This window comes from Rhinolophus sinicus, chromosome 14, assembly GCF_057876585.1.
Source record: "Rhinolophus sinicus isolate RSI-liver-muscle chromosome 14, RSI-T2T, whole genome shotgun sequence".
In the NCBI taxonomy this organism is placed as follows: Eukaryota; Metazoa; Chordata; class Mammalia; order Chiroptera; family Rhinolophidae; genus Rhinolophus; species Rhinolophus sinicus.
In genome coordinates this window covers 17,321,712-17,393,800 of record NC_142514.1, presented here as the reverse complement: position 1 = coordinate 17,393,800, position 72,089 = coordinate 17,321,712, and the positions used below count along the sequence as shown (strand labels likewise).

The following is a 72,089-nucleotide window of genomic DNA, read 5'->3' as shown; positions in this document are numbered from 1 at the left end:
TCTAGCACATGGGACATTTATTAAGTGACAGCAACAATGGTGACAGTAGTACTTACTGTGTGCAGGGCACTGTGCTGAGTGCTGTCCACGGATTATCTTATTTAAACTTCACAACCACCCTGAAGGGGAGAGACTACTATTAGCCCCCTTCTTGTAGGTAAGAAAGCCAAAGATCAGAGGGGTGAAGACACTGGCCCAAAGACACGTAGCTGCTGGGTGACAGAGATGGGATTTGAATCCAGATCTCTCTGCCTTGGAGGCCTGATTTGCAAAACCCCTTTCCCGTCCCTCTCTCTGCAAAATCTCCCCCTCTCCCCCTCCAACCCCCGCCATATGTGGGGTTAACAACCCACTGGCTCATCTCTTTGGTCCTTGAAGAAATACCGCTGGGTGAAGCTTTACCGGAGGCCCAGAGAAGGCAAGGCAGCAGCCTGGGGCTGTAGATGAGACAGTGCTGAAGCTGGGGCTGGAATCCAAGGCCCTGGCTCTCTGGCCAGGCCTCATTCAGGACCCTGGGTGTCATTTCCAGCTCTGCCCTAGACTCTTGAGGCAGGGGCTCTCATCTCCCTGCCCTGCCCCCACCTCTTATAGAAGGGTTCCAGGCCCCATAGGGGGGAGCTCCTGAGCTTTTCTTCCAGAGGCCACTGAGGTGTGGGATTGAGGCCCCATTCTTTTCTCTTCCACTGAGAGGTAATTCGCTTGGAATATGTTGAGCACTTTAAAAATTTGGTCACATTGCAGCTCTCTGTGTTACCATGGTGACCTCACTTTGAATTTGCTTCCCAGAGGGAGTTGGTAATAATTAATACAGCATTTAGCTCTGGCTGCCCACAGAGTCCCCTTGGGATCCACTTCCCTAAGGGAAGTGGGGCCTCCTCCTCCAATCCAGGCCCTGGGGATCCCCATGGAGGCAGGCGAGGGGAGAGGACGCCCCCACCCTGCCTACCGCTTCAGCAGCCCCAGCAGCCATATTGATGGAGCTGGAATAGATTGTACAGCTCCCTTTTACAGATGGGGAATTTGAGGCTCAAGGGAGAGGAAATGACTTGTCCAAGGCCACACAACAATATCCAGGCAGCATCAGCATCAGACTGGGGGGCTGGTTTCCTAAGCTTCAGGACAGGCTCTGGAGGTTGCCAAGGCTGGGGAAGTTCAGCTCTGAAACTTGTCCCCTTCCCAAGTGCCTGCAACACTACCTTTTGTGAGCAACTTGAGAGGGTTAAGCATTACCCTCTCTGGGCTTCAATGAGGGGCCAATGTGCCTTTGCTCAGTCATTGTCTCTTTAGTGCTAAGTGGATTCTAAGGTGGGGCAGGGTGCTAGGGACCAGACTTGAAGACGTTTGGAAGAACTAGATAGACTATGATAAGGAGGGGAGCCTGGGAGGGAGCTCCAGGCAGGGATGGGCCTTAGCCATTTCTGGAGTGGGGCCCCAAAAGGGAAGTGCAATATAGGGGCATTCTGCCTCCATCCTACTCCTCCCCATCATTTCCTGTTTCCACCTACTCCTGCTCTTGCAGAAAGACTAGTAGAAAGACATGTGATAGAAAAAACAAGCAATCTCTTGTTGAATCCAGACTCCACCCCATTTTTCAGATGGGGAAACTGAGGCTCAGAGAGGCCTTCGAGAGGTCGAGACCCACAACTATCTGCTAGTGGTCAGCCGGGATTTGAACTCACATCAGTCCAAGTATAGTATCTGTACCCTTAACCACTACCCTGGGGCCAGGTTCTCTCCCTGTTCCACATTCCCCTTGGGGGCTGGGCTGAGAGCTTTGGGAAGTGTTAGCACCGATGTAGAGCTGGAGGCAAGATGGACCTGAGGCTCTCCAGGCCTGGTGAAGCGCAGCAGATAAGGAGGAGGGGCAGGTTAGCTTGTCTACTGAGAAACTAGAGTGGGCGTGGCTCAGGCAAAAAGCTCGGTACTTGGGAGCTTCAACTATAAAAGTTGGGTTTATCAAAGGGGTGGGGAGAAGGGGAGGTGGGGGAACGACTTTGGTATCTCTGGTCACATCCAAAAATTGAGCTTGCAGTGTTTTGTTCATCTCTGAGTAAAACAAGCCTGTGACTTAAGTAAGCTACCACCAGGTGGCAGTGTAATTTGGCTGCTCAGATCAGATATTAACCCCCCAAGCAAAATAAACATTTCACTTATTTTTTTCAAAAAAGATAAAAGGATAATTATAGATTTATACATTATATTTCACATAATTTTTAAAAATTAAGATAATATTTTAGGGGGAAAATGACTGAGATATAAGTTGGTTTGTTCTTCCCTTTATCCACTTACCCTAAACCTTGGGCTCTCTGGGGGGTCTGTCTTTCCTTTTCTGTCTGGCTTGGGTCAACAACAACAGGAGCCCATGCCAAACGTTTTCATGCCAACTGGACAGACATACTGGAAACAGCAGAGGATGTGGAGTCAGTTCCCATCCCTCACCTCAATTAGCCTAACTCTGGAGGTAGCTGCTCACCACCCCAGGTCACCCCATGTCTGTACAGTAGATTTTCCGTGTACCATGGCTCTCCTCCACTGGGTTTTAACTCTTGACTGCCTGACACACCAGAAGCGTGACTCTTTCAGGCACTGACCATGGCCCATTCATCTCTGTAACTGCCCTAGATCTTAACTACAATGCCTGGCACATGGATGATGGTCAGCAGTTTGTTGAATGAAGAAATGAATTCCCATTTCACAGCTGAGGAAACTGAGGCTCCCAGAGGGAATAATGATGATAATAATATGTACCTACCATGTGCCACATATTAAGTCATTTAGTTCTCACAATAATTCTAGAAATTAATACTATTATTACACCTATTGTACAAATTAGGGAATGGAAGCTTAGAGACATTTAGGATGGGGTGCAACCGAAGGAGAGAGAGCAAGTCCTGTTCAACAGCTCCTTTGCGAGGGGGCGCTGAGAGGAGACATCATTCATTCATTATTCATTTATTCAGGATAAGTGTATTTCAGCTAGACGCCTGGTACCTACGGGCTCTCTAGTCCATGTTAGGCCCTAGGGCGGCCGAGCAGCAGGGGTGAGTGCTGCCCTGTCTCCCCTCTTCACGCTGGCCAGCCTCTGAGAGAAGCTCATTTAGCTCCTCAGGTACAGCCCACAACACCTGCCCAAAATGGCCTCGACCACCTGAAACTTATATCCTCACTCTACATGGCTCCAGGTGAGAGAGCTTGCAGGTAGCTTTGGTAGGAGAGAGGGGAAGGCCAGTTTATGTCTCCTCACGTCTCATTGGCCCTTATTGGGTTGAGTGCTCATTCCCGAACCAATCAGGGTGATCTGAAGGATGCCATTGGTGGAGTAGGGAAGTAGGGAGCGTTAATCCTGTCACCAAGCAGGTTAAGAAGGTAAGAAAATCCCCAAAGGAAGGGCAGGATCTGTTTGGAAGAAGGCTAGTGGGTGCCGGAAGGTGGCCACATTTGTCCACTCCTTTTGCCTGAAGCTGAGGACTCCAGACAAATCCCCTTTCTCTTACGGGAGTTGCTGGTACCTCCAAACCAAGAAAAACTGCCTCTCTGCCCAGTTCCTCCTCTTGTTGGTGTTGTGGGCTTGGACAGGGCCTCAGTCTACTCACCTGTACAAAGCTGTGGTGGGGGTCTGACCAAAGCAAGGCCCAGTATCAACCAAAGGTCATTGTTGCCAATTCAATGCCAATATGAGTCCCTAGTTTGGGGTGCGGTGAGCGGGGAGAGACTATTCAGTGCATATAGCTCAATCGTGGAATGCAAAGCTGCGGAATGGCACTGGCGAGGCAGCTCAGGTCCACTGTTGCAGCTCCAACCAGGGAAATACTATCTTTGAGGAAAACTGAAAGTGTGCTCCCTTGAGGCAACTGTGAAGAAAGATGGCTTATATAGAGAATAGTACCTGCCCCTGGTCCCCAATTGGTCCGTTTGCATGCAGATGAGGACTCCAAATTGTCACAGTTTTATTGGTCAAAAAAAACCTGTCCTGATTGGTCAGATGGAGCCACTCTGATTGGTTAGCAACAATGCAAATGAAGATATAGCTTTGCAGGCCCATTTGGCCAGAACAGGTCTTCAGACCATTGTTTGATTTACCAGCCTAGTAACTTCTTTATAAAGGTCAGCTTAGGCAGCAGGAACACAGTGCAGGGGGCAGGAAGCTCAGTGTAGAAGGCAGGAAATGAGTCAGACGTTCTAAAGAGAGAGAACAGAATTGCCATAGACAAGAGGAGTCTAAAGAGACATGATGACTAAATGTGATGTTGTACCCAGAATGAGATCCTGGGACAGAAAAGGGACAGTAGGTAAAAACTGAGGAAATTAATTAAGTATGGACTTTAGTTAATAATAATAGTATCAGCTCATTAATGTAACAAATGTACCTACTAAGATAAGATGTTAATAATAGGAGAAATTAGGTATGGGGTATATAGGAACTTCTGTACTATCTTATTAACTTTTCTGTAAATTCTAAAATAAAATGTTTATCAAAAAGGGGTGGGGCAGCAAATGCCAACGCCCTGAGGCAGGACTGTGCCCATGGGTGGGGTTAGCAAAGAGGCGGTCAGAGAGGTAGGTGGGGGATGAATCGTGTCCAGACGAGGGGACATTCTAAGGACTCCATCCTTTGCTCTGAGGTGGATATGGAACTTTTGATGGGCCTCGGCACCATCTAATTCCTGTTCTAACAGCATCTCTGGCTGCTTGGTTGAAACTGGACCATGTAGGGCAAGGGCCGAGGCAGAAAGACTACAGAAGCCCAGGCAAAGAGGATGGTGGGACAAACGAGGATGGTAGCAGTGAAAAGGGTGAGAACAGGTCAAGTTCTGGAAACGTTTTGTAGGTAGAGCTGACTGGATTTGCTGACAAGATGTCGGGTACAAGAGAAAGAGAAGAGTCAAGGCGGACCCAGGGGCGGCCTGAGCAACTGGAAGGGTGGAGTTATCATTCACTAAGGTGGAGAAGGAAATCAGGGTTTGGGGCGAAGCTAGGAACTCAGGTTTAGGGAAAATTAGGGACTCAGTGTAAACATTTTGAGTCAGAGGGGCCCGTGAGACATCCCAGAAGAGATGTCAAGAGGCATCTGGAAGGGCAAGCCTGGAGTTGAGAGGGGTCTAAGCTGGAGATGATGGATGTGTCATCAGCAAAGAAAAACCCTGAAACCTGGGGAGGTGAGATCACTAGGGGGAGAGAAGGTGAAGGCAGACACACACACACACACACACACACACACACACACACACACACAGCCATTTAAATGAGTTTAGAGACTTACCTGCATTAGCTCACTTTATCCTTGCAACAAACTCTCCAGCCCACTTCTTGTTTGTTCCTCCTAAAAAAAGCCATCAGGACCAGTACGGTGATGGGTGAGGGAAGTGCTAACTAGCCCAGTGCCTGGCAGGTACCAATTCACTGATTCTCACAGCAACCCTCTGTCCTGGTGACTACTTTGATCATCCCCATTTGACAGATGAAGCAAGTGAGGCACAGAGATCTTAGGTGACTTGGCTCAAGTTCTAGTCAACAGAATGTGTCCTGGGGGGTGGGAGGTCACATCAAACCCCTCTGCTCTCATAAGAAATTCAGTTTACTCGAAGTCAGGGCCAATGGGTCTGCAGGGCAGCCTCACTCCAGGACCTACCCGCAGTGTCCCCCGCACTGGCCTGCCACTGTGCCTGAAGGGCCCCTGCTGGGCCCATTCCTTGGAATTTTGAGGACATGTTGGGCTCCAGTTTCAGCTGCTGGAATGATTCACTCTCAGGAGAGGGAGATATGAAGCTATCAGTTCCCACCTTGGGGCTCAGATATATAGAGGTGGGGAAGTTGCAATGACACTCCCAAAGCTATTTTTGATATTTTAAGAAGGCTGCACAGGTGACTTGAAAGGTTGAATTGTCTTGCTTTTTAGGTCCACTGGCCACGACAGTCAATCAGTTCTATGAGCAGTTATACTCTGGACTAATAATATTAGTAGTCACGAATTAATATGTGTAGTTACTTTTGTTTGTTGGTAAAATCCTTAAAACATGGAGCTCATGGGAGAGGAAAATACTGAATGGTGCCTTGGTGGCCCGAGGGCTAAGACTCATTGCTTTGGGCTTTGGCTACTAGAACTACTGGTGTGGTGGCCATCTGTGGGCTTCTTGGCCCCCAGACCAGCAGCATTTTGGCTTCTTTTCTGTAACAACCTCTCTGTTTGTGCATGCAGCCTTGGGGATGCCCATAAACTCTGTCCCCCGCCATAAAGCTACGGGCCCAGCATCTCCTCCCTGCGCTCCTGCTCTCCACCCCAGGGTTCAGCCAAGGGGAGGGCATAGGACTCCAGCTTACACTCTCTCTGTATTAGTCAGCTTTTGCTGTGGTGACAAACAGTCCCTACCTCTCAGTGGCTTACACCAATAACATTGACTGCTCAGCTCTCAGCCAGGTGTGGTCCCCATCTGGGAAATACTGTTCTCCTGGCAGAGAGAGCAAGAGGCTAATCTGAACCACTCTGGTACACTTGAAGCTTCTGCTGAGATCTGGCATGTGTGATATCCACTCAATCCCATGAGCCAATTCTGATACGCAGGAGGGTGGATATATAATCCTCTCAGTGGGGACAGAGTGGATAATTGGGAACAATAATTCACGTCTACCAGTCTCTCAAAGACTCCTGCTTGAGAGAGGCTGGGTCATGGACTCATTCGCCTCAGGAGCAGGCCCAGGCCCCACTGAGAGCTGAAGCTGGCTGACTCCTGTCCGTGTCAGCTGCCTTCTCAGCTTCCAGACCACCCTGTATGTGCCTGCGCCATCCTTTTCCACTCAATGCCCTTTTGGGTTTATACTGGCCAGAGTCTTTCCATAGCTTTTAATATAAAAAACTGCAGATAAGACAACACGTAATACCTGGTTTCCCCGAAAATAAGACCTAGCCGGACAATCAGCTCTAATGCATCTTTTGGAGCAAAAATTAATATAAGACACATTGTATTATATTACTACATTACATTACAAGACCCGGTCTTATATTATAGTAAAATAATACCACGTCTTATATTAATTTTTTCTCCAAAAGACGCATTAGAGTTGATTGTCGGCTAGGTCTTATTTTCGGGGAAACACGGTAACAGCAAATTTGAGATGGTCCTAACAGAATTTCTTTTTTGGGAACCCAAGGGCTAACAATTTAAATTGGTGAAAATCAGTGTGAAAAATGTGGTTAGCAAGGAGAATCCAGGATATGGGCCTGGAGGGAAGCCCAGGGGCCGGAAGCAAGAAGAGAGCTGACAAGGGTCTCCACAGGGAAGGTGGGCAGACAGACCAGCTTTCCTGGCTGGCATCTCAGCTTGGCCAGCTAAGATCACCTTACGTCCTGGCCCCAGCCCCCACCCCATCCTCTGAGGCCATGGGCCCCAGCCAGGACTGACACTTCCTCCTGTTACCCTCTAGTTCCCCGTTTCTCAACCCCAGTTGTATATTAGAAACCTCTAGAGAGTTGAAAACAAAAAAACTGCCCAGGTTCCTCCCCAGGCCAGTTAAATCTGGCTCTCTGGGGGCCGGCTGTGGGGATGGGCATTTTTAAGAGCTCGCCATGTGGCTCTACTGAGCAACCAGGGTAGAGACCTGAGGCCCACGTCTCCCAATGTCCGCAGAGCATGGAGGATGCCAGACCCAGGATGCCAGATTGTCAGCAAACAAAAACATCTGGATAATGTGAAACCTCCCAATTTTTAAAGGTGAGCTCAAACGTATTCAATTCTATGCGGGTCAAGCAAAATGTGACTACAGGCCACTCAGTAGGCACCTCCGGGCGCAAAGTCTCCAAGTTTTAATATCTTTGGCCTGCTCCCACCTGCTTGGCCCCCAGGAAGCCCTGGTGTGTGAGAACAGCAGCACTGCACGTGACTTAGTGCTGTGCTTGGATTGGGGCATCGGGACACAAGCTTGCACAACAGATGAACAGCAGAGGAGCCCTCACAGGTCACTATTCCTTGGTCCCAGCCAGGCCTTCCTGAACACATAACCTGCTGGGATTCTCCACCCCAGGAAATACCTGGGCAGAACCAACAAGCAGGAGAGTGGGGGCAAGTTCCAGCTAGGGCAGTTCTCTTTACCCCAAGCTGCTCACTCCAAGTTCCCCTTTGGGTTGTTGTTGGCTTTCATTTTGTGAGTTGTTGTTTTGGTTTTTAATTGCATTTCAAATGTGCTTTAAAAAACCATTATTATTTTTTTTTTTTTATGATAAAAGTAAGGCTAAATGTAATGTAGACAATTTGGAATATGTATTTATCAAGAAGATGAAAATCACCTATAATCTTAACTGCCCCTTGGGTTTTGAATACGGAATGATTCCAGGACATTGTGAAAGAAAGTCCCTACTTCAGTGTGCGGAAGGAGGGGGCCCTGGAAGTCTTCTATGGGAACATGTACCAAATGCAGGGACATTTCAGCACCCTCAAAAGACTGGTCTAGCAGAACTTTGATACTTGTCAGAGAAAGACTTTGCGAATCCACGTTATTTCTTAGATCAACATTTCTTCTTCCTAATACATAGTAACGAAAAATACAGTTGGAAAAAAAGCTTTGGGAAAGAACCTCTGCTGTCCAGCAGAGCCGGCTGCTGGAGGTGGAAAAAGACTTTTCGCTAAGGTTGCGTGTGCCCTCTGGTGGCCACTGGAGGGCATTGCTTCAAGCGGGATTCGGGCCCCATGGCCAGCCAGTCCTTGCTCTGGTCATTGGTTCTCGAAGTGGGGCCCCAGGACCAGGCCTCACTTGGGAACCTGTTAGAAATACAGTTTCTCGGGCCTTACCCCAGACCCTCTGAATCAGAAACTCTGGGGGTGGAGCCCAGCAATTTGTGTTTTCTCAGGCTCTTCAGGCAGTTCTGATGAACCCTAAAATTTGATAACAATTGTTCTAGGTAAGTATGGGCCTGATACTTAGAGAGTGTGTCAAAACAGCATAGGCCTCTGAGGACAAAAGGAAAGGAATGGTGAAGAACTGACGCTGCTGCAGGCGCTGGCGCCAGGCCAAATGCACCTCACAGAGGTCCCCGCCCACACCAGTCCCACCTCCTCAACCCTAGGATGTCTGCAGGCTGTAGAGTTAGGAACAGGGGCAGGTGGACCGCATGTCAGAGTAAACCAGTCCAGACGTCTTGGATGGGGCTTCAAAGCCACACCATGTTGTGGGACGCTAAGCCTGGGATTCTTAGGCCAGAGATCAGAGATATCATGACAGAGAGATTCCAGAACCCTAGCAAGTCTTTCCTGAGGGGATGTACAATGGAACCTCAGGCAAAGGCAGAGGAACGAACAGAACCCTTTGAAACAGGAATAAAACAGGAACAAAATAAGCCCAAGGAAGGAGAGGCAAGAAAAGAAGTGTTGCCCCCTTGGTCAGATGGAAGGAGATCCTTGAGATATTTATTTAACCAAATACCTTCCCGGAGGAAATGCTTCATAATCCAATTACTGTCGAAATGAAAAATCCCCACATCAACTCAAGATGCAGGGCACTGGGGGAAATCGGGTCTACGGCTCCAACTGGGTCAAGAATGGATGGGCCCCCCCGATTTCCTGACAGGAGTGATTGTTCTCAGTACTTCCAGCTGCTTAGGAAATCTGCACCTAGCTAAGTCAAGCAGAAGTTTGTAGAGAAAATCTGACAAGAAAAACAAGGTTTCAGCAAAAACCAGAGACAGGCAGATGGGAGGTGTCATGATAAATATGCCACTTCAAATCTCCCCCCTCCTTCTAGAAACAATTCTATTCATACTGTCATTCTACTAGCGATGCTCTGATTCCGTTAAAATACCTTATTTCAGATTCCATGTCTAATCTATTAATTAACCTTATTCATGCAATATTTATTGAGTAACTCCTATGTGGCAGTCATTATTCTAGGTTCTGGGGTTACAGAAGTAAATAAATAGACAAAAGTTTCTGCCCTCACAAAGCTTACATTTTAATGGGGGGAGATAATAAACAAAATAAGCAAATATGTGCAAAGCTTAAAGAGTTCTTCATCTCCAGCTTGCTCCTCATTAATTAAGCTCTTAATTCTGGTTTTCAAAGCCTGAGCATTGGCTTTTTTCTGACCTGGAAAAGAGCGTGATAGTGTTGAGTCTTCAGGTTAGAAAAGCGGCTCAGGACAAGGGCTCCTAAACACTTACTACGCAAGCAATTCACCTGGAGCTCTTGTTTAAATGTGGATTCCGTTTGGGGATCTGGAGACGCGCTCCCAGAGATGCTGATGCTGCTGCTGGCCGGAAGTTGCAAACCACATTTTTGAGGAGTGCCACTCAGGAGTGAGGCTTGGGGGAAGGAGCTACCCCAGGACCAGGAATTCTTAGCCAGGTCCCTGCCTCGCCATGACTCCTTGCTCCTGTTCTGGACTTCCATCTGAGAGGCCTTGGAGAATTTGCAGAGCATTCTTTTGCGTCATTTCACCCTTCCAGCACCAGTACTTTCTTAAAGGCGAGGAAACAGACCCCCTCAGAGAGGTTAAGGGAGGTCCCAAAGCAGGTGGTGGCAAAGCTGTCTGGAGGGCTTGCCTATGCCATGGGGCTTTGCACAGTCTGGAGCAGACGAGCGCCATGAGAGGGGGGTTGCCCTTGTGTAAGTGCTGCTGGCGTGTGAAGGGGCCGGCTCAGCAGGAAACGTCACTGAGAGGCCCAGGAAAGTAGGTGTTTGTAGGTCGGAGGCCCTTTAACCTAACGGGTCTCATAGCTACCCTGGCCCACCTGAAAACATTCACTTAGTAGTTGAACTTCAGTGAATTAACTGACTTAGGGGCAGGTTTCCGGTTTATCCTTTCAGCTCCCTCTGGTGTGGTGTGAATTTTGCAAGAAGCAATCTGATAGGAGCTTTTAGAAATGTTCAGCCTTGCCAGGTGGCTTGCCATAGCCCGATTAATACAGCTGAGTGAGCACGGGAAACTGGGATGGCCAGAGAAAGGACTATTCCCTTCCTTCAGGCCGGGAGCCATGAGGAACTGTTCATTCTTTTTATAGGACCTCTTGGGAAGATTATCACAGAAAGATGGACACTCACGACAGCTACTTCCTAATGTCAAGTTGGGAGATGTCAATAAAGAGAGGTTATTCAGCCAGTCAAAACACACTCAGGCTGCTCTTTCTGTAAATATTTAACCATCCAAGATGGCAAACACGGCTTTATGACATGCAATAAATTATAAAGTACTAAGATGCGGAACCACTTTATGATGGCCCTAAAATAACAAAGACAGCTGGAGATGTCCTAGGTGGAAAAGAATATGCCAATGAGAATGCTGTAGGCAGACTCGTTCCTTCAGGGAAGGCAAAGGCAAAACCCAAGCTAGTGCTACCCCTGGGAACTCTGCTTAGGTTATGCGTCCTGTGTCCACAGGAGCCTAAATGGCAGAGCCTAAATGGCCGCGACTCAGGAAGGCAATCCAACAACAGGGAAAGAGAGTGAGGAACCCAGAGCAGAATTTTCAAAAATTGGAGCCAAGATCAATCGTAACAATTGCCAAGAGAGGAAAACAGGGGTCTGGGTTAAGAGAGGCCCCTGGCTTCTCAGAAGATGAAAACAGCAAAGCCTCTAGAAACAAGGGAGGACTCAGAAGTAGTTTCCTTGGAGGTTAGTTCGGGACCAGCAGACAGGAAACCCAACAGGGTACTGGTCCCAAAGTAGCCCAACAAGATTCTGGAAAATGGGAAGGAATTTGCTCTCAAGATTTTCCCACAAACTACCTTCCAACCCTACCTCAAAGTTGATTTTTAAGGAAAGGAGGGTTGTACCAAAAAACAAGTCTGCCTTGGTTCTAATCAGATGCCAGAGAGAAAAAACAAAACAAAACAAAAAAACGGAGGGGGGAAGTAAAGGGAGGAAGAGGGAGGGAAAGAGCAGAATGAGAACGGATATGTCTTAAGAAAGACTAGAACTGAAACCAACTTGAGACTCTGGATGGATTCATCCCCAATCCTGTGTTTGCTCCCCACCGCATGGGACACTGCTACCTGATGGGGTGCTGAGATGAGGAGAGAACAAGAGCAACAATCTATCGTCCATTCAGAACAATGTACCTTGTTGTGCCCTCCTGAAAAGTTAAAAAGGCAGAAAACTAGTTTTATCTGTAAGAAAATGTTTATTCTTTTGAACCCCACAGGAAAAAATAAAAGAATGCAGCCAAGACCGAGTATTTAACGAAAATAGTGTCCCAAAAGGCAGCAAAATGGGGGAAACCTCAACACAAAGTCAGTGACCATTTTCCATGTTTTTGCACAAAGATGAAAAAAATCTATGACAATTCTGAGTAACACTTTCATGGTGACATTTACACAAGATGATTCAAAAATGCAAAATGGCAGCAACATGCACACCTGGCTAAAGCTAGAAGTTTTTTTTACCCCAAAATAAGATCTGTGATTAAAAGGATGATTCTTTTTAATACTTCTATTTTGCTGACTTGCTTGTCCTACTTAATTTGCTTTAAATGAGACGTACATGCCAATTAACAGGAAATTTGAGAAGAACTATGTCCTTCCAGAATCCACGGCAAGGAAGCAAAATCAATCTATTTGGTTTCTTAATTTTCCTAGTTTCCAAATACAATTTTGCTTTGCCCCTCCCTCTCCCAGTCCCTCCCCCCACCCCCACCCGATTCTTAAACACTTCCAAAAGTTGCCAGTGCAAACACTTTTCTACCAATGTATAATATACACTTGAAACGGACATCTTTGTGCAGAGTTTTGAGTTTAAAACTCTTAAAAAAAAAAAACCCTCCTTGGCACAAGAGCTGAGGAATAGTCAAGTTTCTTTTAAACCATCAAACACAAGATAATGAAGAGTGGGAAGCACAGTTAAATGAAATGAAATGAAAACAAAACCAAAATGAAAAACCTAGGACTGCAGCTTTTATTAGCTGTCATTGTAGTCTCTCGTACACAAATGTCCCCAGCTCCCCTTCCCAAGGTGCTGGCCACGTGTCAAGTCCAGAACATTGTGGAGCTTTCTATGAAGGGAAACAGAATATTTAGCCATGGTGGCAACGAACAGCCCAGCTACCCACCAGGGTGACAGCAGGATCGCAGCGAGCTCAATACAGAAAGAAGACAGATGGTGACAAAGGGGGAAAAGAGTTTAAAATCACCAAGTTTCCTCTTGAAATATCTTTTCCCAAGGCACTGTGAACAAGACTGCTGCTAGCAATTTTCTAGAACTAAACACACGGATGGGAACAGAAACATGTCAAACGCAAGCCCTGTGACAGTCTCACAGCTAGTCTCATCACCTGAGTCTCTCCCCTCAACGTAAAAGACACTCCTTGAATTTGTTTGAGCCTTAGAGGGGTAACTGATTTTTGTTTTCTGTCATATCAACGATCACCTTCTTTAAAGCAGCTATACAATCAAAGCTGCATTCAGTTCTTTAACCTTCTCTAACAACTAAAAGTTTTCATTATCATCCCATGTGAATCAAATGTACAGGTTTTGCTTATTTAAGAACAAAACAAAAATTAAGGGCTGAGAAGCAAAAACCCTGCCTTTTTTTTTTTTTTTCTTCAAGAGGAAACTGTAAGAATACATAAAAGGCAAAACTGGCTACTTGAAATCCAAGAATGGTTTTAATGGATTGGCCGAGAAAAATAAACTGCAAAGTTCTGTGAGGTCGTCTAAAAATTTACAAGAAAAACTGATGGGTAGTTCTAATCAGACTTAGATGTTATCTTTTCCCCCCTTTTTAAAAACGACAACATATACAGTCCCACAAAATACAATATAAACTTTTGTTTTGTTTTTTTATCTTGACTGCCAGAGACGCTCCTTTGCGATGCTATCTGGTAACCAAATTGTTGGGCAAAACACACAGCTGGCCTTCACTTCTTCAGGGGCTGGTAAACAGAGGCATTGGGATCGAGTCCAGAGGGGCTGGTCTCCACAAATTTGGAAGAGTAGTGGGGGGAGACGGAGCTCAGGGGGCTGGTGGCAGCACTGTATGTTATGCTGGGCATGACGGCCATGACTTCGGCTATCTTCTGTTTTAGGTCCTTGATTTCCTGGTCTTTCTGAAGAATTTGTCCTGGAAGATTGAAGACCCACCATTAGTGAGAAGGGAAGGGCCAACTCAGTGCAGGGCTCTCTTGGGCCAATCCCATGTGGATTTGACTCCAGCTTTGATAGTTTGTGATGGTAGGCAAGCTGTTCCTAGAAAGGGCCAAGTAGTATTTTAGGTGTTCTGAGCCACATACTCTCTGTCTGGTTTTGTGTGTTTTTTCAAACCATGGAAAAATGTAAAAACCATTCTTAGCCCATGGGTGGTATAAAAATAGGCATCAGGCCAGATTTGGCCTGTGGACAACGGTTTACAGGTAAAAAGGGATTCTGTTTATGTAGGGGTGACTAAGCAAAGAGGTCAGTTTTCAGGAGCCATGTTTTGAGCATGGTAGTTACCCGTGGCAGTCTAGGAGGGTGCAGATTTTGAACTATGGCTCTCCCTCTTGAGCTGTAATATTTTTCTGGGAGGATGGACCATCTCTGAGTGTCAAACCAAGGAATACAGAGACCTCAGACTTGGTCACAACAACACACTTTGCCCTGAGTTTTCTTGTAGAAAATAATGGAAAATAAATGGCTGCCCCACTGGGGGCTCTCACGTGACTCACATCGCTGCCCCTGCCTCTTGGCACAGTGCCCCTTGGACCGACTGCCCAGTTTGCATGTGGTAGATGCTTTCACAACACCCTCCCTCACCACACTCAGTTTCGTGATCCAACCAGCTCCTGCCTGCCTCAGAGCTGCTACCATTTTTGTATTTCTCCTGTTTTCTCTGTGCTGAGGTTTCCATTTCTACTTCTTCACAAAGCTTTTGGTGATCCTCCCATATAAATCCTCCCACCACCCCAACTCCTAGATTCTCAACACATCCTAAACTTTCCTTTCTGTCACTGTATTCTTTGTAATGATCATAATTACAGTAGTTAACACATATGTGCCAGGCACTGTTCTAAGTACTTCCATATACAAACTCATTTATTTATCACAACAACCCTATGTGGGGGAGGGATATCACCATCATCCAATTTATAGATGATGAAACGGAGGCACACAGAGGTGGAGTGAGAGCCTGGACTCCAGAGCGCACCCCTGCCTCCCGCACACTTCCCCCTCCTGTAACTGTTCATGTGGGTGACAATTTGTGTCCATCATCTCTCCACTGGCCCCTGAGCTCCAAGAGTGCAAAATGTATCTCCTTTATTTCCACTGCTACAACCCTAGTGCCCAGCCCAGTAGAAAGCTGAAGCTCTGCTTTCAAGGTATGTATCTTGCCCAAAGACACTCAGTTATTAAGAGGCAGAGCAAGATGTCACCCCAAGAACAAAGCCCATGCAATTTCCACCGTGCTTTGAAGCTCCCTGTTCTAGGGGAAGAACATTTAGGAGGAGCCCTTCAGAAACTTAAATGCTTAACAAAGAGGCTACATTTGAGCTGCACTCACTTTGAGTCCTGCAGAAGATGGTAATATATTTAAAATGTAACAGAGCATGGTGGCACATTTTTAAAAAGATGTAGTAGAAATGAAAGTCATTTTGGAACCAGGATGAATCAAATGATATAGAAAGTAGGAAGGAGAAAAGCAACAGGAGTTTGATTTGAATTACAAAGTTGGGTTCTTACTAGAATTTTCTGAGCATGACAGCGAAGGGAAATAGTGGGGAAGGCAGCAGCAAAGAGCTCCATCTGACTTCCTTCATATCTGCTCAGCTTCAAGTAAGCATCAAAATCCTTCTTCCCTTTGAACAAAAGCCTCAGGTGAATAAAGCACCTAAGGCATCTGACACAAGAGCCACCAGATCTTTTTTTCATGCTGATTTAAGTGGGATTTCTTTAATCAGTAATATGCAAACATTCCCAGAGCATTGGAAAAGACATTCTCTTTGCTTTTTTTGGTCGCTTTACAAGAGTTCCTGGGCTGACAACCCAGGCTCCCCTCGCTACTGAGACCAGGTGCTGCTTCACTGCAGGGTGGAAGCTCTTCCAAGTTTGCAAATCCAAGTAAATGGGATGAGGCAGAGAGATCTGGCCACATCTCAGACAGCTGAGCCAAGCAGGCAAAAAAAAAAAAAAAAAAAAAAAAGTGTATGATCAGAAGTTCAGCTTCAAAGGCAGGATTCCCAGGAACCTTTTTTTTTTTTTTTTAAATGCCTTCCTCTGAGTCCACAGATTAATAAACCTGATTCTCAACTCCCTTCTCTTCTTGCTCTACCAGCTGGGCCAGTCCAAGCCAGTCCTATGGCTTCACTGACTTCTCCCAACTTCTGTATCCCACCCCCGCCCCCAGGGGTTTTGGTCTCTGGGGCTTAGGCCCCAAATCCCCAATGACTGATGAAGACCTTTTACCTGTGTGTCCAGGAAGCAACTGCAAATGAAAACATCCCAAACCAAACTCACTGTCTTCTTACTCCTTACACCTGTCCTGCTCGGCTTCCTTGGCTCCTCCCCCACACTCATCACCTCTGAGATAGAACACAGTGAGACAGTGTCCTAACTGGTCTCTCTGCCTCCACTCACCCTTTCAACGCTGTCCTTCACACTGCGACTGGAAAGAGCCCCACAGTAACAGCCAGAACACGTCAGCCCCTTCCTCCTGAAAATCCAGGGCATATATTCTCTAGTATGGCTTTATTCACGGTTGTCCTCACCTCCCACTCTCTTCCTCCACGTCCCCCAGCTTGAGGTCACTGGACTGCTCACCTGGACCTTTCCAGCACTTTCTTTCCTTCACTTACACTACTCCCTCGGGTAACAGTTCTTCCTGCCATTCTCCGCTCTCAGAATTCACCCTTCAAAGAAAGCCCACTCAGTGAGCCCTCCCCTCATTAGCCATCCCTGACCTCTCTTCTGGCTTTTCAAACCCTGCCTCTACCTAATGGCAGTAGCCTCACCTGACGTGCCCTCTCGCGGGGTCCAAACTATCTCCAAAGTTATACTAAGACACTATTTGCCTTCTGCACACTCATTCCCTCATGGGCGTAGTGGAGTCTTCCAGAAACAACATGGCAAGTGAAATTACAACAGACTGAATGCAGGAACAGAGATGAGAAACGAACTATCTTTTATTAAGCCAGAAACTAGAGATTTGCTAAATGTAAAACGATGCCACTTTTCTCATTAATTTTTTTGTTTGTTTTGGAAAATGTAGTTATTTTTCATAAAAATGTTATTTATGTCAACAAGTATACATTTATTATGTTATTTTAAAATGAGTTAATAAATAAATGTTTTAATTTCTAATAGGTAAATACTGATAGATAGAATCCAGTTAAAAAAAAAAACCTCCTTGGTGTACTCAATAGTTTTAAGAATGTAATGGGATCCCTAAGATAAAAAGTTTGAGCACCACTGCCCTCATGGATTCCACACTAGAATGTCTTGTTCATCAGTCTCCCCTTTAGCTTCTAGTGCAATGCTTCACACAGGATAAGCGTGAATACTCTTTAAGTACTTGTTGAAATATTCTTTTCCTTCTACTAAGTCAATTGTTTGGATTTATTTTTTTCAGTAATCTATGGTGGCTAATCCATTTCTTGGACAAAATCCAACTTTCTTTTCCTCAGGTCATGTCACGCCTCTGTTCAGAAGCCTTCCAAAGGGCCCCATGTCACTCAGAGTAAAGTCCAAAGTCCTTTCCGGGGGCTACGAAGCCTGGCGGAATGAGGCTTCTGCTGCTTCTGAGGCTGACCACTCTCCCTCTCATACAGGCTGCAGCCCCAATGGCCTCCACGCATGCTCCCTCTGCCTGAAGTGCTTTTTCCCCCCAGATTTACATGACTCATTTATTCTCTTCCTTTCAGTCTCAGCTCAAAGGCTCCCTATTTAAAGGATCTGCCATGTCCACCACATCAAACTAGCAGCCCTACACACACACACAAGCCCTACCTCACCACTGCTTTCTTTTCTTCACTGCACCATCACCACAGACATATTGTCTATTTGCTTGTTCTTGTCTGTCCCCTCGGGGATTCTCACAGTGCCTGGCACACAGTAGGTCTCAGTAAATATCTGCTAAGCAAACAGCCAGCTCTCCAGACTCTCCTCCCGACTCCCTCATTTGTCATCTTCGCTCCAGTCAGGCAGAGCCAACTGTAGCTCGGAACACATCAGGCCCTCCTAGCTTCCCTGGCTTTGCTCAAGCCACTTCTTTTGTTAGATGCCTCTCTACCCCTCACCCCTGCTACCCTGCTTCCTCACTGGGCTAAGCCCTTTTCATCATTCAAGACCCAGCTCAGACATCAGCTCCCCTGAGAAACATCCCTCGAACTCCCCAGACTGCCTTAGGCCCTGCCTCTCTCTCTGCTCCCACAGACCCTGGACATGTGCTGCATCAGCACCTTTGGGTGACTCTGCAGTTCTCTGTTTCTTCAACAACACGGTGAGCCCTGGAGCACAGAAGCTCATACTCTTTTCTGTATGCCTCACCCCAACAGATGATGTCTGTGGAATGAATTAATGTGATGACTCCTAAATGTCAATGTTGGGCACTTGGCAAACCACTTGAGGAGGAATGGAAATGCCTTTGGTTCTGAGCTCTAGGGTCACTGTGCATTCCCGGCCACAGCACCGCACCTGTGGCCGCTGGTCTCACCTTGGGCAATCTCCAGCTGTCGCTTCGCGTCCCCCAGCGCAGAGAAGAGATCCAGCTTGACTCTTGTTTCTGCGCTCAGGCTGTTCTCCAGGTGCTGCGTCTTGTCCTGCATGGCCGAGAGGGCGGACATCAATACCTCGGTGTCCTTCTCGCTCTCCTTGTACTTCCGCAGCTCCTGTCAACGGCATTAAAGCGGCAGTGTTACAAGACAGTTAGGGCGTCAATGTCCACAAACTAGCCCGAAATCACAAGTACTAATAAAATATCATTATTACTGACTGGCCCCTAGAACGTAGAATGCTGGTATTTCATGGGTTCAGACCTCACCACTTAAGAGGGAGTGCAAAACGTATTTATATGGTGATCTGTACATATGAAAACACTTTAGTAGATTTTACTGTGTTCGACTATTTCTAGATGACAGCGGACTCTATCTCCAAATAAAACACTTTCTTACAAGCTTAATTCAGAACCACAACAAACTTATTCCTTGTTGCTAGGTGCAAATGTTGCTGTAAGGCTGTAAACAAATCTGACAAAACGCTACTTTCAACCTGCACTAAAAAGTAGTAAAGATATTAATTATTTCGATAGGGCAGGGTATATTACAGAATAAGCCCACTTTAAATTTCTTACAATGTAGCCAACAAATATACAGAGGGTGCCAAAAAAATGTATACACATTTTAAGAAAGGAAAAAGCTGCATAATATATACTGATAACAAAAGATGAATACAAGACATGTGTATAAATTTTTTTGGCACCCCCGGTATATACACAGGCATTTTAATCTCTTTGTTTTAATGAGAAATCTAAACTTATTACAGAGAATTAAAAAATACATTAAAGTTCAAAGAAGAAAATGACAATCACCCCAAATCCCAACCCTGTGAAAAATTTGATATATTTTCTTTTAGTCTTTTAAGCATATGTGTTCTTTTAACATAACTAAAATCACAGTATATGTACAATTTGTTATAGTTTTTAAAAAACATATCTCAACTGCTCTTTGAAAATGTAATTACTAATGGCTGTATAATATTCCCATATGTATATGTACCATAATTTACTAAACAAATTGCCTACTGTTAAGATTGTTTCCATTTTTCTTCTGCATTTATATACCACTACAATGAACATCTTTGTATACCTATCATTGGAGAGATTTAAAAATATTTACCTTAGGCTGGAGTCCTAAAAAGGGAAATAGTTAAAAAGTACAGGACGTTTTTCCAGAAAGTTACACCTCTACCAGCAATGTATGAGGTCTATTTCATTGTAGGCTCCCCCAGACTGACATTATCATTTAAAAATTATTTGCTGATTTCATAGAAGATAAATGGTATCTAATCGCAATTTATATGTTTTTGGTGATTGATGAGTGTATCTTCTTATGTTCTTCTCAGCCATTTATACTTCTGGGAATTCTTTGTTTGCATCCTTTGCCTATTTTTATGTATATTTGAGCTTTTCTTAGAATTTTTTATGAGCTTTTTATATATTGAGTATTAATTCTTTATTTATAATATTTGTTGCAATATCTGTACCTTCCACAATTGATTTTTTTTCACTTTGTGATTTCTTCCATTTTTGTTTGGAAAGTTTTCTCCTGTTTCAAGATCAAATACATTCTATAGGGGCCGGCCCGGTGGCTTAGGCGGTTAGAGCTCCATGCTCCTAACTCCGAAGGCTGCCGGTTCAATTCCCACATGGGCCAGTGGGCTCTCAACCACAAGGTTGCCAGTTCAATTCCTCGACTCCCGCAAGGGATGGTGGGCAGCGCCCCCTGCAACTAAAATTGAACACGGCACCTTGAGCTGAGCTGCCGCTGAGCTCCCGGATGGCTCAGTTGGTTGGAGCGCATCCTCTCAACCACAAGGTTGCTGGTTCGACTCACGCAAGGAATGGTGGGCTGTGCCCCCTGCAACTAGCAACGGCAACTGGACCTGGAGCTGAGCTGTGCCCTCCACAACTAAGACTGAAAGAACAACAACTTGAAGCTGAACGGCACCCTCCACAACTGAGATTGAAAGGACAACTTGACTTGGAAAAAAAGGCCTGGAAGTACACAGTATTCCCCAATAAAGTCCTGCTCCCCTTCCCCAATAAAATCTTTAAAAAAAAAAAATACATTCTATAGTTTTACCTAGTTTAAAACAAAATGTTTCTTTTTTTTCTGCATTCAACTCTTCATCTAGAATTTTTGTGTGGTATGAGATGACCTTCTAATTTTACACTTTTTTTCCAGTTATCGCTGTTTCAAAGCCTTTTACTGACTAATCCTCACTGTTCCCATTCATTTCTGACTCCATCTTTTCAGCACACTTTAAGATTTGTCTCTAGGTCATCTATTCTACTCCACTGACCTGCCAGTAATTTCTTACCAGTTCCACATAATTCAAATTACTGTAACTTTATAATATCTGACATTAGTTTTAAAGTCCCTTTGAAGAGCCAATGCCAAAAACTTGGCTAAGGTATACATGGCCCAGAAAACTGGCTATGTCCACAGCACTTGTGGCTTTCCTCACCATGCCCTGCTGAGAACTGCAATCTGCAAGGCTCAGAGCCACCCAGAATGGTCAGTTCCCTGGCGATGGACAGAGGGTTAGGGCTGACAATGGGTGTATACATTGCAAAGGACACTAATCTGGCCTGTAACCTGAAAAAGTATAAAACACATCAAGGAACCGTCAACATTTCTGGCTTGTACAGAATCCGGCTGAATTAAATATGACACGAATGAGCTGGAGAAGATTAGAGCTTCCTTTTGTCATAGAGAGATTTTCAGATACAATGGGATTTGTCTGTATTGAAAGGCACCATCTCCCCATTACATCACAGACCACAAATCAAACACAGATGAGTAATTCAAGGCTGAGAAAGTCTTTTGTTCCCTCATTACCTGCACTTTGAGTTCTAGTTCTCTGATCTGGTCTTCTTTCACCTTCATGTCCATTGTGAGCTTCTTGCCCTCTGCCTCTAATTCTCTGATCCGATTCCGTAAGGTTTCGGTGCATTCTCCCCTTTTGAAAAAGAAGAGAAGAAAATAAAGGGATTTACAAGACTATAGTTTTACTTATATTGCATGATTGATATTTCTCTTATACTCCAGAGTCAGGTATTAGCTTTTGGCTCAGTCTGTTCATTCTATTCTTTGGTAATTTCAACAAATGATCTAAAATAGTTATCATCAACTGGTATCTAATATGATCCAGGCACCAAGCTAGGTACTTTACAAACACTACCTTCTTTACAGGGATAGTGTATATTATTCCATTTTCCAGATAAGAAAACTAAGGCTACATACATATAATACTAGTCCAAGGTCACCTAGCTTGTAGGTCACAGAACTGAGATAAGAACTAAAGTTTCCCAGGTTCCCTACCTAGCCAGCTTCCCATGAGGTCACAGAACTTGAGACAATGCACACAAGCTGAGCAAGACAGAGCTAGACATACCCAGCAGGGGGCAGTGAGCTCATTTTTTTGTTTTCACTTTTGAGGGGCTGTGCATTGGGAATTTCACCTTTCTTTAGTCATGAAGTGGCCATAAGCCTGGAGTAAACCAAAAAAGAAGGGAACAGCATTAGGCGGCTTCTCAGGGCTATATAAGGACAAACTACAAAAGATGATGGCAGTGGCCAGTCCAAAGCTGAGTAAGGGTTCAGGTTTCAGAAACAGCCGGATGGAGAAAGGTGTCTTTTGCTACCAAACAGGAAGGTCCAATGAGAGACTTAACGCCTTGAGATTCATTTAAGAATAAAAACAGCCTGTACATAAGTAATGGTAAACAAGGACCACCCAAAGATAAGACCAAAACAAATAAGCTTAACTAGAAGCAAAATAGATGAAAAATTCTCTGGCATAAGAGACACTAAACAATATGGTTAAGGAACCGTCATATCTTCCTCAGTGGATTTTTTTTTTAAAAAAAGGGTAGGTGCTGGATTTAGAATTAAGGACAGCAAAAGCCACACTAGAAGATTGTTCAAGAAAATCTCCTGCAAATCTTAAGTGTTTTGGAAATGCTTACTAATCTTTAAACAAATACACAAACATAAAAACCCACATTAGGTTAGGGTTAGACAGATTAGTTAAAGGTCTTGTGAGTCTGCATAGATGCTGATGGGCCAAGTGAACTCAGCCATCTGCAGTGCAGAGTATGCTGGGGGATGGCAGGATCACATAGGAGAAAGAGTTCTCTCCTGCTGTAACTTCCCAGGAGGTAAAAGGATGACTGATCAATTATTCTGCAAATGCTAGAACCCAAAGGAAGGCTATTAACACACCAAACACAAAAAAGCAAAACTCAATGAAGAGTTAGAGTTGAACTGTATCAGACAGATAAAATTTGTACAGACACTTAAAATGAAATAAATAGTAATAATTTACCCTCACTCTGTATCAGTAAAACCTATAACTGACCCCTACCATATAGATGGACTTCTCTAGTCAAGAAAACAAAGAAAGAAAAAAAACAAGGGATAAAGAGAAGTAGAAGCCAAAACAAAATAAAAAGGCTCTTAACTACCTTCTGTCCTTGCTGGAATCAGATGGCAGTTACGTATCAGGGTTTGGAATACTTGCATACTTTTCAACGGTATAGGAAGTAGTCCCTAATTTTCATTACTCCACAGATTCAATGATACCTAATAGTGACTTATGTTTCGTTTTTTTTCCCCATCTTTTCCAGCTCATTTGACAGTGTGCTGATACCCAACAAAGACATGAGCAGTCAGTACACAGTACTTGGGGAACCACGATTTTAACCTTTCTTCCATTTTAAGATAAAAACTCCAGAAACACACACCTAACAGTAGGGAGCAATGATAGTTCTATGAAGGGAACACAATTCCAGGTTGGTTCTTTCAAAGCACTTGGTCTTAAAGTGACCGCAAACCCTTTCATGAGCAGCACTTTGCCTCCTGGGTGTGGGAGGCAGGGTGATTCCCCCATCTCACTTCCCAGATTAGGTCACTGAGAGATGAGGCTGTTATAAGAGAGCGCAAGCTTGCACAGATGGAGTTTAAGCCAGCTAATAAAACCGCACTTAAAAGCAATCCATCCGTGAAAGATTGTTTATTTCCAGTCCTGCCCAAAGCATCAAATTCCCATGGCTGCCTTGGTATACAAAAAGCCAACCGTGGATTAAGCACTCAGGTGACATGAACATACCTAGACGCAGCAGCAAATGCAACAGCTCGGGCTGCAGTAGCTTCTTCTAACTTCTTCCTTTTTTTCTCCTCCATTAACTGCTTTTCTACAAAACTTCGGGCTTCCTGCTCAGCTTTCAGCTTTTTCTCCAACTGGCTGATGTTCTGCTTGTCTTTTTGCTTCATTTGCACAGCATTATGTAACCTATATAGAAATGATGGTCATAAAGTTTTACAATTACAAATGCCCACTATAACCCCTGGAGAAACATGGCTCCTCTTTTATCATTTTAAGGCCAAAGGAAACAGGAGGTTTGAACAGCAAATCATAAATGTCAACTCCCAGAGTGCCCAGAGAAAACACACTATCATTATTATTTAACAATCCCTCAACACCGATAAAAAAGCTGCCGTACAAGATACAGAAGCAGACCTCGGCTCTATTAAGCTAGGTATTCTACAGAAGGTAATTCAGAAAATGGGATAAACAAGTTTCTATCAGAGGGACAGACAGAACTAATTCGAGTGCCCCAAAGCACCTTCAACGAAGGAACAGCTGATGGAACCAACCCCACTGAAACTAGTGTGGGAGGGGGAAAGTCTTTCTTTGCTTGAATATAATTATGCTGCAGCCTTTCCTTTCCAGCTGTGAGACATTTTTTTTCTGAGCATCCCAAAATAGATCTTGTAGAGTCACAGGATGCTTAATTTCAGATAGAAATTTCAACCATATTCCCTTCCCTGCCTACTACCACCTCCACTTTACACATCAATGTAAGGTGAGTTTATCTCATAGCAATAAAGAGGAGATGTTCTCTAGTATCAGTGCCAGAGATATCACATATGTGGGTCAGAAGCAATGGAAAGGCTATTTGCTTATAATGCTTTAGCTTTTGAGTTACATTCCTTAAAAATGTAGAAGGACTCTTCTTTCAATGGGACAAGCCCAGAAAGCCCAAAGTTTAGAACAGTAACCACTACTGCAGACACACACTGCTTAGAGATTTAACAATAGGACAGACCCACATTGAGTGAAGAAGTAATTCCAGAACGAATTAATGGAAAGCATGAAAGAATTCACAAAGAAGAGCTGGCCTTTCGCCTGCCTCTTCAAATGAAATCAAAGTTCAATGTCATTTTTCAGTTTCAGAAATCAAAACAAATAGAGTCGATTTAATCCTCTGGAAACTTTCATGCAAAGGAGCAAAAGTTTCAAATTGTGGCAGAAATACTTCTTGTCAGTTTTACTTATATTATCACAAAGGCTCAATAAGTACTTTAAACTAAGAGAACAAGTTATTCAATGAGAGAAGACAAAATAGTAATATTAATAAACTGTTTTGTTGAAATAAGTCCTTATAGATTTTATAACATGTTGAATCTCAGGTATAAAATTAAATATTTTCAACATTTTCTTGAAAAACTCCTCTGCTAGGTCCCTTTGTCATCATGAATCTTGTGCTCCAATCCTGGGAAACAAAAGAAACCATGAGGTCCCTTGGCTCAGCAAAGGCCCGAAGGTCCACGTACTTGTTCTGCAGCAGCTCGTTCTCCTGCCGGAGCTGGCCCATTTCTGAGCGGATGCCTCGCTCGGTGCTCGAGAGGGAGCTGATCTGACTGCGGAGCTCTTGTTCCACTTGCCGGCTGGCCTGCAGGTCAGCCTTTAACTTTTTAATGTCTTGTTCCAGCCTAGGAGAAGGAGAAAGGCAGCATTTTCATCTCAGGGAGGGCACCCACAGGGCTCTGTGGGAAGCCCTGGCTGAAGTCCCAGACTGCTGGGTGGGTGGCGGAGGACCCCCTCTGGCAGCTCCTGCGTCACCACCACTCCTGTCTGCAATTGGCTCTTTATGGAGTGCTTCTGCCTGGGTCCCCACCTCTTCCCACCACAGGGTGACTTCTGATTCCCCCCAAATGTTTGTGAACACTGACGGGTAAGGATGGTACTTAGGAGTATTTGAGCTGCTAATAAAGGGAGAGTGGAAGGCAGGCAGACGGTGGCTGAAGAGTAAGGTCCCTCCCAACTGCTCCCGGGCCCCTCAGCAAGGGAGCAATGTAACACCCAGCTCAGGACCCACCTGCGCTGAGGTATTTTGATATATCAGAATCTACTGTCTCAGATTCCCCCCAAGCACAGGCGTAGAAGAAACCAGGGTCTGAGACGACCTCCTGACATTGCTAACATCCTTGCTACATGATGTTCACACTTCTGGTGATTGTGACAGGAGGGTTCATTAGACTCAACAACAATGAAAAAAGGAACAAATTCCGTGCTCTAAGTATCATAAGAAAACTCTATCTGTGAACCCAAGCCTTTCTTTTCTCTTCAATTCTTTACTTCTGTTCCATTTTCTTTAATATAGTAATAGTTTCATTTTAAGTGATATGTATTGCAGAACTATTACGTGCACATGTATGACTGAAAAAGATCAACAAAAAGTGTAAAATCAAGCCCCTTTCTTTATGAGAGGACTTTACAATTTCATTAGGGTCCAACCAACACTTAAAATGGTTAAACAGTAACACAAGGAAGGCCCTGATTAAATACATGTTAGAAGGAGTAATAATGCTAAATGAGAACTTATGTACCAGCCACTGTTCTACAGACTTCAGTACTATGCATTCATTCAATCTGCATAATTTATGGCTAAGTGCAATTATTATTCCCGTTTTTATAGATGAGGAAATCTAGATTCAGGAAAGCTTCCAGCCCAAGGTCACACAGGCACTCTGGCTCGAGTCCACTCCTCACCAGGAGGCTCACCTGCAGCTCTACCACCCACAGCACGGTATAGGTAGAAATGCCACGTGAGTTCTGAGGAGAGAAGATGGGAACTGATTGGGCCTTGATAGCTGGGCAGATTTAGAGAAACAGAAAGGAAGGGGGCGGGGGGCGTTCTAAACAAGGGGGAAAACAGGCTCAAAAGCTCCAAGACAGGAACAGCCATAGATACTAGCAGGACAGAGCAATCAGTCTGGCCTCTGAGGAAGGCTTGTACGCTGGGAACAGAGTGAGAAAGCACAGAATGGGTCTGGTAGATAGGACTGTGGACAGGACGGGCTGCCACATGAGACTCAGAAGACACCTTTTCCTACAAAATTACAGGTAGGCAAAAATCCCTTTGCTCTGATGAGACTCTCGTGCATTTCACTAATACAACGTACCGACAGAATCAGGATTTCTGGAGAGCAATGATGATCTCTCCTTGGGACTGCCAGCTCCAACAGACTAAGTCCTGACAGACACGCTTCATTAAGCACTAAATCCCCAGGGCCCACCAAAGAACAGCTTTATTTACCTATCTACCTTTAGCCAACTAAAACAAAAATCTCAAAAACAAGAAGTCACAAAGCATCAATGGTCATCTTCCAAGTACAGTAGCCAGTCCCCTGTCCAGTGACCAGGAGCAGACTGGAGACCTTGTGTTCCAAAAGCACTGCCGGGTCTCCTGACACCGCTCACTCCCCAGGGAAGGGTCACAAGTCGACATCACGCCACATTTTCCCTATTGCCAGGGTTATTCCAGTTGAATGTCCTCCCGGAACGGCTCTAAACAATTACAGACTGGCATTTATACCATCCCACACCATCCCTCATTCATCCGAAGTAACCCAAGGGATGTTTTCCAAAACAGGTCGATGCTGTCAGGTTATCTCCATTAAGAAGTTTGGCTGAGAAACGTGTTAGGTAATTCATCTTTCTTGAGAAATCAATTTCACAGTTTGAAGATTGTATTTGTAGTAGAAAGGATGAGTTTTAAGATGAAAATAGGGACTTATCATGGTTTAGTAATAGCGGTTAGGATCAGGATTCTGGACTCAGCTCTGGTGCCAACTCTGTGACCCTGGGCAAGGCATGTACCCTTCCAGGACTCAGTTTCCCCATCTAAGGCTAATGATTTCTAAAGTTCCTCCCAGGTTGGTCTAGGATTTCTCGGCCTGACACACTTACTGCTGGCTGCTGATCTGTCTCTTCAGATTAGCAGCCTGAGCTGTATCATATGCAGCGGCACAGGAATCAAGTTCCACACAACCAGCTGACTGGGGCAGAGCATGTGCCACGTTGGGAAGGAAAGAAAACTTAAATCTGCACAGACTATACGTCAATAATTCGCAGTTATTACTTTTTTGCCTTTTTAAAATCGATAAAAGCCAATTTTCCTACCATGAACTAAGAATAACAATATTCTGAATGAAAGTTTAGAGCTCCCTAAAAAAACGTAAAAATGCAGAGTTAATGCAGTTATAAGAGCAAAAAGTGCAAAATATCTAGAGTGTAACTTCTGGAGACCACAGAACACTTAAACAATATTTTTTTATTTAGAACTATGAAAATTTTGTCAAAGACATGTAGTAGCACAAAACAACAAAAAGAAAATGATGTGGTTTCAAGGGTATGTTCATGTTGTGAAAATTTATAAGTTGTACACTTAAGATTTACGGACTTTTGTGGATGTGTGTCATACTTGAATAAAAAGTTTATTTTCAAAAATAAAATAACTTAATTTCACAAGACATAGAACTAAAATGCTTCAGGAGTATCATAACTGCTACCATTAATTTTGTAAAACTCTGAATTATTGTTTTCCAAAGAGTTGTATCAAACCTGTGAGTTACCTACCAACAGCTTTCCCCAGTTTAAGAAACACTGCTCTACAGAAGCACTGCATAGTGACATGTAAGATAACTTAAAATGCTAAATGGTAAATTTGAAGTAATTCTTAAAATTTATGAGGGGAAATTTTTCATTATCTATAGAAAGCATTAATTTAACCTTGAATGCTCAGTATATTTTAAAATCTTTACTGAGGTAGGTGGTAAAATGATTTACAATCTCTTGTTAGATTTGTTTTTTTATTGCAAAAGTGATACCCAGTCAATATAAAAGAAACTGCATACAATAACAGAGAAGCATAAAGAACAAAAATGTAAATAACTCATAATCCTCTTCAGACAGAATCATTCACTATTTGTATTTCATTCCTTCTTTTCTGTCTTTTTTTCTTTCTTTTTCTTCATACATGTAAATATTTTTAGTATTTGTGCGAGTACCACATATACTGTTTACATATCTTAAGCACCTTCCCATATCATTAGGAATTTCTCATCAACAATTTAATTGCTGCATAATATTCCACTGTCTAGAGGTACTACAAAATCCTATTTTCTGAGATATATCTCAATTTTTGCATATGCTCAATAGAAAAATGTATGCATGAGTTTTGAAAGAATTATGTGAATTATTAAACTGAACTAAATCAAGCCACTCAAGTGCCAGGGGCATTTATTAGACAGCTAACTACTACTTGTCTTTATGGTTTACTCAACCCTTTGGTACTAAAGGTATTTCCTAGGTAAAACAGATATGTAATTTATTGATATGAAGAACCAAGTACTGACTAAATGGTGCTAAGAGGTTAATGCAAAATCTTCAAATATGTTCATGGGATTTAACCAAAGCATCAATAGCTGCAACCTAAATTAGAAACAAGTGGTCAAGAAGAAAATGAGGCAGAAGTAATAGTCTATAACCCTTACAACTCATTTCAGTAAACTGGGATCGAAAGAAAGGAGGAAAAAAATTCACCCATGAGCTCAGACCCCTCTTATCAGAGCTAAATCCTATTCTCTTCCCTACACTATAGAAGATTGAGGGGCAAAAGGGAAATTTCCTCCAGAAGAGCTACATCTCATCCAAAAAAAGAAAAAAATTGGGCCAGACATACCTTAACCAAACTTTGGTAAAGCTTAGGCAGGAAATAAATACACTTCCTGCTTGCCCAACTCCTGTGGTACTCGTTTTCACCCCTACAAAGGCTGCCCAACGGTGTCGCCACCTGGGATACAGACAGGGCCCATGGCAAAGCCGGAGTCTGTGTCCAGTAAACATGTCCATTTCTGCCCAGTTAGGCAAGCCAGGGTTCTAATCAACTCAAACAGTTAGCTTTCAGGTCCAGGCACCTTTCCTAGCCACTTTACTGATAATTTTAGAAGACAGCATCCAACCTCTAACCTTGTGAAGCTCCGGCTGAACTCCAGCAGACTACCTAGCTCACAAGCAAGAGGTGGGACCATCTAGAGTGGAACTTTCCCAGGTCTCCACTCTGACGGCCTGGGCTGACTTCAAAGCAAAACTGCCAAACTGAAGATCCCTGCCTGTACCCACTGCAAACCTTAACTCTATTTCATCTTCTCTCTCATCCCTCCCAACTGTGGTAAACTACAATGCAAGTGGTTGACAGTTATTTAATTTTAATAGGAAAAGATTTACATTTTAGTAAGGACAATCTCCAAAAGACTGAAGCTCAAACATTAGCCTTTCAGGCAGGCTAAGTAGGAAAGGGATCTTTGAGTATCTTGAAGTACACCTGGTAGAAAATACAGCAGTACTCAAGTGTCAGTTTTTAGTTGAAAGGGGTATTGTTTTTAAGTATCTGAAAAGGTAGGAAGATACTTATGTCTAAATGTCTGTAGTCCTCATTTTTTGTGAATTACTTGAATTACAGCCAACAGTACTATCACTTCATTGAAAGTTTGAAAGTCTCCAACGGGTAATGCCAATAACTTCATGGTTTTATAAAGCCTGAGGCTTTATGAGGCCTGGCTGACAGCACAGAGGAACTTGATGGCTTTGGAGCAGTAAATTTCCCCAGGAAGTAAATCCTGCAAAAAAAAAAAAAGAGGGAGACCTTTTCTCCTAGGGATGACTAACTTCCCCAAATACTCTGAGTCACACTCCATGCCCACTCCAGAAAACTACCTAAGTGTGTATTTCTATGGGCTGCTGGCTCGACCCCATGAGCCCACCAGGAAGACGAGGAGCCTCGGCTCTGCTGGTTCTTTCTGAACTCGAGAGAGATAGCCAGAGACGCTGTAGGCTCTGCGAGACAACACAGAACTTATAATTCCGCTTGCTCTGTAAGAAAAGGGACTTCAGAAGGTCATCTCCGAATCATACAGCCAAGTGACTGAAGGATGGGTTTTTCTAACAAACCAGTCACATGAGCCAAAATGACCCACTCCTTGTTTCCAGACGTCTTCTGCCTTTTATTATAGCACCCCTCTGGGAGGAATGGCTTCCAGTTTTCAAATCTTAATCTTCAAGGCCCAGTTAAAAAAATTAAAACAAAAAAACAAACTAAACAACTCTCCAGCAGGAGGCACTGATCTTCAGGGCCCAAAGTTCCCTCTCCTGAAATCTGAAAGCACTTACTGTTGGTACTTGTCGTTTGGCATTAAACCATTGTCCTGCACTGCTTTTTAATTTGTTCTGGTTTTTAATCTTTTCCTGTGTATCTTATTTCTAAAAAGACTATAAATTCTTTAAAGCCATGGACCGACGGCACTATAAAATTAGAAGCTGGAACCGTGTTTCTAAAGTTTGTTCCAATCCTTCCAGACCCATGTCTCTAACCCCGATTCTGTGTCCATATCCTCAGTATGCAGATAGAACAGGGTCAGTGTGATGACATATGAGGCTCCAGAAACAACCTATCTCCAGCAGGCCATCAGATTTTTAGTTTAAATAGTGGCTGAAGGAGATAGAAGTCAACGGGTATTTGCTTATCATGAAGGCAGGCGCACATGAAAAGAATGAATGAAGAACAACTGCTCCATCTTGGTAGGTACCTAATTCCATCAGGAGATTCCCCGGTATACATTAATCATACAAGACAAGACTTGTTTGGGGACCACACAGCTGTCTCTGCAGAAAGCTGAGCTCATAAATCAAAGCTCGATCCCCAAAAGAAATACTATTTACCCTCTTCACCAACTCCTCCCCCTCCTTTCCCCCCAGGTCACTCACACTGACGGGACTGGCAGCATGGGTCATTCACATAAAAACGTGAAGGTGTCTCATCACTGACTTGAAGCTGCTGCAGTAAATCCTATAAACCACAGCTTCAGAAATAGCGAGATGATGCTATCTCGGGTCTCACTGTGGTTCCTGCAACTGCTTACCAGGCACAAGGAACCGAAAATAAGCAACAGCCCAATGACCTGATTACTAGGTGAAAGCATATCACACAGTACCTTATGTCTCTGTTCCCTAATCTGTCAAACACGAAAGGTAGACATTCATTTTCATTAAAGTAAGTGAAGAAATGCAGAAAAGGAATTCTAGAGACTTTTACATGACTGGTCATTTATGGAAATGGAAAACTGATTTCTTGAAGCCCTTCAAGAATAAAGCTATGAGTACTACGAATTAGTATTTTTAATAAGATCCTTAAAGGATTTGGTCAGATTTGATAGTTTGTATCAAAAGTCTTTAATGTTCATATCTGTTGATGCAGCATCCTACTCTCAGACATTTATTTGGAGGACTGCTGATATACACAAAGAAGTATGTAAAAGTGTGTTTATTGTATTATTTATAATAAGAAAAAATCAGAAACACTTAAATATTCAACAGAAGACTGATTAAATGTACTGTATATTCATGTGTCTGACTGACATGCAACCACTGAGGAAGACTATTCAATGACGAGAGAGAATGCTCATGATACAATCAGTGAAAGAGACAAGTCACAAAACAATATACAAGGAATGAACTCCATTTTGTAAAAAGCATATGTATGCGTGTAAGAGAAAAATAACTGACAGGCTATATATTAAGATAGTGGCCATCTCTTTATCTTCAAAGTTGGATATAATTAACATATATAACTTGTTTTTAACATTTTAATTATTATTTTATAATTGGGGGAAAAGTTATTTTAAAAGGAGGCTGTTAATCTGCTGTCCATGGCTTTTCAATGTTCATTGTTGCTCTTAGATTTGCCCACGTCCTAGGCCAGTTTCAGAATAATCTGGAAGCCTCAGAGAAAATCCAACTCTTTCACTTTACCAACTTTTTAGGTCACTCCAAAAAAGGGGAACTTAACTTTTTGAAGTAGACAACGCTTCGGTTCCTAAATCTACATCAGCTACTTCCCATTCATCAAGTCCAACCCAAACAACCGTTTTTCTAAATCAAGATTCTAGAGCTACAGTTTATCGCCCTGCTCGGCCTCCCTTAGGAAAGAGAGCAGGCATTGCTCTGACTTCAAGCTTGACATTATACACGTTCCAAGAGATGGTTCTGGGAGGTCCCGATTCTAAACCACCTGGCCTGTGTGTGTGTGACTAACTAGTGTCCACATCCTGAGTTTTAGTGTATTTTATGCTTTAAAATCCCAGTAGTGCTGGGTACAGGAGGCCTACGCAGTTCTCTGCACTGAATTGTCTGAGGAACTCCAGAGACACAAACTACCTTTCTAATCACAAGGCTGTCGCTGCCCCTCTTCTTCTAAGTGGTCTGAAAGCCTCATGGTCAGGTGTCAACAATAAAGGTGTGGTCTCTGACTGGGGGTGGGGTGATGTCAACAGGTCTGTGTTTTCCAGGAGCACAAGAAACTGAAGGAGAGGAGAAGGCAAAAAGGTCCCATTAATACACGGCAGATTAGCTCATGGGACCTACTCCCTAAGAGAAAAGCCCTTCCTATAGGAGTCAAGTTTTGATTGGTAGGGCTGGGGGTAGATAGGGAGTACAATATAAGAATAACAGGAAGGGTCAGGTGCAGAGCTTGCAAATTGGTGCGCCCATCTGGTCCATAAACATGTTTTGTTTGACCCTCCCCCACATGATGTAAAAAAAAAAAAGTGTTTTTAACTGGGAGATTTCACATAAACATAGCTGTTTTGGGCATCTCTTCAAAACATCAGATTTAGCAACACTGGGCCTGCAATCCCCTGCGGTCACAACTGGTTGTCCTGTTTGGAAGGGTATGTGTTCCCAAACTCTAGGGTGCCCAGTGCAGTACTGAATACGAATAAAGCCAACTACAAACTGCCCCCTCATGCCTGGCCGTCTTGCTCCCATACTTGTCTGAGTCTGCAATGCCTGCTCTAGAGCCAGGGGGAGCATAAGGGCAATGGTCCCTTCCAGTTCACGATTCTGTGCTTCTGTTTCCAATCTGTTACAGCACCCTACCAAGAAAGGTGAACTGTACCCCATGAGAGAGAAGAGTTGTCATTTTTCCCATAAAAAAGAAACCAAAACCTGTTTTAATCCTGAGAGTCCCAGTTAGCTAGAAAAAAAGGTCTAAGGGATCCCAAAGAGATTTGCACAGACTGAAGTATACCCACACTGGCTGTCAAAGTATTCAAACAGCCAGTTTCTAAATGACAGCATGAGTAACATTTAAAGAATAGAGTTCCTTTTCCTTGGAGTATTTCCCCCCTTCGGGGAATCCACCCCTATCCCCTCAGCTGGAAATCTCAATTCATTATGTGCCAGCGGGGTTTCTGACTCAGATTTTAACACGAAGTTTTAGAGTAGTTCCCTCTGAACTCTAGGAAGGAAACTTTCCAATTGTCTTACTAGAAATCCCTGTTTTATTAGCATAAACTCTCAGTACTCAACATAAAAATGTTTCTAATGTGGACTCCATCCCTCAAATAAGTTATGCTAGGCAAACATAAACACATGTTTACACAGAGAAAAAACTAGCTCACTAAACTTATTAAACAGAAATCTGGCTCTACTACATATTTTTTCCATGTAGTAATTTCCAAATAATTTAGTAGCAGCTAAAACCAACACACTTAACATTGTTTGTGGGAAACGAGTAAACTCGTCATATCGCCTCTAGTTGGAACCGGCAAAAATTTTGCAAAGTAAATAAATAGAGACCTCTTTTTAAACTAAAACACTGAAAGTTTCATAGAAAAATATCAAATAGATCGAAAGATATGAATATTTTACGGAAAGTCTAATTTTGGCGAGAGAATGTCAAAAAAGCCCCGCGTTACGACGCGATTTGGCGGGAAAATGCCCGCATACAAAGTGTTAATCTACTCTACTTAGATCCCCCAAGTGTCCAGGTTTCATAATCTTCATTCTGAAAATGTCATATGTTTTTACTAAATTTCACCTCAGCTAGAAATGATTCTGTTACAAGTAAATGATGACACGCACCTCTGGAAGTGGAAAGGCCTGCTTTGTTAGCCAGCTCTCACTGGGGAAGGTGACAGGCAAGTCACTGCAGCAGTAGTTGGTCAGCTCTGCGTGTGCAGGGGGCACAGGGAGGGAAAGCAGCCAGGGTAAAGCCACGACCATCAAATCACTGTCTCCCTCCCAAGGTCAGATCTTCTTGTGCAAACTATTCGTAACACACAGCAAAATGTATTCCAGTGCAAAAGAGAACAAATTTGTTCTCTCTCCAGTACCAGAGATGATACGCATGTATAAGCAGTCAACATTTTCTAACTTGGGGAATTTCCTTGGAGGAAAAGTTGGAACAGAAACATGGGATCTGAGCTCCTCCAGCTACCACAAAGACAAAGAGAATGGCCAGGGCTGGGGGCAGCGAGACCCACCGTGAAAGATGAACAAGACCCGGCAAACGGAGATTTCCTTCCAGCTCCTGGCTGAGAAGTGGCTTGTGCCAGATTCCTTGGCCCTGAAGACCAACCAACCCACTGCCAGAGCAAATGGCATTTTCGACAGCACTCCCTTAAGAGTTTTCTCCCCTTGTCTCTTATTAACTTCCAGAAGTTCTTGAGCCTCCTGCACAGGCTTGGAAAAAAGTACTGACAGAGTACTGAATTTAAAAACTTCCTGGGAAATACCAAGGAATGGGGAACAGAGAGGAAAGTCTTTTTATTTTTCAGAAATAAAATCGATAACAACCTACTCAAGAACAACAAATAGTTTGCGCCTGGATATCTGGTCCTTGGCCTGGTCTAACACAATATTTAGGTTTTCTAATTTCAACTCAACTTTGAGTTGCACTGCAGTCAATGAAATTACTGAGGCCCAACCTCCCAGTAATATTTTCCCTGCACAAAGGTAATATTCATTCAACAAGTATTCAGTGAGTACCTACTCTGTGCCAAGCACCGTGTACTGTGGCAGACAGGAGAAAAGGAGGTCCCTGTCCTCGTCAAGTTACATTCTATTATGGGTATAACAAGCTTGTGTAAAAATTTAAACCATATACAAATAAACAATGTAGAAAGTAAACATCCCCTACAATCAATTACAATTGACCATTCGGCATATACTATTTCAAATAATTTTCTGTGTACATGGAACTATATCCACTCATTATTTTGTAATGAGTTCATACTAGATAATCTGTTTTGTTACTTCCTCCTCTTTAATACCATGTTTCCCAAAAATAAGACCGAGCCGGACCATCAGCTCTAATGCATCTTTTGGAGCAAACATTAAATATAAGACTCGGTCAATCTAGGGGTCTTTCCATTACCTTCTTTTAAGATGGGTTTCCACCTTTCAAGAGAATCCCTTTATAACCTTCTCCACTTAGGACTCTTCTGGGCCTTGGGGGAGGGCTAGAATGGTCCATACCAGGCCACCTCCCCCTGGGGCACCTGTCCTAGGAACGCTCTAGGCTTTACCTCCTCAATTGACTGCTGTGTCTTGTTTCTTCCTCACAGTCAGGTCTCAGCTTTGGATTCTATTCTCGCTTTATGCCTGCAGTCTCGGGCTCCATCTCTGAATCTTCCTCCCCCACTTTCTGTTGTAAATTGGAACCAGCAAGTTCTTTGCCCTTCCTTGCCCAGGGAGCTAGGAGCCAGCCCCACCCACTCCTAACCACAATGCAGGCCAGTACCTGGCCAGCTCCCTCCACAGGAAAGGAAAGATGGAGAGTTGTAGGAAGAAGAACTGGTGTCTCTTTGTTGTTCTGGTAAATAGCATTAGCCCTCAATTTTCCTTGTTGCTTTGAAACGCTTCTCTAAGTTGACAAAATAGGGGTTAATAGGGGTTCCTTGGATTTCTCTCTTCACTTCGCTCTTTTTCAGGTATTCACACCAAATCATACTGAATCCACTGATTATTAAAAATCAGTACCTAAAAATTGGCCCTTTCTTTTCCATGGATATGTACTTTCGGTTGTGTGTGAATATCTTGAAATGTGGGGAAATGAAAAATCGGAAGTATTGTACACTGTCTCCTGTTGTTTTCCCCAAACAGTAAGACTACACTAAGTGCCTTGTATAAGTCAGAGGTTCCACAACAATCTCAAATGCTGGTATATGGAAGATAAGATTAAATTCAGAAGCACAAAGGATGGAACTGCTTAGTCAAACCACATTCGGGCAACGTGTGCCACCAGCAAGTCCAGGCAGAGGGGAAAGGGGCATGTTTTTAGTTTTTGCTATCTTCATCCCCCTTTTTAAGAGAAACCTAAAATCATAAAGAATAAATACAAGGTTTAAATGGGCTAGAAAGCAGAATGGAGAGCAATGACATTTTGCTCACCACTAGCTTAAACTAGAAGGAGTCAAACACTCACATCGCAGCCCACTAAAACACAATACTAATTAATACACTCATTGATGGACTAGAACATTATACAGCCTGTTGATAAAGTATGTTGGCATCAATCTATATGCTCCAAAAATACTTTTCTAGGACACAGATCTGGTAATGTAAGTTAGATTCTAGGTATCAGTATAAGTTAAAAACACTTCTCGGTATAAGTGAGTAAGATTTCTTACAGTGCTTTTCTATCCCTCCTCTCTCCCTCCTTCCTCTCTGAGGCAGGGTTACCACTTGCAAAAATCCTGATAAACGTTTTCTTCTTTTCTCCCCAGGCTCTCAAGTCTCCGGAATAAGCAGAATTATATGAACAAAGTAGGTTATACATAATAACATTTTGGTATACCTGAAATGGCCAAACGAATTTAGGGTCGAATAAAAGAGTGAGTATTCAATATATTACAACATTCCCCACATTTCCACCTTCCCCTGAAGAAAAGGCTCTCCCCCATGCCATGGCTTCAAACTTTCTCAGAAGTTACTATAGCAGCAATGCACATACCACAGGCCCCAGGCCTTCCAAGTAGTCAATGGTGGCCTCTCCTGGGGATTAAATTGATGGTTATATTCCTGGTCTTCAATCTTCCAGTTCAGGGCTCTTAAGTCTGCTGCTGTCAAGCTAAACCTACTCCAGAACTATCACTAATGGGCAGATTCCATGCTGGGTGGCTCTAGGCTGTCTGGACCAGACTAATTCCCAAGTCAGATCTAACGAGAGTTAAATTCTCAGAGACCCCATAAGCTTTCAAGGGTCCAAGTGGATGGCCCCTTCTGTTCAGAGATAAGAATGCCCTGTGTCTTTGGCAAAAGAAGAATTTTTAATAAAAACACTTAGAACAGGATCTCTATAGAAGAAAGGAAAATAAATGAATTCTGAAATTCTAAGCATTTCTTCTACAAATTTTAGCCACTGGAGCAAAAAATCTTGCTCTGGTGCCAATCCTTGGGCCAACTTTAGCTGTATGCGCATTTAAAACAAACAATGGTAGAACAGAAAAGAAACTTTGGTTCTGGTCCTGGCACCACCACTCTAGCCAGGTCACTTGTACTAGAGTTCGTTTACTTCACTGATAAAAACACAGGGTTGAGAAGGCTGGTCTAGATGTCTCTTAGATCTCTTATGGTTACCCCTCCAGCCCAAAACAATCATCATTCTGAATTCTACTCCGTTTTGTGAAATGCTTCTGTACTAGGCAAACTGGATAGTTTTCCTTTATTCAACTACGTTCAAGTTGACATCTTATTAAGAATAGGCACTAAAAAAAAAAAAAAAAAAAAAAAAAAAAAGATGAATCTTCTGTCTTGGGTACAAAAAAAAGAAGTGGATAGGCTATAAACCAAGAGGAGGTTTCTGCTTCAATATTTCTGCAGAATATGGATCACTTTACATTGCATGTTCAAAGTTTTAAATTCTCTCCCTTAAGCAGAAAAACTAAAACAAGTGACAATCACCAACAAGAAACCCCAGTCTTGGGCTGTATTTGAGAGGGAATTCTGTGCCAAGTGCAAACAAAACTGTTGGCTCTCTTGCTTGCAGGCCCTGAAACTGCAGGAAAAGTGACTCAGGTGTCACACCCTGATCTGCCCAATCTTAGCGTGACTGCTGAATGATCACACAGACCTGCCATGGAATATTCCACATCAAGTGAAAATGAGGGTTAGGCTAAGTTGGGAAAATGATTTCAATATAATTTAAGTGAAGAATACAAAACTACACAAACACTATGGCCACAATTCCATAAATTTAGTTGATGAAAATACAATAAAATTTTAACAGTAACTTGTGTCATAGTAGTGGGACTATTTTCTCCACCTAAATTTTCTATCATTTTTTCACACTAAAAATATCATTAAAATGACCACTGAAGAAAAAAATTTAAGCAAACTTCATTCTAATTTATATTATTTCTTTATAACCCAGGACCTAGTTAAAAAACAACACAACAACAAAAAAAAACAACAACAACAAAAAACAGTTTCCTCACTGTTTTTTCTGTTGTCTAGAATTTTTCCCATGTCAGAATTTAAAATATTTTTGGCTACCAACATTGTAAGTCTGTTTCTAAATATCTTGTATGAAGAATTCAGAAATCAAGCCGGCAGAAATTTTGTAAGATTTGTAAATATTTCTCAAACCAAAATAGGTCTTTGGACTGGCTTTAGCAAGTTCCCTGGGAAGGATCCCATAAGCAACACTTATTCCCAAGTTCCCCACCTTCCCCCACATTCCTTAGCCCTAGTGACCTATCAGCATACTTTTTCCTAAAGGGCTAAACAGTAAACACCATTGGCTTTGTAGGCCATAGGCAGCTACTCAACGCTGCCACTGTAGCACAAAGGCAGCCACAAATCCTACATAAATGAATGAGCGTGGCTGTATTCCAATAAAACTTTTTACAAACACAGGCAGTGGGCCAGATTTGGCCTGTGTGTAGTCGTTTGCCAACCTGTGGGGATACAGCACACTAGAGAATATCCATGGAGCTTGGAGAAATTGAGAAAAGACCTGCAGGACTGCTTGCTCCTTCACAGAGAATGGCCATCAAACCTTATTTTGACAACCACCCAGATCTACAAGAATTCTCTCTGCAAGTGGAGTACTAATGAATTTTCCCTCCAAAAGTCACTGAATTGATTTCACAAATATAGCAGTTCTCAGCCATGATATCCAGACAGACATAGCTGTAGAATGTGTTGCAATTAATTTACTACTAATAATATAGTAATGGCTTTCAAATTATTATTTTTTTTTAAATGTTTAAAAGGGTAGTTCAGTCTTCTCCCTACAGCCAGCCTGGACCAGTCCATAGCTCGGGGTGTGTCTGTACACTAGCGAAGGGCTCCTGTGCACAGTGTCAGCCCATTTACGTTACATCAGAAGGAGTCTCAGAGACCACTGAGTCCAGCTCTCTGTCTGAAGATAACAAACCCACTCTCGAGCTAACAACTCAAATATGTGAAGTTTAGATCAGTTACAGTCTTAGTAACAGTCATCAAGACATACATGAAGTCAAATAAGAGGAAACAGGAGATAGAAAAGAAGGGTGAGAGGAAGTGTGATTAAGTCCTCTTATAGCCAAGGTGGATAATTTGCTCAGATAGTCTTCATTTTATAAACTTTCCTTGTTATTTACCATAGAAAAATTTGAAAGTGCATGAAAACAAGAAGAAAAAATAAAGTCCCGTATAATACTACCATGGGGCAATAACTACTGTAATCATTTTAGTTCCTTGCCCTTCAAATGTTTTTCTGTGTATATTTTTAAAAAAATGTTTTAATAAAATCGTTTTCTACTTTCTTTATAAAATATTGTCATGAGTACTTCCCTATAATGGTTAATATGGTTCAAAAATACGATTCTGTGATGTCTGTATTAGAAGTCCATCAAATGAATGAACCATATAATTTGTTTAAATTTCTCCCCGTTGTTAGGTATTTAGATCATCTCACTTTTTTTTATATTACATTCAAGATTGAAAATAATCTTATGGATGCTTATAAAACTATTTAAGTGTAATATTTTCTATTTATGTATTTGACAGAGGTATTCCCTAAAACAGAGTAATACTCTGGGACCCTTCAGATCAGGCACATCACGAGTGACCACAGGAAAAAGCATACATGCCAGGAGCAGGCACAGGAGCACTGGAGCCACCTACTAGGAAACTGGCCATCTGAATGAGTCCTTGAACTTCTTACTAAAGGCAGATCAGGCAGGACAGTTAATCAACACACCAGCTGGGGCCCCAGTGAGATGGTGTCTCAAGACTGAGCCTTGACTGCTCTCTCTGCAACACTCAACAGGGGAAAATTATTTTGACTTGACTGCTATTATTAAAATTGTATAGGAGAAGGGATATCCAAAAGCTTGTGGCAGACGTTTCATTTATAGCATATAGTAAATTTGTGGGATATTCCCTTTGAAATAGAAGGTCAACTAATTGGTCTTTCTCCCAGGGGCATCTAGAGGAGGCTACTCTGCTGACTGTTTTCTCTGCAGGGCATGGTGGGCAGAATGTCACAACAAACAGATGTGGATACCAGCCTGGCATCAGCAACAGCATGGTACACTTCCAAAAGTGGCCGGAGGCTAAAAAACCTCAAGAGTCTTTAGCAGTAGAACCCAAATATATTTCCCTTAATCTAGCTACCAATCAAAAAGTGAAAACAAATTAATAATCTTGTTTATATGATTTATAACGCTGGTAACCTTCCCCCCTAGAATAAACTGCTTCTTAAGCAAACCAAAGGAAGAGGAATATAAGACAACTTTGTGAAAGGAAGGAATTACAATTGCCCTCTCGAATTATACATTAAAAAAAAAAAAAGCTCCAGTTCAGCTCTCAGCTTCCAAATTGAAAAACATGAAGTAAAACGAACACTGGTATTTTATAAAATACATAAAACATATAAAATACAGCAAAATTAAGTCGGAGCCAGTCAAGGTAATAATACTACAATATTATTCTTCTAATTAAAGATGGGAAAAGGAACATTTCTGATTAAAATCATGTCCAACACTGTATTTACCTACGGAATTTTTTAAAAGAAATTACTTTCAAACCTAACTCTCCCCGAGTTATCTGGGGGATAATTCACATTTTAAGTGGAAAAAACAAAAACAAGTACAAGGTGGTAAGGACATCTTTTCCCACCACCCCTTTTTGTATCTATCTGACAAAGAAATTTGCATGAACAGGACACAAAATCTTCTTTTTGTGTTTATGCCACAAGAACTTTGGATATGCAAAAAGGAAAGGAGAAAGACTAAAGGTCTGCTTCTCAATATCACTAGAAGAATCAAGTTACATGTAAACTTGTCAGATGTGGAAAGTAATCACGGTCACCTCTCACTCAGAACACTGGAAAGAGCTGGGGTCAATGCTTCAGGACAGTGGCACTGGGTGGCAAACAAACCCATGTGAAATCAACACTAAAATGTCAAATGCCACAGAGTTAATAGTCACAGTATCTGATCACAAACAATTCCTACAGGCCAGTATGGAAGTGTTTGCTTTTCAAGACCTAAGTCAAGTTTATTGGAAACTGTTGGTAAGGACGCAGCAGGCACACTTACCTTACCAGTGCATCTGGTTTGCTTAGCTGGTTATTAGGAATACAGTTTTCCATTAAGTCCTTGTGTGTACTTGGGCTCTTGCTAGTGCATTTCTGCTTCTTCTCATTTTTACTAGATGAGGAAGGAATGCTCCCATTTGTGGCGCTGTGACTTCGAGGTGAGGAGTTCACAACTCCACTGGCATTTTTATAATTTTTTGAGGAAGCAGTGCATGAGTCCTCTTTCAAGAGATTTTCTGTACTTCCCACAAGATCATTATTTAATCTTTTACTATTGATATGGTTTTCCATATACTCAATTTCTTGTATTTTAGAGTCTACAGGTTGTAGAATATTGTTGTTATTTATCCCAAGGTTGTGTTTTTTGGCATCCTTGTCCTTTTCTTTCCCTTTTTCTCGGTATTCTATCTCTGGCAAAGTCGTGGAGAGTTTTTTATTGGCTGGGATACCTCCATTGTGATGTATAAGGATCGAGGAATCCATATCAGGTAATCCTTTGGCTGCTACAATACCAAAAACAAACCAACAAACAAAAAACCACACCGGAATATTTAGTTGTATAAAAACACAAAACAGATTGATTCAACAAACTGCATCATCTATGCTTAGAAACTCACTACATTAATCTGCAAACTCATTTAGAAGCAGCAGTAACTACACCACATCACGCTAACTTCAAGAAGCAAATCCAAATAAATTTGAAAAGCTGAACATTTAGAAGATTGCCATCACTTATAAACACCAAGTCATTAATGTTTTTGCCTTGAGAACAAGATGAGGATTTTATAATTAAGTCATATTTCATTATCAGTCAAATCAAACTTGTCTATCACTGGGGTGAGAGGACACAGGCAGATCATATTCTTAAGAGGCCATATTTTAAAAGATGCTTGCTTGGATTAAACAAACTGTTAATAACTTTACTGAAAAGAAAGAGATTAAATGAAATAAAAGGAGAAGTGTGATGTTAGGATATAGGGCATCTATATTTTTTCTTGATTCTAGTGTTGAGTTATGAAGTTTGTATCATTTACTAGGTTACTTATAAAAAATTTTCAGTATCAGGTTTACCTATTCCAATTTGTTAAAGTCTACTTGAAGAGATATTTTTACACCATACCACAGAATAAGATTTTGGCACATATCAACTGAAAATATGAACTCAAACTTTCAATTCTCAAACCAAAGAAAACTGGTACTACTGTCAATTCATCTACTGAATTGGTTATATGCTCATTAGAGAGGTCCTATTACAAAAGGTTCAATTTAAGCTCCACATTGAATTATATGAAGAATGGGACCTATCCATCTTCGCTCTATTCAGAAAAATTTTGATGCATAAAACAATTCTATTTGTCTACATCTCCATTTTATTTATACTTTGGTTCTTGGCTTGCTTCAATTACAAACTCATAGAGTTATACATACTATTTTGCTACTGAGAATAAATATTTTAAAGTATTTGTTAACAAATAAAATATTAAATAAGCCATAAAAACAAAACATATAAAAATAAAATAACATATTTGCATACTTAAAGGCACATGGTCTTCAGACACTAGATAGAAAACATCACCCATCCTATATTTTATGTAAAATATTTTCATAGAATTTTTTCATATTAAAAAACCACAATGGTTCCTAAAAAGGAATACCGTAAAACAGGAAATCCCTGGTAATTTTCCAAAGTCCTAGCAACTTTTCCAAAAACAAAAATCCTGACAGATATAATAATGAGTAACCTATTGAGCCAACAGCTTTAGGGTAAAGACCTACCTTCCTCAGACTCTTTGTCTGGTTTCTGTAACATCTGTTGCTCTGGGGGTAGGGCTTGTTGAAGAAGCTGCATGTAAAATTCGTTCTCTTTCTGCACTTCCTTTTGCTTCCTTAACCGCATTTTGTAGCTTACGTAACTTTTGAAGCCAAAGCCCAAAGTCACAACAGGGTACCCAATACTAGAAAGAAAATAATCCAGCCAGTAATTGTAAGTTAAAAACAAAAATCACGTGCATCAAACACATGAGGACACCTAACACTGCAATTACGAAATCAATTCTAGGTGATGATGATGACAGTTGAGCATTCAGTAAACACGTAAATAAATGTGAGGTCTCCTGTAGAAATCAGAGGCTGTGGGCAGTTGGTATGTAGAACAAACCCCCAGGGAACAACATGACTCCTAGACCATAAAAGGCTGCCCGACAGGCTTTGGCACTCTTCAAACCAACTTGAGAAATTAACCACAGTGACTGTTGGATACAGTGGCTAATGTCGTTAATTAACATTGAACTGCCTTGTACATTATTAGAACTTGAGCATCTATGCTTTTAAGAACTAACAGAGTAGAGATTTTTACAGGTGGTCATAAGCAAACATTGTTAAGTGTTAAAAAAATCAAAAGGACATCATTTGGTTTTCAACACTAGAAGAGAGGGTCAAATTCAGGTGACTCTTTAATCTTCTTGCTGCCTGAGGGATATTATCACCAGCTATTCCTGGAAAATTAGTTCATAAACACTCTGTCATACATAAATTCAAGAATCATTTAAATAAGTATCCGATATTATTAGTGCCAACATTTGGTTTATGCTACCAAATTAAACCAGCTGTACTTACAACTCTAACCTGCGGGATAAAAAGTTGAAATATTTTCATTCAACTCATTAGTCTGCCTAGTATCATTTCAAAGCCTCTGCAAACATCATCAAAACTCATATTAAACATTAATATTAAAATTTATCAGTCATAATTAGTCTAAAAGTGATCTCAATTTAAGTGACAAGTTTTATTGACCAAGTTTATTTAATTCACTTATTTGTGAAAATACTTTTAAAATATTAGAAACTATTTTTTCAGTTGGTTGCTATTTATTTTGCTTTCTGCCATAAGTATTAGCAAAAATTGGTTGTGTTTAGAAGAAACACAATTTAAGTGGTGATGTCTACAAGATATTAACAAGAATCAAGCTCACTTTTCAAAAAGGTTTCATGGTTAAGGTTAAATGAATAAAATATTTTAATATTCATTTACATTTCAAAAGGAAAACTAATATTACTTTAAAAAGTATTAGTATTCTCTTGCTTTTGTAAATGGCTAAGGAAATTATAAATACATTAAAGCTTCATGAAATAGCCATATATTTCATCAAGACTTTCTGGAATCAACATGATATAATAAAAATAGGTTAACAATTATCAGACACCTATGTGCTTGGCATTAACTTAAACACTTAGCATGTATCACATTGTTTCATCTTTCCCATGACGCCATGAGACAGGTCCCGAATATACAGGTAAGAGAACTAAGGCTTAGAGAGAGTGATGTGTCCAAGGCAACAAAGCTGCTGGGGACAGAGCTGGGATTCTAACACTCATCTGCCTGAATAGAGAAGAGAGCTCATGCTCTTTACAACCATGTTATGTTGTCTTCCGGGTTCATGTAAAATTTCTAAGAAAAAATTTACAATTGAACTTACCATTTACATTAAAAACACTGAACTGAATTATAGATTAAGAATACACATAATACTCACCAGTGAGCAGCAAATGGACGACAAAGGTCTACATGAAAATTTTTGAGATCTTTAAATCTAATTGCTGCTTCAATATAAACAAAGAGTATCCACAGAGACACTGTGGGCAAACACACTCCCCTTTCTGTAGAAAAGCAGAAGAGAGGCAAGCATCAGTGATAAATATTAACTAACAGAACAGGTAGGTTGTTTGAGAGATTAGTTCAACTACAGTAACTTTCATTAAAACTTTTACAAACCAATTACAAAGCAATCTGACCCAAACTGCAAGTTTTTATACGACAAAATCATAGACAAAATTAAAAGACAAAGATTCTGGCAGAAAATACTTACAATATATGTAAAACAAAGGAGTTATAGCCCTAGTATACAAAGAGCTCCTACAAATCAATAGAAGTGCAACTGAATGCAAGTAATAAAAGAAAAAATATAGATGGCTAAAAAACATGAAAAGCTGCTGAACTTCACTACTGATTAGGGAGACACAAGTTTTAAAAATGAGAAACCATTTTTTTAACCTCTCAAATAAGCACAAATTTGAAAGACAGGCAACAGTATAGGGAGGGTATGGGAAAAGGTTTTCTCATACTTGGCAATAATGTAAATTAGGACAACCTTTTTAGAAGGCAATTTGGCAGTATAATTAAATTTAAAATACTTATACCTTTGACCCAGAAATTCCAATTCCAGAGATCTACCCTACAGAAATATGTAAGAGCCCTGGGATAAATGTGTAAGAATATTCATTATATTATTATTTGCAGTAGTAAAAAAATATAGAATTAACTTAAATGTCTATCAATAGGGAACTGCTCAATTTTGGTAAATCTATATAATAAAATACGATGTAGTTTTCAAAAGAATGAAGATCTGTACTAATATGAAATGATATGTAAAAAGATAAATTAAGAATGAGTTACAGCACAAAGAAATGTTTCTGACATTTAAGTACTGCCCAAATTATCTTTTCCCTAACTACAAGCTCACATTCCTTTTAATTAAAAACAATTTTCATGGGAGGAAAAGCAACTTGCAACAGAATAAGACACAAATAATGGGATAATTTTCAGTGGTTTTAGAATCAAAATCTGTTGACTAGGTCGACCTTTGTCAGGACATGATCCATCTTTGTCAGGACATGACTAATAATGGGGTGGGTATTTTATAAAGATGGACTAGACTACACAGGCATGAGGTCTAGTAACTGTGGCAAGAGCTTCTTTGAGACTGTATAAGGCAAGCAAGTTACAGAAATGAGAATAGGAAGGAATAATCAGTGACCTGAAGGACTAAAGGGCTTTTTACTAAGAATCTCTGGGATGAAACAAAAGAAAAATCTTGAAACTAGATCTTGGAACTAGAAAGACCATTTTATTGAAGAGTGAAGTGAGGCCCAGAGTTTATATAAATTGGGTCCAACTTTACAGAGATAATATTAAGTCTACTTCTAAGGAGAACCTACGTCCCCTTAGACCTAGTCCATGAAGAAGGAAGACATTCCAAGCTCTGTGAAGGTAGCTAATGGCCTCAACTGTTCTTACAGGTTTAATACACCAAAGAAAAGGGGTATTTTCACAATGGAGGAAGACAAACAGCAACCTAGGATAATGCATCTTTAAATTCATTTTAAGATGCATTTTCAAAAATTTATATTTCCCACTCCCTATATTAACTTCTAGCTATCATAATAAGCATGTTACAGAAAAAATAGAAAATTTTTTAAAAAATACCTGTATTTCTAAACCTATCAAATAATAAAATAAAACCATGTTGAAAATATTTTTGAATAAATGTAACAGTCATGTTGTACATACATGTTATGTATCCTGTTTTTTCCCTCTTTATAGCAAGGGGAAATAAAGTTTATAATATTATCATTCTTTTGTGGCAATATATAATTTCATCAACCATTCCTAACATTCTTAAGGGAGAATTTTATTTATTTATTTATTAAGTTGCAAATGATTTTTTAATTTTTAATTCTTTCTGCAGTAAATGGCCTTCACTAGACAGATACCTCTACTTTTTTTTCTTTTAACATTATTTTTATTAGTTTCAGGTGCACAAAACAATGTAATAGACATTTATCATTTATATCCCTCACACAGTGACAGCCCCCCTGCCCCTTAAGGAAGAATTTTAAATTTTAACAACTGGAAGAGAAACTAATCCCAAATTATATAAATTATACTCTTATTTGTCGGGCCCAAGAAGAACATTGTTTTGTTTGTTTGCGCACTAATCATTCCAAATTAAAACATACCTCACAGCTTAGCTATTCCAACATACATTTCTGAGCCTAGGGTTGAAGAGAGCTCAGTACCATTTACGACATTAGCTTCATTGGTGCCCCGTGGGTCATTTACTGAACTTGTTCTCAATAGATTCTATTAACAGTTATATGAGTAGTGTTTTCTCAAATACTAAGACATTATTAAAGTAATTTAAAGAATCACTACAGTTCATTGGAGTCAAGGATTATCTGAGCTGGAAAGCTCCCTTAAACATTATCTAGATTACTCCACTTTCATGTGACAAAGAAGAAACTGAGACCTAGGGATAATGACGAGTATAAATAGCAACTCACTCAAAAATGAGGCCCACGACAAGGAAATATAAGTAAAAACTGGTGTGTAGAAAAATCACTTTAATTAGAGGGAAGCAGACCAGGGAACCATCATGTTAGCTTATAAATCAAGTGAGATATGAGAGCGAGCTAAAGGTGGAGAAACCATGCTTGTAGTGGATACTTTCAATAACAGAGCTGAACTGTATCTTCTACATGGGCCAACATCACCCTCTTAGCACCTTTTAGAAGGGGGTGAATGTTGCTCCAGAGAGCTTTTATTAGTTAGCGTTCCGTCAGTGGTCAAAATCCTACAGGTTGCAGCTGGGCCTAAGAATCAAGTTTCATGCAGCTTTGCAGACAAGTATAATGATCTCAGAGCCAATCCTCACATCCCCATGCAACCCAAGTTCAGGTTTTCACAGTGGACTGGAGCTGTCAAAACATCTCATCTTAGTTTGAAGTAGCAGAAGAATAGCTCTAAGAAGGGAGATGACTAGCTCCGGTCAGGTCAAGACATACCCGAAATTGCACATTTTGGTTACGAGAACCACTAAGAACTAGGGAGATCAAGATGGTGAAGTGCTTAAAACATACAAGAGAAAGGCAATAAAACCAGAGATATTTTGTCTATAGAAAAGAAGACTTGGTGGGATGTGACAGTGGCTCTAAGGCATGGGGGGGGGTGGTGGTGTCAATATTTCGCCTACAGGGGATGATCTATAGGCCCCCTGAAATTTTAAGGAAATGTTTTGTACATTTCCATATATTTTTCCTGGAGAAAGCCTCTTTTTATGCTCTAAGAGATCAGCGAGCCCTAAAACAGTCAAGACCTGCTGGGTCAAAAATGTAAGGAGGAAAATTGTGGCTCAGTATGAGAAAGAATTTTCTATTACAGCTGACCAAAAACAACAGTACTAAGTTCCTGTCACTGTAGATTTTTGATTAGAGATTAAACCACCATGTGCCAGGGACGCTGCGGGGATTCTTGTACCAAATAAGGCTTCAACTAAATGACCTTTAACTTCCTTTCAATGCTGAAATTCCAGGAACATTTTTCTTATTTGGCACATGGCTGTCTTCAAGTCTACCTAAATAGAAATCACTTTAACTTTTTTAAAAAATGTGTATCTCCATGATGAGAGTGGTAGCTGAAATGCCTACAATTGAGATACCAAATCATAAAGGCTTAAACTTTTGATTCAATAATGACAAAAAGGTAAAATATATTTTAAAGGTATCTTATAATCTATTAGGAAAAGGCAACTTTAAAACGTCCACATTAAATTCAACTCTAAATAATTTACTCAAAGAAATCGCCACATTAAAAGTTTGAATCTGATCAACTATATGGTGATGAAAGGAGAACTGACTCTGGGTGAACACACAATGGGGTTTATAGATGATGTCATACAGAATTGTACACCTGATATCTATGTAACTTTACTAACAATCGTCACCCCAATAAACTTTAATTAGGAAAAAAAAAAGTTTGAATCTAAGATTTCTACCCGTCTAAGAAACAATTAAGACTTACCTGTATGCCATACGTACTGAACCCATACGTATGTGCTAGCAGCAAAAAAAAGCCACTGTATAGGGATGAACAGCAGACATATTATATTTGATGTGAATGCTACACAAACAAAAAACACTGAGAAGGCCTAAAGGAAAAAACAAAACAAAACAAAAAAACACATCTTAGAACTTGTTAATTTCAAATAGAGATGACTAAAAACATGTTGGACACAATCTCTGAAACTGCCAAGCAATAACTACAGAGCAAGTTACAACAGGAAATTTTAAACATTTAAAATCCACCATATAAAAAAAGCAGTGGTTAATTTAACACTAAAGAGTAATCCTATTTTTGGCCTCAAATCATAAAGAAGAACTGGACCAGGACAAATTGAGGTTGGTTCACAGTGAATTTACTTGGACTCCACAGGTGGGTTACCCAAAGAACTAGAATTTTAACACAGAAAAGGCTCCTCTCTCCTCACATTACATTGCTTAAGAGCTTCATTCTTAAGGGTACAGTGTTGGAGCACAGACGGACCACAATAGTAGTAAGAACTACGCTGATGTTGATCATTTTAATAATGCAGCCTTCCTCTGGACACACCTCTACCTATTGCCAACAGGACATGAGCTCAAAAGCATCTTTTCAAGGCATGGATTTACTCTGACCAAAGCTCCAGGCCGAGGCAGAAGAGTTATAGGTCTAAGATGTGACTGCAAAACACAACAGAACTACAGGTCAACCAAGGGAAGACCAGGCCTGTGCCCTTGTTCTAACCCAGTAGTTCTCAGCACATGGCCTGGAGATCCCTAGTTGGTCTCTGCGATCCTTTCAGTAGGTCTTTCAGGTCAAAACTATTTTCATAATAATAAGATGTTATCTATCTTTTCCCTAAACATTCACTTAGGAGTTATGGTGGTGTTTTCTAGAAGGTACATGGTACGTGATATTGCAATAGACTGAGTTCAGGAGCAGATATGAAAATCCAGCTATCATCCATAAAGCCAGACATTATATAAATTTGCAGAACTGTAGTAAACCTTCTAAGTTTCTTGTTTGGGAGAATACAGTTATTTTTTTCATTAAAAAATGTAATTTGTATTAACAAGTAATAAGTTTGTTATTGTTATTTTCAAGTGAATTAATAAATATTTACATTTTTTGTTTTAATTTCTAATATAGTAACTATGGACAGATGTAACCCACATAAATAACAGCTCTTTGGAGTCCTCAATAATTTTTAAGAGCGCAAAGAGGTTCGGAGAACAAAATGTTTGGGAACCACTGCTCTAACTCTAACCTAATCACTAATTTCAAAAACACTTCAGAGTAAAACTGGGCAATTATTATTCCACTACTCTCTCCCTCCCAAAATCTTTCCTCCCTCCCCTTTTTTCTACTGGAATGACAGAGAAGGGAGTATGATTTGATCAATGGGTTTAGACAAAACAGACTTAGAGGCCAATTTCAGTCCAAAGAACCTACTTATCTCAATACAGTCACCTAAGTATTGCTAATAAAATCTACTTTAAACAGTTTCACTACCAATTCGTGCAGATTTTCTTGGAAAGGTTATTAAATTCATTATACTTTAAAAACATGTATTAATAAACATACCAGTCCCTGGTATCTGAAGGAATCATAGACGCTTCTGATGAAAAGCCAAAATGGCCACAGGTATTCAAATCGGAACTCCAGGACAAAATCTGCCAGTAGGACAAGTGCCCACACTACCAGAAACTTCAGGTACAAAAATGTACTGCAAAATATAAAAATAAAGAATTAATTCGAAGTCATTTGTGAAGAACTAGAAAGAGAAAAATGTACCGTTTTGCTTAAAAGGGACAAAAGATATCTTTATATATCATGACAACAATGGAAATAAAGGATAAAAAGAGATGCTGCTGTGGCGCATCTAAATTTTAAAAGCTCTGCTGTTCATTCTGAGACCCACAACTATCAAAATAAGATGACGACCAAATATGCTTAATTCCATTTCAGATGGGAAAAAATTAAATCTCACCACTATTTTAAATGTGTTAAGTGTCTGACATCAGAATACTGCAACACTCTTAAAATTACAGTTTTCAAGCTGTTCTTCATTTAGAAGAAAATGTCACGGTTGAAAGGCTTCAAATTTGCTATTTCCCCACCCCTCTACATCTGTTTAACGTCTTTGAAATTCTTCATGCACATCCCTACATGCTTGAAGAATTCTTCCCTCCCCCCTTCTTGTTTCTCTATGTAGTATTCATCTGCATTAACCAAATACAAAAACCAAATGACTTCCCAAAATAGAAAGTAACTTAGGGAGCAGATGCCCATCACTACTAAGGGCTGTCAGGGCACAAAAGTGTACATTAAAGATGAAGCCCTAACGCATCCCAGCCTTGCTTTGGCCGCGATATAAATGTGTGCACCCAGTTCCCTCTGGACTTATGTTAAATAGAAACACACTTTGACAAGCCAATTAGAACACATAGCTAACCACTGCAGTAGCTCAAAACAAGGTAAGAACATGGATAAAAGAAATTATTTTTCATATGATCTAAAAGTCCATTATTCTAGTTCATTAATTGTACAATAGATAATAGAAGACCTGATAATAGAAGCCTTCAGATTTTACCTATTAATAAGCCCCTAATTCTATGTCCTTAACCCTATCAATTCTGGAGCAGGTTAAATTTAGGTATTAAAAATGGGGGGGGGGGGCGCGTTTATAAGACATACAGATTTTAAATACCTAAAATTCACTTTGACTTGGGCTAGAGCTTTGCATGGGGTTTTGCAATACAAATATCACAATATTGATGGGATTAAATTAGCTGTTTGAATATACACCAGCAACAACAAAATCAAGACTTTTAATAAATAATTTTGAAATAAAGGTACAAAAAGACTTAATATACTTGGAGGGGAAACAATAAAAGCAGGATCCAGCACTGAGGATTCTTCCTATGTCCTCTCAAGCCACACAGGTAAAAAAATGTCAAGAACAGACACATATGACCCTCAACGATCCAGTATCATAATGATATACATAAGTTGCAACTAGGGTCAATTGCTAATACTAATTCTTGGTAGAACTCTTTGGGCTTGATAGTAAGTTTCGATTAAGAGGTTTTCTGTAGAATTGAGGAACCCAAGGCAAACCAGAAGAACACAGGCTTAAAGCTTAAATTCTACCTTTTAGTTTCATTTCACTAGAGTCATGTTAGCCAATTGAGGATGGGGTCCTAATTCTCACTTATTAAATCCCATTACTGGTCCAGTGGAGAGCAAGGCATATTTTGTTAGAAGGAACAACTGAGTCATGCAGGCATTCAGAAGCACAAATCTAGTTTGCAACTAGATTTCCAAGCTGCTTGGCTTTAAAACTGAAAGGTATTTTTCCCCTCTTGTTTCTAGGTTGTAAAGAAGAAATAATAGTCCGTCGTCCACGTTTCTAAGGCACTTAAGAAATGGCATGGAAATGTATTCACGGATGAATTCTTTTTTCCTTGGGGCTGCCCCTGGAATGCGTCGGAATGAGACCTGGTAGTACTTCATCATGTCTAGTTGTTACCATTCTCCAAATGGAGAAAGTAAAGTACAACCAACTGCTCTTTGCCCCAAATGCTCCCAAGGCATGGCAGGATCTAGTGGGCAACATTCCATTTCACTATTTAGAGAGCATTATCCACAGAACGGCAGCCTATTGAATACTTTTTAATAACTCAATCATTTAAACCTAACGCAATACAGAAATGACGTCTTTGTTACACTGCCTACTCTTTTTCAATTCTGCAATTTCAAGGGGATTCCCTCTTACACATTTCATGTCTTTTCAAACAACTACTCTCATACCTTTGATGCTCCTTGACACCCAGTTCTGAGTCCCAGTTTACATGTACAGATATCTAAGGACACTTAATCATTCACAAAATATGCTATACCCTCAGCTTTCCTTCTCCCCTTTTAGATGGGCCTGCATCTAAAAAAAAATCAAGAGTCAATCTAATTAACAAAGTTGACTCTACTTTAGGACTAGTTTTGATTTCTATTGATTCAGTCTTATAATGTTTAAGAAAGTTTATGACAGTTGCCTGATTTAGCATTCTCTTAGCCCTCTTTATCAGTAAATTATACCTATTATCCTTCTACAGGTACCTGTACAAAAATTAAAAGACAAGTAACCTAAAATGACTGCTCATGACTGTAGAAACCCTAATTCCTTTCCTTCCATGTTCTGAAGGTCATAAGGTTTTGTCAAATCCAAAGAAACGACATTCTAAAGGGGGAGAAAACTAGACAGAGTTTTAAGCCTTTACAGCATTCTGAAATATTTTTTTAAATCATGAAGAGAATGACTAAATATAAAATATTTTATATACACTTTATAATGTGACTTACGTTAACTTGAAGTTACTTTAATTCTAGGATCCAAATAAATTTATTAACAACTATAAAACATCTTGAACAAAAACTTAAAAGCATAACTACAACAAAAAGATATTTTCCATAATAATATAGTGAAACAAGAGCAGATTAATAATATCTCTGGATGGTCTTACAAGTTTCTATCCTGGGTATCAGCGTAATAAAGAAGAGACATGTGCAATTATTAAGCTTAATGGTGGTGATTTTTTCAAAGCGGGTATTATCTGTAAGATTCCTTCTCCCCCATTCTATTTTTCTCCCATCCTACCTTTGCCATCTACAATTACTTTTTACCTGAATCTATTTAGCAATACCCTCCCATCTATGGATTAATCACCTATGATTAATGAAAAGTAGTATTGAACATTCTCCCTTTTCCAAGTAAAGTGCACCTTCTCTCTAGTATCTCTAGCTGCGGGTCACTTAGATCATTTTCTGGAGTCCACATAATTACCAGGGGGTGGCCATCAATCCTCAGTACTTAACCTTTTCCTTAGGCGGATTAATGGCCATTTAGTTTACTTGTTCCTCACCACAGAAAAGACTCTGTGGAATATTTCACTGGCTGTGCTAGTGGCCATCTATCTCAATCCCTAGCTTTCCTGTCCTCTCTGTAATAGTAACTGTGAATTGCTTTTAGCTTTCAGGATGCAGCATGATACTTCTTGCACCAAACTGCTGTCTTCTCTTATCAAATACGTCTCCCTATTTGGACATCACCTCTAGAATATTCATCCAGCTTTTGTCCAGCTGGTATTCCTGCTTAAGTCTTATTATGTATAATTAGAGTCTTGCTACTCAAAGTGTGGTCCATGGACCAACAGCATCATTAAGCATTATGTACGTGCTTTTTAAAAAAGCAGTTATTTCTGGGCCCACCCCAGGCCTATTTAATCTAAGTCTACATTTTAACCAGATCCTGAGGCCATCTGTGCATACATTAAAATTTGAGAAGTATTGGTCTATAATAAAACCTCTCATTGTCATGGAACTTCCAGCGAATTTCACAATTACACTAAATGAAGTCACTTCCATCACTACTCATCCTTCAGCACACAGCACGAACATCGCTTCCTCAAAAACGCCCTCCCTGACCCCAAAGTAAAGACCCCATCATAAGCTCACATAACGTCGTGCCCTAAGAACAGTTAGTCAAAATTATATGAATAATGTTCTGTGTGATTAACTGTTTAAATGTAAAACCCTCCAGAACAAAGGAGCCCCCCATTTTGTTCCCTGCTCTATCCTCAGTGCCCAGCGTAGAACCTTGCCCACTGCAGGAGCTTAACAAACATTTGTTGAACGAATGGCCTGCAATGCACAAGAGTGCTTAGGACCGACAGTAGGGCTTTTATCAAAGCACACACTCACAATGACGGTAGAGGGAGAGACGAGGCACAGGTGACTGACAAGGGTATCTGGACAAAGCAACACCAACAAAGATAACAAATACAGCTTCTGCCTGAAGGATTACCAGCCACCTGCTTCCAATCTGTTCTGACTGTTCTTCGTTGGGAAGAAATGAATCTAATCAGCCTTGCTCTGATTAGATGACAGACTATCGCTCCATTTGACTTACCTGCCACTGGCTCTGCCTACAGAAGGGGTTCTCAAAATGTCTTTTACTAAGATGACATTAAAGAAATCTGCAAAAATGGAAAACCACATCACTCTTCTCTTGGATTTATTATTGCTATTTTTATATGAAATAGTAATTAATTTAAAATTTTCTGCCTTAAAGATATAACCCATATAAACCAAAGCTCTTTGGGATTCACAATCATTTTAAATGTAAAGAGGTCCTGAGACCCCCAAAAAAAAGAAAAAAAAGAGGGGGGGGAGAGAGAGAGAGAGAGAGAGAGAGAGAGAAATGGTGGACTACAGAAAGTTGTGCCTAAGTCTCAAGATAAAATGGACTAGAACCAGTGCTGCGTTCTAAAACTACATCCTTGTATAAAATCCTGAAAAGGAGCAGGCTGAGAATACCTAAGCTATTTCGTATTTTTCTTTTCTATTCCAGACCTCCTGCAGACTGCAAAGAGAACCGTTCTAGAGCCAATTACACACACACATTCAGACACACACACACACATATATACATACACAGCTACTGCAACGACAAATCTAATAGTGTGAAATATGTCAAATTTAAAAGGAAAAAAAAAACCCTAGAATGGAAATCACTAAAAAAAAAAAGTTTTAAGAACTGTGAGGTATATAGTATTTTTACAAAATACTATGTAGACTATGGAGATATCAAGGACAGGTACTGTAACCTAATGCAACTGAAGTTTGGAGTTTTGGAATTTCTGCTTCAAAAACACTTTCAATAGTGTAGACTCTGGGGTTTGGGATGGCAAGGGGTTAAGAAGCACATTAGGAGAAAGAAAATAACCCACAGGCCCTAGAAAAACTGTGTTAATGTTGTATAAACATTAGAAATTCATTTCATAAATGAATCAAGTATTATGCTTCGTATCTTCAATAGTAACACTCATCTACCTAATCTAACCACACTTCGAATTTATATCACACGTGTAACGTTTCCAAATGCTTTCATATTATCTCATTTTATTCTTACAACTGGGAAATAGGCAGGGTAGTTATTACCATTTTATAGGAAAGAACCTGAGGAATAGGGAACTAATAAGCTGCAAGACAATGCTGAAAGAGCACAGAAATGAGAGTTAAGAGACCGCAGAGAACAGTGAATTCTCATGTAATGCTGTGTTGCTGTGAAAACAAACAAAAAAAATCTATGTAAAGAAATAGAGAAGAGATTAATTGAGGAAAAAAGCAAAGAAACTTTTATGTAAAATAGAACCCTATTTTTGTTAAAGAAACACACATATCTGCTTATATAGAAACAAGAACTATCCTTATAAATTTTACAACAGTGATCATCCCATAGCAGGTATATGTACTAAGGTCTTTTATATTATACGCTGTCATATTCCTTTAATTTTAGTTATAACAAGCATGTATTACTTTTACTTTTTAATTGTTCATTTTGAAATAATTTTAGACTTATAGAAAAGTTGCATAAATAGTAAAGAATTCCCTTACATCTTTCACCCAGATTTCACAAATGATAAAAACATTTTATAAAGTTTGTTATTATTCTCTTCCTATATATGTATACCTATTTTTTTCCTAAACCATTTGAAAATAATTTGCAGACCTAACACCTTTACTCCTAAATTTCTTGAAAATAAGGATAGTCTCTTATATAACCACAGTACAATTATCAAAATCAGGAAATTAACAGTGATATAGAACTATTAAGTAATCTATAGACCTTATTCAAATTTCAGTAACTATCTCACTAATGTCCTTTATAGCAATAGATGATAGATGATAGATAGATAGATAGATAGATAGATAGATAGATAGATAGATAGATAGATAAAGACAGATAAATAAATCAATCCGATCCTGGCCCAGGATCACATTCTGCATTGTTGTCATGTCTATATTGATTTTTTTTTTTTAAGAGTAGAGAGTCTAATTTTTTTTTAAGAAGGAAAAAAGGTTAATGGCCTTGCACAAGACACTCTAGGTACCTGCTGCTCCACCTGGAAAATGAAAACGACACTTTCCGTACCTGCACTGGAGACGTTGAGAGGATCATATGAGTTATTACATAAACACCATTCAGAAAGGATGAAGCCGCACAATACAGTAAAACAAAAGGTGGATAGACTTTGGGGTTGGACAGACATGGGTCTCTATCAAGTAATTAAACCTCCAGCAACCTCGGTTTCCTCACTGTGAAACCAAAGCCAATGTCCTTAAATACCCTTACTGGAACTAAGTAAGACAATGAAGATAAAAATGTAATAACAATAGTAATAACGGTAAATAACTTTTTAAGTAATTTGTCTGTGTCAGCACTATGCTAAGTATTTTATGTAACTTACCTCAATTATCCTTATAATAATCCTATAAAGTAGGTGGTATTATTTACTACCTTCATTTTACAGATGAGAAAACTGACGGTTAAAGCAGATAAACAACTTGTTCAACATCACACAATTAGTGTCAGGGACATTATTTGAACCCAAATTTATGACTTTAAAGTCCATATGCTTATCCATCACACTGGACCTTCTCATCTCACATTACATGCTCAATAAATATTATTTTCCTTCTTTTTATCTCTTCTTCATACGTATTCAATCTACATAATTTTTTTTGATTCTCCAAAAGAACCGAGTTTTAAAAAAATGAGCAGAGGTACTTTATGAAAGAATAAACCCTCAGTATCTTAATTCATAAACTATGAATCTGTAAACACACTATAAAGCCCTGTGGAAGAAAAAGTTTTAAGTGACATGCTCTTTACAGAGATAACAAATGGCACAAAAGATAAGGCAACTCGAGACTACTTTCCCATAACATTCACACTCCCGGAATGGTCACTGTAATAGAGAAAAAAGCAATTTAAAAATAAAAAGACAAGTCGTTTTTTAAAAAAGTCAGAAACACAATGAACCATGAGGTATAGCTTGTCAACCCTAGAAAAAGACAAGAAAATAACACATATTACATCTGAAAAAAGACTTCAGTTTGTACTTCTCTTATCTGACACAGGATATTTTGCATGACCATGAACATGGTACTCATTCTCTTTACAGCTCAAGTGTCCTCGCTGTAAGATATGCAAAGTACTGACTTTAGTACTGAGCAGCTTATTGGATTCTTAAAAGTATTTTGAAGCTGAACAAAGTAGCAACACAATTTAAAAACAGAGCGAGATTATTTCTAGCCACCTCCCCTGAGCTAAGTAGGAAACAGATCCCAAACAGCTCAAATGAATTGCTGATATCTACAGATACCCCTAAAGTGAACTAGCTGCATCATTTCAATCCATGAAACCTAAAAACCTCTAACTAAGAAAAGGCAAGAGAGGGGACAGGGTGAGGGATAAATTACTTCTGATGTCACAATCTCATGACTCAATGTGAGCACATGGTCCTTAAGGGCAGCATAGGAAAAAATACAAAGGAATGAAGGCCAGTGCTATGAAAGGGGTTCAAAGTCTGGGGATGACAGGAGTCTCAGCAAGTTGATGAGCTGAAGACAATTTGATGTCAGTTAAGATAAATGCCAAAGTAAAGATACGAAGCCTCAACGAATATATTATACTCTAACAGTTGATTACATTTTTGAAAGCTTCCATTACTAGGATACATGTGCCTGAAGGTGAGAGACTTTGAAGAAATGGTCACTCAGGTATTTGAAGAAATCCATGATGAAAAAAAGACTAGCAAAAAATATGTGTTTCTGTTGGTATGTGATTACATTTATGCAGCTTGTTGAGCAGACAGCTTATTTTTCTTCTGGACCTATTTCTTGAAAATGATCCAACTAAAATAAGTACACCCAAATCTAGTAAGTCTCTAGAATAAAGTAATCAGTATATTTGAAGAGCACACTAAATCTCATCAGGAAAAGCAACCCAATTACATTATTTCACTTTGAAGTCTTAACTACATTGGTAAAATTTCTATCTTATCCTCCAGACTCCATAAGATATATACTCGACAAGTTCTATCTTGTTTTTTGCCCTTAAGTGATACCTGGATGGTAGCCTAGAAAATGACAAAACAAAACACACATACACACTCATAAAACTCAAAAGGGTTAATATCAGTTGGGAGATCTGGGAGAAATGGCCAAAGAAAAAGACTCTGGAAATACAACTCTTTATAGAATATGAATTGGGTCCACCTAGGCATATAACAAGAAACTGAAAAGAATTACTAAATTATTAAGTCTACCATTAAAATCAATCTCCAAATCTAGTGAGATTCAAGAAAGGCCATAATGAATAAATGTGAAGAAAAAGGAGAGTATCACTGATAAAACAGGAAGCTTTTAAGCAAATAATCTGAAGTAGATCATGTTCTCTCCTTTCCCTTCCTCAACCCATAGCATCAATTTAAAGGGATTTTCAAAACATCTAGTGAAACTGAACTGCCAAGAATGCTCACAAAAGAAGAATCATAAATGAAAGTTAGACAAAAGTACTTTTTTTAAAAAAAGTAGCACGTTACTAGCAAAAATTAAGTACAAAATTCCAGTGTGGCAGATTTGTTTAAACGTATTTCATAGACACTACAAGTAAAAGGGTTGAGCAAAACACCCAGCTGGAAAGGTTAATGAAACATTTCAGTTTCCCCATTGTACCTACCCCACTGTACCAACACCTCGCTAAAACAAAACCGAATTTATCACTCAAATGTCAAGTCCAGCATTGTTGAAGTTAAAGCCTACCAAGATTACCAAAATGCTTTTAGGCTGTGAGGTTGCAACATTGGTATCTGGGGTTTCAGTTGCAGAACACATGTACAATCAAGGCAGCCAAGGGTCATGCCAACCTCCAGTGGCTTTAATAAGCATAGCCCAAAGGAGTCTAAAACTAGGCTTAGGAAATATCATTAAGGAGGCAGGAAAAACAGTAAAGTGAAATCGCTGGAGACCAGATTATTTAGACAAGGGTCTGATAAAGGAAATTAGGAAGTTGAGAAGGATGCAAACTTTGACCATTTAAAAAGTCAAAAGCCAGAAAACTCTTCTCTGAAATAAAGATGGGAAAAGGTATCATATGTTCCAAGAAAGTCCTCAGTCCTCAGTCCTAGTTTTAAGGCATAAAACTGTAAAAATGTAAGAGTCAGGTACAGTACTGCACTGCCTAAGCTTTAGGCAACATGTCAGAAGCAGAACCCAGCACGATGACAGGAAGTATTCATAAATTCACAAGTGAAGACGTACTTCCTTCAACCACCAGTAACAAAGATATAAAATAGTTTCCTAAAGCTTAAAACACACACCTTACTTAAAATTTTTATTATACTTACTTTGGTAAGTAACAATTTTAACTGCAGAGACTTTAAACATAAATGTTTCTGCCTCTGTCTTCTACTTATCACATCTTATCTCCTCATCTTCCTATTGTACAGTAATTCTCAGGTGCAAGGGAGTGGTGAGTATGGCAAGGAGAAAGGTGGGTGAATCACACAGAATCCCCTGAAGGCTTTTAAAAACTACAGAGCACTCCAACCCCATCTCACCTGCAGAATCACTGCCATGTAGTGAGACATTACTGCTGGGAGTCTGTGGTACCTGTGTAAAGGCAGACACAGGGAGAGAATCTGCCATAAAACCCGAGGACCTCTGAAATGCAACAGTTAAGTAGAACTATTCTTTTTATTTTCTCTTATTAATAACTTTTGTTCATAACATCGAAAGTACTTCCACATCTATCTTATTTGAGTTAGAAAATAGTCCCTCACTCAGTGTCTACTTCATCATAAAATAGCACAGGGCAAAATAAAGCTGGTAATGTAGCAGGTGAACCACTAAAACAGCCAACTAAAATTTAATTCAACATAAATATTTTTACTTGAACAGTTCTTTAGAAACTCAATCACTGTACAAATTTAAGAGGGAATTATTACGGCTTACTAGACTGTAAACTCCTTGAAGACAAGGAATTATGTCTTATCCTGTATCCTCCATAATTCCCTAAACAACTCAGGCTCTTAAATGAATAGAATTGATTAGCTTATATTCATTTGTTTATTAAGTCACTTACTCAACATTTACTGAGCACTGAATTCCTACTCTTTGTCAGGTTATGCTATGCGTTGGCTCAGATATTTTTTTAAATGACATTGAATTTTAGCCCTTAATTATTTACATAAAAGAAAATGATCGCCATTCTTGTTTCCTTTCTCTCGTTCTTGTTTATTAACTTGACTGGAATAACGTATTTCTACATATTTCAATTTTCAAATGATGGGCATATATCTAAATGTAGCTAATGTTAACATAATGTCTAAAACCCATTTTCCTTCTATCTTGCCCCTGAAACAGCATTCTGTCACAGCCATTATACTGACAACAATATCACTTGACAATCACCTCAGTCACAGTTGCTGGATTGGAGCCCATGATTAAAAGCGTATCAGCAACAGGGTTTTTTTCAACCAGACCAACAGCAACTGACCCTTGTTTTGACTACTCAACTTTTGTTTATAGTTGTATCAAATCTTATAGTCTTTCCTGCCTCCTTAAAGTCAAACATGTGATAACAACATGGCAAATAATATTTGTACAGCATGCTAGAATTTATAAAGTTTACAAACTGTATATACCTCCTTTGGTCCTCAAAACTCATTTGACAGATGAGAGAATTGGGGATCAAAGCTGTGGATGCCCTGCCTGTCCAAAGTGGCAGAGCTACGATTTTGAGTCTGAACCTAGATCTCCTGATGCCCTCAGTACAGTGCTCTCTTCACCACAGCTGCCTCTTTGCTACGCCAAAGCTCAGAAGAGTTGTGCAGACTGAGAACATGAAAATAGTAAGTCCATGAAAGGTTATGCTGTGAAAGAGTGGACAGTGGTTGTCAAAACTGTCAACAGAGCCTCAGAACAAAAAAACAAAGCTCTCTGTTTAATGAGACCAAAATTGGCCAGACGTTGAGAAACAAAATGGGCAATAGATTGTGTGAAAAACAATTTAGTATAGACTTAAATTTGATCATCAACAGAAATTTGATATTCACAAATTCTCAAACACCACAATTTATAACTAGTCCACTTATCTGTTTGCTTTAGAAATGATTGGAAATTTTCTAAATCGCTTTTTAAAAAAACTAGAAAAAACCCAACTACTATGATCTTGTTCTTCAGTCCAATACTCCATAACATTAACTAAGAAACAGATAACTGGAATGCTCATGTGATATGTGATGCTCCAACGGGAAAAACAGGTAGAAATATGTTTAGGTCTTTTATTTTTAACTTAAAGAATGCCAAATAAAAGAAAGCAAACAGATTTTAGAGCTGAAGGATTGTTGGCTTCTTAAAATTTTACAGATGAAACTCTAAATCATTTTTCATAAGGTATTTACTTAATCTTTAGCATAAAAATTCAAATTCCAAAGGATCATCAGTAAAATAATTTTCATTAGACAAAGAATTCACATTGATTCAGACTGATTGAGTGTTGACAATGGGCAGGTACTAAACTGGGCATATTTGTTCAAATACAAAAAGAACTGAAATACAACAAAAAATATGTAAACAATATGGGATTCCCAATCTTCTTACTATATAAATGGAGGTACATCATCATATGTTACTGTAAATAGCAGCCATTCAAATGCCACAGTTGTCCTTGGTCTACCAACTCTGTTTTATATACTTTTTCTATTCTTGTATCACTATTAATATTTAGTTGTTCAAATCTTTTTCAATAGCCAGGAAAAAAAGGCCTTTTTTAATTCAAGAATTAAAATATGTGCAACTTGAAGAGACTTTTCCCCATTATTAAATCTATAGGAGAAATGGTGTTCTTTTTCCCCCCAGTTTTAGTTAAAATGGTCAGGTTTGATTGATTCAGCAGGGATTTTGGTCTGTTTTACTCACTGCTGTACTCTTACTAGATAGAACAGGGCCTGGCACATAGTGGATATATCTGTTGAATGAATGAATGATTACTATGATTTATGGCTCATTACATAAGAATATATCCAAGAACTTTTTACTTTGACTTAATGCTTTTCAACTTGAAATAAAGAAAACCCTCAATGTTTACGTCAGCCAGCTGCTTGTGAAAAGCAATAATTTCATACGTGTAAACAAAGCATGTGAGAGAGGTGTAGTTATGCTAAGACAACTTATGTGTCATCAGCAACCTCACATATTTCTCTTAAGTTCCCACAGCTAAAAGAGCTCAATTGTAAAACACCATGAGGACGCAATTCAGCCTATATCCACATGCTGAGAATTCTTTGTAAATTACTTCTCCACTGAAATAATTTCTTTATCAAGGCAAGTACCATTTAGCATTAACATTCTGAGAAGAACCAGAAAATAACAGTCGTACACAAATGCTGCTTAGGGAAGCTGTGATTGTCACTAAGTCGCCCCAGGAACCTGTTGTCCTTCCCCCATCAGAGTCCTGGATTCAATTTCTATTTAAAGGCACATTGGTTTTTCTTTTTGAAGGAAAAAAATGCGAATTTGAGAAAATCCCTTTGAAAAGGTTCGAAGAATACCATTGGCTTGGAACTGTAAAAATAATGTTTGTTGAGGAAATGATCATCAGCTCCTTTTGAGTCTGGAGCGGGGCCATAGGGCATGATTTGGGGGTATAGATTTCATCACTGGGTGCCAAGTTTGAGATACCATAAGAGAAGTAGAAGGCAATAAAAAGGGTCAACGTGGCCACCTGCCCGGTCTGCCGGGGACCACGGGGCCACTATCTGTTCCCAACTTTGTCAGCCTTTCCCTCCAGTACACATGGTCCTCGACCTTCCCGGCTCAGGTCCGCGACTCCCAAGCTAGAGCGGGGCTGGGATGCCCAGCGGAAGCCCGTCGGCCCCGTGAGCGGACCTCAGAGTCGGAGGCGCTGGCTAGGGGACTCGGGAGAGGAGGGGGCTCGCCGCCCCTCCCCCCCGTCGGGGCTCGGGAGCTCCCAACGGCGGAGCTGCGGCTCCCTCAGGCCGCGCCCGCCGCGCCCTCCCAGCCCGTAAGTGGCCCTCGGCCACACCCCGCGCCCCCGGGGCGGACCTCCGGCGGACTGGCTAGGGCCCCCAATGCAGCGCTCCTCGGGAGGGCCCCCCGCGCGGGCGTGAGGCCTAGTCGGGGTTACATAACGGGGCCGGGCCCCTCTCGAGCGGCCCGGGGCCGCAGGGCCCAGGCCGGGGGAGGCGGGGGCGCTGCCGCTCACCTGCCGTAGATGCCCTCGGTGATCCGGTTCCGCTTTAGGGGGCGGCGGAGCTTACTGCAGTCAGCGTTCCGCCGCTTCATCCTCCCGCTGAGGGGCCGGGTGCCGCCGCCGCCGCCGCCGTCTCTCAGCTCAGCCGCCGCCGCAGCCGCCGCCGGCCCGCCCCGCGTCGGGCCTGGACTCTACCCCTGGGGCCAGTCACACAGACATGGAGCCAGCACCCGGGGGGAGGGGGTGAGACGGGGAGGGGGGGACTCAGAGCCTCCTCCGCCTTCGGAAACAAAGAAATGACAATTCCGGGGCCCGCCCGCCCCAGCACCAGCCAGCCGCCTGCCCCGCCTCTTCGGCTCCGAGGGACAGCCCTCGGGGCCAATCGAAGGCGCCGCTACGCCGCTGCTGGCCAATCCCAGGGCCCGCTAAGGCAAAGCGGACTCTAGAACCCGCCTCTTTGAAGGACAGAAAAATACGCCAATCATTATGGTGTCTGGGCCGGTGCCTCGGCCTATCAGAAAAGATTTAAATAGAGGCTTATAAATAGGCCCTATAAATATAACATCCTATATTATGCCTTGTTGCGAAGGTACACTTTATTATTGGAGTGCGTTTCACTGTATTGTAATTCATACTATAGCATACCGTGCTATTTTCATTGTAGGCTATCACTAGCACTAACGAAATCGGGAGGCCTGGGTTTGCGGCATGTGCTGTTTCTGCGCTGACATGTGCTCCAGTCAGTCGCGTCATTATGTAAGGGGCTCGCAGCATCCTCCCCATCCGGGAGCCTCCAGGGGCAACGCCGGGACTTTTTCTGCGGATCCTGGAGCGCTCGGCCAGGCCCGCGTCAGCGCACGACGGAGATATGAATGACAAAGCAAACCCCACCACACATACATACCCACATACACACACACCAACGCACCCTGCCAGCTTCCCGCGACGTGGTGACAGCGCGGCGGCCAATCGAAGGGAGCGCGAGGCGGGGCTACTGCGGTTCCGCCCCCTGTAGTTACGTCACGGGGGGCGGGGGCCGTGGGTGCGCGACGTAGCGCGAGGTTGCCTAGGGTGTGTGGGGCGGTGCAGCTGGGGCTCCACGTCCGCAGGGCGGGCTGGGTGGCGGGCTCTGCGGGCACAGCGCCTGCTGGACTGGGCGAGCGTCGGCGTAGGAGGCGTGTCTGCCCTCGGGCTGTGGGGACTGAGGGCTAGGCTAGAGTCTGCTCCGCGGGGGCTGGGCCTCCGCCGGTCTCCTCGGGGGTGGAGACGCCGGGCCAGCTCTCCTTCTCACCTGACACTCCTAGGGCGTTGATTTTGTGCCAGGCACCGTGCTTGGTGCTTTGCATCTGTTTGTTCATTTACTCTTCATTACACCCCTGCAACATAGGTATGGCAGAATCACTACTAAAAAAGACAACAAAGTTTTTGTTTGTTTGTTTAAGAGAAAAAGAATACATGTCATTAAAGAATACGGAAGATGTAGATAGAAAGGCGCTGGAGGGAAAAAACACACCGAAGTATCTCATCACCTTAACACAACCACTCTTTGTACTCTACATTTTTTCTTTTCTAGTACTATTTTTCTAGTACTATTACTGTTACTGTTCTTATTAAACAGAATAGTGATCATACTAGATATTCAATTTTGTATTCTGTTCTTTATTTAACATAAGCATTTTTATGTGTTACAATGAACCCTTCCTAAATATTTCTGATGGTTGTAGAATCTATCAAGTGACTGTACCAACTTTACCACTCAGCCACAGTGGTACTGTTAGGTGATCTTCCAGCACGTGTTTTTCTTAATTCCAGAATGTAGATGGCATCTTGTTTTGTCATGAGCTTGGGTAGACCTCTCCCTGCCCTGTGATCACCCCCTTAATCAACACCCACTCCTAGGAGGAACTTGTGATTTATACCAAATGCATCCTCCTCAACCACTGCTCTCTGTTACTTTATCCTGCTCACACATCTTCCCCCAGCGCCTGAAAGAGAAAACCCATTCTCTTTATTATGGCATCCAGAGCTGGTCACAGTGGGGGTCCACTCTCCTTTTCCAGGCCTACCCAGGCAAGCAAGCCTTATCTACTCACTGTCCTTAAACCCACTACAACCTTATTTTCCCTCCTTCCTTCCTTTGCTCCCACACGGAGCACCTTCATCAGTACTGCTCCTGATACATGGTTTCTTCGCTGAGGCATGTCCATCCACCTAGTCAAAAAGCTTCTTGGGGTTTGTTTGGATCCACAGCCTGTGGAGATGCAGTTTAGAAAAATGGCATGAGTACTTGCTTTTTCAGACTAGGATTGAAATTCCAGCTTGGCCACTTACTAGCTTGGGCAAGTTACAGAATCTTTCAGAGCCTCTGTTTCTACTCAGGTATGTTTTAAGGCTTCCAGGATAATGGAGTTTCAAGGCAGACAAGCAATAGGTAAGAGCAAGTAACTACTGTTAACAGGATACTTGTTTTTTTATCCCTCACCTCCACTCCAGCATGTTGATAAAGTGGCACTGGGTGGCCAAGAATAAACTCTGAGCTCAAACTTTCACCAAGGCCACCCATCATTGTGAAAGGATCTGAATGGAATAGTCTGCTTGAAGTAGCAGAAAAAGGTGGATTTGTTGATGGAGGAGGATAACAGGCAAGACCTAAATCAAATGGCTGGAGGCTTGAAGGCGTTAGGAAGGACAGGTACATGGTGAGAGCCTGGCTCCAGACTCCATGGGGACCCCAGATCTGAATAACCCTCATCTCCATGACTGCAAGGTTCCGGATTACCTGGGCCAGAGACTGAGACAACCAACTTGATGAGGCCATATCTGTGATCCTTTCCCACTCCCCGCTGTGTCCCTATTGTCTAGGACAGTGTCATGGTACACTGTGGAATGGATAGGTGAGTGATCCAGAGAAAAGACGATAGAGGCACTGGAGACACATGCCAGCTTTCTGGAGCTCACTGTCTAGCCTGCCATCAAATAGGTTCCTGACAAGGGCATTCCATGCTGTGACAGAAGTGTGGAGCAGCTGGGAGCTATTGGAGTGTGTGGCTAAGTGCTACTGTTGGGCATAGAACAATGTGGCAGCAGAGAAAGGGCGGAGAGAATCTCAGTGTGATGGCCCAAGAAGAAGCAATCTGGAGGTCTGGGTTCCACTCCCAATTCAGACGCCAACTCACTGGTGTCCTCAGTTGAGTCACCTGCCCACCCTGTGCCAAGATCCCTTCTAGAGACACTTCAAGCCTTATGTTTAGAAACAGGCCATGTTAGTTCCACTTTATAGATGAGAAAACTGAGGCTCAGAGAAAACAAGGTCATGCAATTGTAATGGTAGAGCAATTTAGCTCAAGGTACAAGGTGAGCAAGACCAAGCCTTAAAGCTATAGGCACATGCTCTGGTGCCTGTAAACGGCTTCTGATGGTTAGGGTTGTTGATCTGGTAGTTGGCTGGAGTAGTGGTGGTGGGAGTCCCCTCCTTGCCGAGAGCTCAAGGACAGGCTGCAGTAAGACTGCCCTTCTTCATTCCCTTCTCTTTCACTCCTCCTGCACCATCTGGATCCTCTCTTTTCCTGGCCCACCCTAGCCCAAGGCCCTTTGGCTCTAACCAAATGCCAGCCTTTTCCCTCTGAGCCCTGAAATGGCCCTTTGGGATATTAAGGGTACAGAACTGGGCTAAGATGAGGCAGGCCTGCTGCCTTGCACAGAGCTCCCCAGCTCTTCACACCTCCACCACCAATCAGAAACCAGAGGAGATCAACAGTGGCCATTTTACAGATGAGTAAGATTGAAAGGGAAACCATTTGCTCTCATTCAAAAGACCAAGGCCAGACCAGAATTCAGGACCGTCCTTCCTCTTCTAGGACTTTCTGATGGGCAAGGGGTTGGGATTTGCACTTGAGCTTCAACTAAACTCAGAATAACCTGTAGAGACCACATCACACCGTTTCACCAAAAAAAGGAAATTGCATTCCCATCTTTCAGCAGCTTTGGATATCAAGCCCACCAAGTAAGGCTGGCCTCGCTGCCTTGAACTTTGTTCCTGTCCCACAGGAATCACAAAAAGTTCAGACACTGGGATGGCCACCTCTTATGCAGGTATGTGTATCCCCCCAGAGAACCTTGTTAATGGAGGGTGTTCACTGTAGTGCTTAGAACATAAACCGGATAGAAATAACCCAGCTATCTCACAAAGGGACTGGTCAAATAAATGATCACATATCCCCACCATGGTAGTCAGTGTAGAATAGAGAAGGATGACACAGGGCACTGTGTGCAGTCACTGCTGTAAGTACCACACGCATTTTCATCTAATTCTCACAACAACTCTATAGGGTATAGATTATTACTGACACCACATTACAGATGAGAAAACTGTGGCATAGAGCTGTTAAATAATTTGCCTAAGGTCACACAGTAAGTGATAGAGCTAGGATTAAAACCCAGGCAGTCTGGTGTCAAACCTGGGCTCTTAGCCAGCAAGCTATAGTGTTATGTAAAGATGTTCCTGGCTTGGAAACTGCTTGTGATATACTGTTCATGAAAAAAGCAAGTTACCAAACAGTATGTGCTATATAATCCCATTTTTGTAGGGGCGGGGGGGTGGGGGGGAAGGCATAAACTTACATGCATAGAAAAAACCTGAAAGGATGTATATACAAAGAAGTAAAACTGGTTTTTGGAGATGCTGAACTCATGGGCGCTTATGTAAGTTTTATGCACCGCTTCATTTTCAAAGTTTTCTACAGTAGACCTGCCAAATGTGTGCAATAATAATAAATACTAACACATATGGAGCATTTTCTACACATCTGACACTTCATGTGTCATGTGTCCTACCTTATTTAATCTTCGCAACACCCTATGAAATTGACACTCATTTTTCTCCATTTTACAGATAAAACAAATTCAGAAATATTGATCGTCTTACCCAAGGTCACACAGCAGACACAAGATTTGAACCCAGGTTGCCTGACTGCAAACCTCATGTTTGTTAAATGAATGAATAATTGATTTAGCCACATTTTAATCAAGCATGCCCAGAGCACGATCATACTCTTGGTGTGGATAAGCTTCTGGAGAAGAAATGGAAGGCCTACGTACGTCCTTGGCCACTGCCCGTGACTGAGTTTTACAATTCTTGACTCAGCTGAGGAGGGCATGGTGAGTATTCCCAGAGTGCTGTTTTTACAGAAAATGCATGATTATGTGTGAAAACTGCAGACCTCTCTGACTTGATTCATCACACCTAGAGGAAGCCTGGCCACTCAGGCCAGGATGCCAGGGTCATAGAACCACTTGCTCACCTTCATTTCTATAACACAGGTGCCAAGCCTGCTTACATAGACTCACATTTATAATAACCCTGTGAGGAAAGCAGAACAGCTCATCCTATTTGACTCACAAGGAAATTGACACTGTGAGTCGTTTAGTAAATGGAAGGCAGAATTATAAAGTAGTTAAAAGCACAAGCTGCGGCGTCAGAGGGAGGTAGGTTGAATTCCAGCTCTGCCATTTATTAGCTGTGTGACTTTGGGTGCTCCTACCACCTCTCTGAGCAGTAGTTTCCTTATTTGTAAAACAGAAGCGATGATGCCTGTACTCACAGGCTTGAGGGGAAGATTAAATGAAATAATGTATGCAGATGTGGACACGTGGCTCAGTTGGTTAGAGCACGAGCTCTGGGCAACGGGGCTGCGCTTCGGTTCCTACATTGGCCAGTGAGCTGCGCCCTCAGCAACTAGAATGAAGTCAATGAGCAGCTCCCAGGTGGCCAGATGGTTCAGTTGGAGCACAGGCTCTCAATGACGAGGTTGTTGGTTCAACTCTCACAAGGGATGGTGGGCTGCGCCCGCTGCAACTAACAATGGCAACTGGACCTGGAGCTGAGCTGTGCCCTCCACAACTGAGATTGAAAGGACAACAACTTGACTTGGAAAAAGTCCCAGAAGTACACACTGTTCCCTAATAAAGTCCTGTCCCCCTTAAAAATATAAGGTATGCAAAAGTCTTGGGCCAGTGCGTGGCATTCCAAAAATGACAGTTCTTAGTCATTGAACAAATATTTATTGAGCACCTTCTATGGACCAAGCATCGGGTGCTGAGGATACAACAGTCAAAGGTCCCTGATCTCCAGGTGCGTGTTTCTGATATCGGGTGGAAGGAGTGTTTCAGGCAGAAAGAGCAGCAGATGCACCCAGCGCTTTTTTCCTTCGACATTTTATTATGAAAAATTTCAAACACATACCAAAAAAGTTGCAAGACTTGTTCAGTGAAAAGTCATTTACCTCCCACCTAGATTCAACAAACAACATTTAACTCTGTTTGTTTTATGACATATCTTCCCTAGATCCCCTGTGCTTTTTTGTACCAGGTGACCTGCCTTGAAGATCTGTAGACAGACAATCTGGAACTGTAGTCTGAAAACAGGGGACTTTTGGAAGAGTCAGACGGGAAAAAAGAAAACTCCCCTTTGAACACATCTGTTGCAAGAGGCCAATTGCGGGGGACACCTCCCTTTATTAAAGAAAGCCTCTCTGTTCAACAAGGAGCTTGATCCTCTTGTCAAGCAGCCAGTCCCTCACTGGGGCAGGATTAGGACGTACAGGGATTTGGGGTGCCATGGACCCAGGCCAGTAGGGGTCACATTCATTTATCCCACACACAAGGGAGTCCTTCCTTAGGAACCCAGTTTATAAGAAATGCTGATGGCCAGAAAAAGGCCAGAAATCAGAACCAGGGGTGACTATGACGGGCAGAGACTCTCGATCTCTGACCTCTAGGAGTCAGAGCATCTGCTCCTTTATTTACTGTTGAGGTAGCAGAGGGCTTGGAATCCTCTGTTCCTAGACGTTTCGAATTGGAAGAAGACTTAGAAGCCATCTGGGCTAGAGTTAAGCGGCTAACTATCCAGGTGCACAAGTCAGACTGCCTGGGTTTAAATCCCAGCTCTACTATTTACTAGCGAACCCTGGGCAAATCAGTGAACCTTTCTATATCTCAAGTTCCTCGTTTGTAACCTAAGGCTAATAGTACCCACCTCACAGGGTCATTAACTGAGTTCATACATATTAAGTACCTAGAACAGTGCCTAGCAATGGGAAGTGCTTAGTAAACGTTAGCTCCAGAAAACATCTGAAGCAAAAATAATCAGCATTATTGGT

The 72,089-nt window shown here is 41.3% G+C and overlaps 1 protein-coding gene across 1 annotated transcript; it reads right to left on the bottom strand.

The window, feature by feature from the left end:
- Positions 1-12,849: 12,849 nt before the first annotated feature.
- MACO1 (macoilin 1) lies at positions 12,850-65,273 on the bottom strand. Its single transcript, XM_088790562.1, has 11 exons — positions 64,945-65,273; positions 51,399-51,540; positions 49,797-49,923; positions 45,694-45,817; positions 43,938-44,116; positions 42,163-42,664; positions 25,285-25,443; positions 23,777-23,959; positions 21,505-21,625; positions 18,600-18,774; positions 12,850-14,036 (listed from the first exon to the last, which is right to left on the bottom strand). The coding sequence occupies exons 1-11, from the start codon at positions 65,022-65,024 to the stop codon at positions 13,834-13,836; spliced, it is 1,995 nt and encodes a 664-aa protein (XP_088646688.1). The 5' UTR covers positions 65,025-65,273; the 3' UTR covers positions 12,850-13,833.
- Between the last annotated feature and the right edge of the window lie 6,816 nt (positions 65,274-72,089).

Excerpts from the sequence above, each read along its gene's own strand:
- MACO1 (XM_088790562.1), bottom strand. The coding sequence starts at position 65,024 with ATGAAGCGGCGGAACGCTGACTGCAGTAAGCTCCGCCGCCCCCTAAAG. Across the intron at positions 51,541-64,944 it reads ACCGAGGGCATCTACGGCAG|TACATTTTTGTACCTGAAGT; the intron begins GTGAGCGGCAGC and ends TATATTTTGCAG. Across the intron at positions 21,626-23,776 it reads GCATTTGCTGCTGCGTCTAG|GGGAGAATGCACCGAAACCT; the intron begins GTATGTTCATGT and ends CTTTTTCAAAAG.